The sequence below is a fragment of the Coregonus lavaretus genome, assembly GCF_964263955.1.
Source record: "Coregonus lavaretus genome assembly, chromosome: 13".
Taxonomy (NCBI): domain Eukaryota; kingdom Metazoa; phylum Chordata; class Actinopteri; order Salmoniformes; family Salmonidae; genus Coregonus; species Coregonus lavaretus.
In genome coordinates this window covers 49,383,749-49,454,643 of record NC_140000.1, presented here as the reverse complement: position 1 = coordinate 49,454,643, position 70,895 = coordinate 49,383,749, and the positions used below count along the sequence as shown (strand labels likewise).

General features: G+C 43.5%; 6 protein-coding genes across 8 annotated transcripts; 3 read left to right on the top strand and 3 right to left on the bottom strand.

Annotated features, from left to right (window-relative positions):
• Positions 1-1,204: 1,204 nt before the first annotated feature.
• LOC311140072 (peptidyl-prolyl cis-trans isomerase NIMA-interacting 1-like) lies at positions 1,205-1,702 on the bottom strand (the record flags this gene model as incomplete). The annotated part of the gene is made up of 1 exon (XM_084175029.1): positions 1,205-1,702. A coding segment is annotated over one exon (318 nt), but the record flags the coding sequence as incomplete, so codon positions are not given.
• A 5,924-nt stretch (positions 1,703-7,626) lies between these two features.
• On the top strand, positions 7,627-11,583 carry LOC311139128 (globoside alpha-1,3-N-acetylgalactosaminyltransferase 1-like; the record flags this gene model as incomplete). Its single annotated transcript, XM_084174019.1, has 7 exons — positions 7,627-7,691; positions 8,181-8,216; positions 8,549-8,590; positions 8,733-8,810; positions 8,935-8,967; positions 9,132-9,266; positions 10,881-11,583. 7 exons carry the CDS (start codon positions 7,627-7,629, stop codon positions 11,581-11,583), a joined length of 1,092 nt encoding a protein of 363 aa, XP_084030145.1.
• A 13,844-nt stretch (positions 11,584-25,427) lies between these two features.
• On the top strand, positions 25,428-42,583 carry LOC311139217 (uncharacterized protein). The gene is made up of 9 exons (XM_084174122.1): positions 25,428-25,549; positions 26,209-26,411; positions 26,828-26,887; positions 27,101-27,196; positions 39,295-39,405; positions 39,517-39,640; positions 39,920-40,169; positions 40,313-40,362; positions 40,486-42,583. The coding sequence occupies exons 1-9, from the start codon at positions 25,492-25,494 to the stop codon at positions 41,802-41,804; spliced, it is 2,271 nt and encodes a 756-aa protein (XP_084030248.1). The 5' UTR covers positions 25,428-25,491; the 3' UTR covers positions 41,805-42,583.
• A 938-nt stretch (positions 42,584-43,521) lies between these two features.
• LOC311139458 (uncharacterized protein) lies at positions 43,522-49,840 on the top strand. 3 transcript variants are annotated; one of them, XM_084174337.1, is made up of 9 exons: positions 43,522-43,634; positions 44,251-44,379; positions 44,459-44,548; positions 44,772-44,867; positions 45,342-45,452; positions 45,564-45,687; positions 45,984-46,194; positions 47,751-47,800; positions 47,902-49,840. In XM_084174337.1, the coding sequence occupies exons 2-9, from the start codon at positions 44,332-44,334 to the stop codon at positions 49,014-49,016; spliced, it is 1,845 nt and encodes a 614-aa protein (XP_084030463.1). In that variant the 5' UTR covers positions 43,522-43,634; positions 44,251-44,331; the 3' UTR covers positions 49,017-49,840. The 3 variants fall into 3 exon arrangements, with proteins under 3 accessions (XP_084030463.1, XP_084030462.1, XP_084030464.1); XM_084174336.1 differs by having other exon boundaries at positions 43,525-43,634; positions 44,177-44,379; XM_084174338.1 differs by lacking the exons at positions 47,751-47,800; positions 47,902-49,840 and having other exon boundaries at positions 43,525-43,634; positions 44,177-44,379; positions 45,984-46,320.
• Positions 49,841-53,318: 3,478 nt separating this feature from the next.
• Positions 53,319-59,978, bottom strand: LOC311139420 (uncharacterized protein). The gene is made up of 11 exons (XM_084174296.1): positions 59,779-59,978; positions 58,863-59,065; positions 57,674-57,766; positions 57,446-57,541; positions 57,077-57,187; positions 56,747-56,867; positions 56,402-56,634; positions 55,964-56,084; positions 55,284-55,851; positions 55,052-55,116; positions 53,319-54,937 (listed from the first exon to the last, which is right to left on the bottom strand). Exons 1-11 carry the CDS (start codon positions 59,789-59,791, stop codon positions 53,586-53,588), a joined length of 2,976 nt encoding a protein of 991 aa, XP_084030422.1. The 5' UTR covers positions 59,792-59,978; the 3' UTR covers positions 53,319-53,585.
• Positions 59,979-62,613: 2,635 nt separating this feature from the next.
• On the bottom strand, positions 62,614-65,977 carry LOC311140071 (high-affinity choline transporter 1-like; the record flags this gene model as incomplete). The annotated part of the gene is made up of 8 exons (XM_084175028.1): positions 62,614-63,204; positions 63,331-63,548; positions 63,677-63,830; positions 64,058-64,201; positions 64,593-64,741; positions 65,168-65,323; positions 65,546-65,659; positions 65,794-65,977. 8 exons carry the CDS (start codon positions 65,975-65,977, stop codon positions 62,614-62,616), a joined length of 1,710 nt encoding a protein of 569 aa, XP_084031154.1.
• Positions 65,978-70,895: the final 4,918 nt, after the last annotated feature.

Below are 70,895 nucleotides of genomic sequence, written 5' to 3'. Positions count from 1 at the left end.
ACACAGAGAGGGGACACTATAGAGCAGGGGGAGGCCTTGACACACAGAGAGGGGACACTATAGAGCAGGGGGAGGCCTTGACACACAGAGAGGGGACACTATAGAGCAGGGGGAGGCCTTGACACACAGAGAGGGGACACTATAGAGCAGTGGGAGGCCTTGACACACAGAGAGGGGACACTATAGAGCAGTGGGAGGCCTTGACACACAGAGAGGGGACACTATAGAGCAGGGGGAGGAGGGATAACGGTCCACGTGAACCCACACACTTGTTGGCTCAGTCAGTCACTACCGACAGGTCTCTTTTATTTTCACACACACAATGATGTAGTCATGGCAATGGGTACAGGGGAAAAGGGGTGTTGATGGTGTCAGTGTAAAGTTGCATATAGAACAGAAGGTTGGGGGGGGGCTTCTAAGGGTAGTAGGGAGGACAAGAGGGGGTATTTAAGGGGGGTGGGAGGTAGGAGGGGGTGGATAAGAGCATTTGAGGGGTGGCTGGGGGTAGGCGGGTTTAATTGTGGGGTATTTCGAGGTGGTAAAAGGGGTTGGATGGGTGTATTGATGGATGTTGGGGGTGGAGGGGGTATTCAGGGATTTTTTTTATTTTATTTTTTATTTCACCTTAATTTAACCAGGTAAACCAGTTGAGAACAAGTTCTCATTTACAACTGCGACCTGGCCAAGATAAAGCATAGCAGTGCGATAAAAACAAACACAGAGTTACATATGGGGTAAAACAAAACAAAGTCAAAAATACAACAGAAATACATATAATATACAGTGTGCAAATTTAGCAAGTTATGGAGGTAAGGCAATAAAATAGGCTATAGTGCAAAATAATTACAATTAGTATTAACACTGGAATGATAGATGTGCAAGAGATGATGTGCAAATAGAGATACTGGGGTACAAATGAGCAAAATAAATAACAATATAGGGATGAGGTAGTTGGGCGGGCCAATTTCAGATGGGCTGTGTACAGGTGCAGTGATCGGTAAGGTGCTCTGACAACTGATGCTTAAAGTTAGTGAGGGAGATAAGTGTCTCCAGCTTCAGAGATTTTTGCAATTTGTTCCAGTCATTGGCAGCAGAGAACTGGAAGGAACTGCGGCCAAAGGAGGTGTTGGCTTTGGGGATGACCAGTGAGATATACCCGCTGGAGCGCAGACTACGGGTGGGTGTTGCTATGGTGACAGGGTATTCAGAGGGTGATAGGGTATTCAGGAGGTGATCGGGTATTTAGAGGGTATTCAGGGGGTGATGGGGTATTTAGAGGGTATTCAGGGGGTGTTGGGGTATTCAGGAGGTGTTAGGGGTATTCAGGAGGTGATGGGGGTATTCAGGAGGTGATGGGGGTATTCAGGGGTATCAGAGCTTGTCTCTATCCCGTGCGGAGGATGATGTGAACTCCAGAGTCGGTGAACACCGGACCACTCATGTCTCCCACCTTCAGAGCAAAGGACGCATCCTCAAACGGCTTCTGCATCTGACCTCTGCCGAACAGTCCCAGGTCTCCTCCGTTGCGTGCCGAGCTGCAGTCACTGAACTGAGAGGCCAGAGCCTCAAACTCCTCCTCTCCTGACTTCATCTGCTCCATGTACTTTTGTATAAGGTCGAGGGCCTCGTCTTTGGAGCGTGTGATGTTCTCCTCCCTCCAGGAGGACGGGCGACGTGATTGACTATGCTTCACCAGGAGGTGAAAATTATGTGGATATATTGAAGCAAGACATCAAGACATGTCACGGATTCTGCCGAGGCTGCCCCTCCTCCTTGCTCAGGCAGGCTTCGGCGTTCGTCGTCACCGGAATACTAGCTACTGCCGATCTATGTTCTATGTTTCTATGTTCTACCTGTTGTCTGATTGTTACACACCTGTTTCCAATTATGTGATTACTCCTTCCTTTCATTGTGTTTTGTGCGTGTTTGTTTTTCGTTTTGTGTGTCGTTGGTGAGCGGGTTTGTTCCTCCCTGTGTGGAGGTATTTTGTATTGGTTCTTTACTTATTCAGTAAAGTACGTTTCATAAGAGTTCTGTGTCCTGCGCCTGACTTCGATCCACCGCATTACACTGACACTCGTGACAGAAACACGCACCTAAAGATGGAGTCAGCAGGTACAGCCAGTCAGTCTGGATCGATGGAGGAACGCGTTCAACGACAAGAGAGCATGATCCAGGCTCTCGGCACCGCTATGGATAGGGTGGTGAATGCTATGGACCGATGGGAGAGAGGTGGCTTTCCTACACCTCCTCCAACCACTCAACCACCCATACCACTGTCCACCCCTTCGCCACCTGGGTCCAGTGGGATTCGGCTCTCGCTCCCAAGGACATATGACGGTACACCAGCCGGGTGTCAGGGTTTCCTTCTCCGGGTAGAGCTCTACCTGACAACCATTCACCCGGCGCCCTCGGGATACGAGAGCGTGTCCGCCCTCATCTCCTGTCTGTCAGGGAAGGCGCTCGAGTGAGCCAATGCCGAGTGGGGAGGAATTGACGCAACATCTGTCCGCTATTTCACCCGCCGCTTCCGGGCGGTATTCGATCATCCACCGGAGGGGAGAGCGGCGGGCGAGTGTCTGTTCCACCTACGACAGGAGAGGAGGAGCGACCAGGATTTTGCACTGGAGTTCAGGACTTTGGCAGCCAGCGCAGGATGGAATGAGAGGGCTCGCTGGAGGGAGGACGTTCGGCAGGAACTGGCCTGCAGGGATACCAACCTCAACCTGGACCAACTGGTGGAGATGTCCATCAGGCTGGATAACCTGTTGGAGACCCGCGGACGTTCTGATCAGGGCCCATTCATTCCATCTCCCAGCACCTCCCAGCACCTCAGACCCTACCCCCATGCAGCTCGGAGGTGCTGCGCTTAGGGAGACCAGGAGAGGGGCCGTCCCCTGCACCAACTGTGGCCGCAGAGGACACACTGCAGGTCGGTGCTGGGGAGGGTCCTCAGGGAGTCGAGGCAGTAGGCAGAGCACTGGTCGACCATCTCAGGTGAGTAAGCACCCGACTCACCCAGAGCTCCCTGTTGGTCAGCTGTGTATAGAGGTTGTTTTCCCAGAGTTTTCTCCTCATTCCCAGCATAAGGCGCTAGTAGATTCAGGCGCAGCTGGGAATTTAATTGATAATCAGTATTCACTTAGTTTAGGGATTCCCACTGTTCGTGTTGATGTGCCCTTCCCTGTACATGCATTAGATAGTCGCCCGGTAGGGTCAGGCCTAATCAGGGAGGTTACCGCACCACTCTTAATGAGGACGCAGGGGGGTCATGAGGAGAGGATTAGTCTCTATCTGATTGATTCTCCTGCGTATCCTGTGGTGTTGGGACTTCCCTGGTTAACCACTCATGACCCCACTATTTCTTGGCAACAGAGGGCTCTCAAGGGATGGTCCAATCAGTGCTCAGGGAGGTGTGTAGGGGTTTCCTTAGGGGCTACTACGGTGGAGAGTCCAAACCAGGTCTCCACAATGCACATTCCTTCCGAGTATGCCGATTTGGCTCTCGCCTTCAGTAAAAAGAGGGCGACTAAATTACCACCCCATCATCCGGGGGATTGCGCGATAAATCTCCAGGTAGGTGCTACACTTCGCCGGAGTCATGTGTACCCTCTGTCACAGGAGGAGAAGGCGGCTATGGAAACATGTCTCCGAATCTCTGAGACAGGGATACATTCGGCCTTCCACTTCACCTGTTTCCTCAAGTTTCTTTTTCGTGAAGAAGAAGGATGGTGGGTTACGCCCGTGCATTGATTACCGTGGTCTTAATCAGATCACCGTCAAGTCATTGCACGGGGCGCGCTTCTTCACGAAATTGGATCTCAGGAGCGCGTACAACATGGTGCGTATCCGGGAGGGAGATGAGTGGAAGACGGCATTCAGTACTACCTCAGGACACTATGAGTACCTCGTCATGCCATACGGGTTGATGAATGCTCCATCAGTCTTCCAATCCTTTGTCCATGAGATATTCAGGGATCTGAACGGACAGGGTGTAGTGGTGTATATTGATGACATACTCATATACTCCGCTACACGGGCCGAGCATGTGTCCCTGGTGCGTAAAGTGCTTTGCCAACTGTTGAAGCATGACCTGTATGCCAAGGCGGAGAAATGCCTGTTCTTCCAGGAGTCCATCTCCTTCCTAGGGTACCACATTTCCGCGTCTGGGGTGAGGATGGAGAGTGACCGCATTTTGGCCGTGCGTAATTGGGCGACTCCAACCACGGTGAAGGAGGTGCAGCGATTTTTGGGGTTTGCCAATTACTACCGGAGGTTTATCAGGGGCTTTGGTCAGGTAGCGGCTCCCATTACCTCGTTGCTGAAGGGGGGACCGGTGCGTCTGCGGTGGTCAGCTGAGGCGGACAGGGCGTTCAGTCATCTGAAAAACCTGTTTACCTCGGCTCCAGTGCTGGCTCATCCGGATCCGTCCTTGGCTTTCACGGTTGAGGTGGATGCGTCGGAAGCTGGGATAGGTGCTGTACTTTCCCAGCGCTCGGGCACACCACCCAAGCTCCCCTGTGCGTTCTTTTCGAAGAAGTTCAGCCCGGCGGAGCGCAACTATGATGTGGGGGACCGGGAGCTGTTGGCTGTGGTCCAAGCCCTGAAAGCGTGGAGAAATTGGCTTGAGGGGGCTAAACACCCTTTTCTCATTTTGACTGACCACCGTAATCTGGAGTACATCCGGGCGGCGAGGAGATTAAACCCTCGCCAGGCAAGGTGGTCCATGTATCTTGCCCGTTTTGTTTTCACCCTTTCGTACAGGCCAGGTTCCCAGAACGCTAAGGCAGATGCTCTGTCCCGACTGTATGACACGGAGGAGAGTTCCGTGGAGCCCACTCCCATACTTCCGGCGTTGTGTCTGGTGGCACCGGTGGTGTGGGAGGTGGACGCGGACATCGAGCGAGCATTGCGTAATGAACCCACTCCTCCCCAGTGTCCAGAGGGTCGTGTGTACGTCACGCTGGAGGTCCGCGATCATTTGCTCTATTGGGCTCACACGTCACCCTCCTCTGGTCATCCTGGTATCGGTTGGACAGTGCATTGTCTTAGTGGGATGTACTGGTGGCCCACCTTAGCTAAGGACGTAAGGGTTTATGTTTCCTCCTGCTCGGTGTGCGCCCAGTGTAAGGCTCCTAGACACCTGCCCAGAGGGAAATTGCAACCCCTACCCGTTCCACAACGACCGTGGACCCACCTATCGGTGGACTTCGTGACGGATCTTCCCCCTCACAAGGGAACACCACGATCCTGGTCATTGTGGATCGGTTTTCTAAGTCATGCTGCATCATTCCTCTGCCCGGTCTCCCTACGGCCCTACAGACTGCTGAGGCCCTATTTACACACGTCTTCCGGCACTATGGGGTACCTGAGGATATAGTGTCTGATCGGGGTTCCCAGTTCACCTCGAGATTCTGGAGGGCGTTCATGGAACGTCTGGGAGTCTCGGTCAGCCTGACCTCAGGGTTTCACCCCGAAAGTAACGGGCAGGTGGAGAGAGTCAACCAGGAGGTAGGTAGGTTTCTGAGGTTTCTGAGGTTGTATTGCCAGGACCGGCAGGGGGAGTGGTCGGTTTTCCTCCCCTGGGCAGAGATGGCCCAAAACTCACTCCGCCACTCCTCCACTAACCTTACTCCATTCCAGTGTGTATTAGGTTATCAGCCGGTTCTGGCACCTTGGCATCAGAGCCAGATCGAAGCACCTGCGGTGGATGAATGGTTTCGGCGCTTGCAGGAGACATGGAAGGCTGCCCATGTGCACCTGCAACGGGCCATCGGGCGGCAAAAGGCGAGCGCCAACCGCCGCCGCAGTGAGGCTCCAGTGTATGCCCCGGGGGACCGGGTCTGGCTCTCGACCCGAAACCTGCCCCTTCGCCTGCCCTGCCGGAAGCTGGGTCGGCGGTTTGTGGGGCCATTCAAAGTCCTGAGGAGATTGAACGAGATATGTTATAGGTTACAGCTTCCTCCTGATTATCGTATTAACCCCTCGTTCCATGTGTCTCTCCTCAGGCCGGTGGTAGCTGGTCCACTCCAGGAGTCTGAGATACGGGAGGTTCCTCCACCCCCACTGGACATCGAGGGGGCACCGGCGTACTCGGTCCGTTCCATCTTGGATTCGAGGCGTCGGGTGGGAGGCCTGCAGTATCTCGTGGAGTGGGAGGGGTATGGTCCGGAGGAACGGTGCTGGGTCCCTAGGAGGGACATCCTCGATCCCTCCATGTTGAGGGATTTCCACCGCAGTCATCCGACTCGCCCCGTGCCGCGTCCTCCTGGCCGTCCCCGAGGCCGATGTCGACGCGCGGCTGGAGCCACCCACGTGTCGGGGGGGGGGGGGGGGGGTACTGTCACGGATTCTGCCAAGGCTGCCCCTCCTCCTTGCTCGGGCAGGCTTCGGCGTTCGTCGTCACCGGAATACTAGCTACTGCCGATCTATGTTCTATGTTTCTATGTTCTACCTGTTGTCTGATTGTTACACACCTGTTTCCCATTATGTGATTACTCCTTCCCTATTTAACCCGGTGGCTCCCATTGTGTTTTGTGCGTGTTTGTTTTTCGTTTCGTGTGTCGTTGGTGAGCGGGTTTGTTCCTCCCTGTGTGAAGGTATTTTGTATTGGTTCTTTACTTATTCAGTAAAGTATGTTTCATAAGAGTTCTGTGTCCTGCGCCTGACTTCGATCCACCGCATTACACTGACACTCGTGACAAGACATCAGTCAGGAAGTTAAAGCTTGGTCTCAAATGGGTCTTCCAAATGGACAATGACCCCAAGCATACTTCCAAAGTTGTGGCAAAATGGCTTAAGGACAACAAATTCAAGGTATTGGAGTGGCCATCACAAATTCCTGACCTCAATCCTATAGAACATTTGTGGGTGTGTGCGAGCAAGGAGGCCTTCAAACTTGACTCAGTTTCACCAGCTCTGTCAGGAGGAATGGGCCAAAATTCACCCAACTTATTGTGGGAAGCTTGTGGAAGGCTACCCGAAACGTTTGACCCAAGTTAAACAATTTAAAGGCAATGCTACCAAACACTAATTGAGTGTATGTAAACTTCTGACCCACTGGGAATGTGATGAAGGAAATAAAAGCTGAAATAAATCATTCTCTCTACTATTATTCTGACATTTCACATTCTTAAAATAATGTGGTCATCCTAACTGACCTAAGACAGGGAATTTTTACTAGGATTAAATGTCAGGAATTGTGAAAAACTGAGTTTAAATGTATTTGGCTAAGGTGTATGTAAACTTCCGACTTCAACTGTAGGAGCAATAGTGAACTAAAGACGTTTTGTTATGTAAATCAGGTGATAAATAAGGTGAAAAGGAGACTGGAGTGCCATTTTAACAAAAAAATACCTGCCATTCAATGCATTCCAACATTTAAAAAAACGTGCTTAACTTGTTCCATAGTGCCTTTGTTGTTCTATAGACATATGGTGCGTTTCTTACCTTACACATAAGCATCGGTCACACCCATATTTAGATTGTCCACTGGCACTGGGTGGGCCTACATCCTGCTGGTGAAACAGTAAAAGGCACAGATTCTACTGCCTTTGGGATACAGTCCTGCATTACTTCAAATACTAAAAGTTTTGGTGAATTTCATTACAAACTTTGGGAGGAACAATGCGTTTTTGCACAAATATCCGTCCTTCCATCGCTCTGCCAGTTCTTGGAATCCTACTTTTTGGGTATGTTGCTTTTTCTGTGTTTTATTAAGTCAAACTAGTGATATCTGATCTTTGGAGAAACTTCATCATAATCTTAGAACAACATCAGAATACAAGTGTTCTCATTCTGAATACATCAGAATACAATGTATAAGTGTTCTCATTCTGATGGTTTCCATGATTATGATATTATCATTCATTATGTCAATCTATGAATTTTGTGATGTCCATTTTTGATGTTCATGATATTTAATTATGATATACTTCTATTATTATCTCTGCTCACATTGTTGAATTGCCTCCACTTGTTGTGTATGTACTCTAATTACGCACCATTTTTCCTCTGTATGTGTGTCACCACTTCTGTTTGCACAGAGCTGATAATGGCATTTAACCAAAACGTATGCTTCTCTGTATACCACTTTTTTTTACATATACATTTTTGGACATTGTCGATATCATAGGTGTTGTACATGGTGTTAATCAATCCTCTTTCTATCTCTTAATTAGAGTCCTGGTTTTAACATATTGTTACTCATCATTTGGGTAAGACCGGAACTTGTTTCGTGTTCATTGTTTTGTAACTTTGTCAATGATATAATCCAATCTTGATAGAAATCCCATCCTGTATATAATCCCATCAGAAAGACACTATGCCATCATCTATTTTATAGGTGATTGCTGAATTTGGCCTTCTAAAAAGCCACATGGGCTCATGACAATGAGAGTCAAGACTAGGGATTAAGATCTCATTTGAGACTACATTTTCTGATAGAGTACCATTGTAAATATGGAAATAATTACATTTTGCACTGCTTTTCTATTTGATTTGACATACTAGTTAAGTCACCTAAAATGTTCCCTTTTATCTTTAACAGTGAGATGAAAAATAAGGACGTCAGAGTTCTAGAAGTTTTGGGGTAAGATAACTTGTGTTACTGACATAATAAACAAACGACTGATTTTTTAATACTTATTTTTGTGAACCCCTAACCCTCCACAACCTCTCTTGATGCTATCATTCAGAATTAACACAGTATTAACTTTGAACCCCCTCTGAAGGTTGTGTCAGCAGGACCCTGTTAATTTCAGGCGGGAAAACTGTAGTTGTAGGACCCGGGACATGCTGGCCCCACAGGGGTGAGACTCTTCTTTGGTCTACTCTAATATAATAATCTCACCCTCTTGGCAAAACTCACCAACTGCAGCCATTTTGAAAGCAGTACGCTATTTTACAATATCATCTTTTGCATGGTCTTTTCAGACTCCTGTATAAGCAGCCCAGTGTGTTAAAGGGGTAAGTTATTAATCATATATTATTGTTAGTAGTAGACATAGTATCAATAGGAGAAGGTGCATTGGGAAATACAGGAAATGGAGTCACTATGAAAGAGTTGCTTATGATGCACTGAATATCTCTGGGTGTTCACAAGCTTTGACCATGTCTTTTGTTTTTTTCAGGCGCACCAATGTGGTAGCTGTTACCCCTTGGTTGGCACCTATTGTCTGGGAAGGCACTTTTAATCCCTTGGTTGTTGACAGCATTTACAAGCCTATGCACCTCAGCATCGCCACAACCGTATTTGCTGTTGGCAAGTAAGTAGTCTCACACAGGATGTCTGGTAGCACTGAGCCTCAAATGTAGAGTAGCATTCGTAGTCCATCACCAAACATTTCTGTAAAAAACAACAATGATAAAGCCTTGCATTCCTATTTTCTTTCCTGTTGTGTTCCCATTTTAAACCATTTCATGTGTCTGAAGGTAGAACTCCGTATACCCGACAGGCCCAGAGAGCAAATCAAGTGCACGTATAGGTCTACCGCTGGCCAATCAGATAGCTCAGATCACCGTGTCTGCACGGTTTCCTCGAGCCATAGGGTGTATAAAGAAGCCTCGAGCTCACAGCAAAGATGATACTGTGACATTTCTAAACTTGTAAAGCTATGACTAGAGAGAGACTCAAGGGCACATCAACAAATGTTCCACCTAGTCTGCTCAGGGATTTGAACCAGCAACTTTTCAACTACTGGCCCAATGCTCTTAACCACTAGGCTACCATGAGTAACAACATTAATTGGTGCATGAGGCAGAAATAATGCAGTGCAACTTGAGTTTTGCCATAAGCTGGAAGAATGTCCCCTTTTCTCAGCGTAGAGAGGGAGAGCGGAGGGACGGTGAGTCGGGTGAGAGGCAGCCTCACCGCTGCTCTCTCCCTCCCTCCCCTCAGACTGGCCCCATCAGATGCAGACCATCAGTCCAGTAAAATAAAATAAAAAGCAAATTATTATGCTCACTCAGCTGTGCCTCACAAGTAATACAACAAATGGTCAGTGTGATCATATACCTAAAACTTTGAAACATAATTTCAAAATGTTCTGAGAAGAACAACAAAGGAATGGCAATTCAAGCATAGCCAATATGCAGTGATGTATTGGGCCTATAGCCTATTGCACAAACCTCATTGCTACAGAACTGTTTTTAATAGGTTAATGTTGCAGAGGCATAGCCGTGGGAAGTAGGGGTGTTGAGGGTGCTGCAGCACCCCCTGATAAATTGAAAAACATCTTCCCGTGGCCATGTGCATAGGCTTCTGTCTTTTAAGTCATGTTAAAAACAAACCTAAGCGGTAGATCTCGGCTTGATGCAGTCAAAACAGGTACTATGTAATTTTATTGGATAATTTTAAACCTACTATAGCGCGAGTCAGCTTGGTTGGTTGCTGTCTCTCATCTCTCCCTCCCTCCTCCATGTTCCCCGTGTCACTCACTCACACTCACAGTAGCCTACACATAGAGCATGGTCCCTGCTAGATTGTCACCTCTCTTTACCTTTCTCTACCTCTTGGGTACATGAAAACAAATGTCACATGGACATGTGCAAGAGTGGCCGGTACAAATAGGTTCAAACTTAGTTCGCACTTGCTCTGGTTACCGGAGAAGAAAATAAAAAAATACAAAATACAACCCACATATCTTTTGTTGTTAAATATTCCACACTGAAAGTTCCACGCTTTTGATTGCCAACCTTTGAGTGCCTTAGTCTCCACTACACCCTTTTTCCCAAACTAGTGAGTCTCAGCAGGCCTAACTCAAAGTTTGAAAATATCTTGATTTAGATTATACATTATGTCATAATGACAGAAAATGGAGTTATCCTCTTGCCATATGAGACGGGCACCTGAAACCTACTTGGTTCTCCTTGTATTTTAGGTATGTGCGCTTCCTGCGTGACTTCCTGGAGACTGCCGAGAAGCATTTCATGGTGGATTTCAAAGTGCATTACTACATCTTCACTGACCGGAGGGAAGACGTGCCAGCGGTGGTCCTCGCTCCCGGTAGACAGGTAACCATCATCCCAGTCACTGGCTCCAACCGCTGGCAGGAGATCTCCTCCAGGAGGATGGAGATGATCCAGACCACCATCGAGAACCAGATAAGCAAGGAGGTGGACTACATCTTCTGCTTGGATGTGGACACAAAGTTCTACGGCCGGTGGGGGGCAGAAACACTGAGCAGGCTGGTGGCCGCACTTCACCCGGGTTACTATGAGCAGACCCACGAGCACTACCCTTACGAGCGCCGTCCTGCCTCGCGGGCCTACATCCCCGCGGGGGAAGGAGACTACTACTATGGAGGCGCCACCATCGCTGGCTATGTGGGGGACGTGCACAAGCTGGCAAAGTACTGCCGTGAGCAGCTGGAGGCCGATGCCGCCAACTCCATCGAGGCAGCATGGCAGGAGGAAAGCCACCTGAACAGATATCTCCTTTACAACAAGCCCACTAAGATTCTGTCTCCAGAATACCTGTGGCAGGACTTCAAGGCCAAGACCAACGAGGTGCAAATAATCCGCTTTTCTCAGGTCAACAAGAACTACGCAGAGGTTCGGCCCAATGTAAAGAAAAGAAAGTAATGCTGTGGCCATTGTTGCACGAAGATTCAGGATCTAGGCCAGGGAGGAGGATGCTGCTGTTTGTATACATTGAAGGTGGCCGGATCAGTAAACAAGCTTAAGTTGTTCTATTTTTCTCTCAATTAGTTTATATCCTTTGCCGCTACAGATGTATTATAGACATGAAGGGCTGTTTGCATGTAGAAATGTTTGTTATAGGAGCAGAAGTGTGGGTAGAGGGTGAGTTTGGGAAATGGATGTGCAATTAAAAATGATAATACATACATCTTTTGACTTTTTTATTGATAATATATAGCCATTGCTTCTTGCAGAATATAACTTACAGTATAAATGCCTCATGACCTTAGTTCAGGTGTCTCCAACCCTGTTCCTGGAGAGCTACCGTCCTGTAGGTTTTCACTCCAACCCTAATCTAGCACACCTGATTCTAATAATTAGCCTGTTGATAAGCTTAATCAGGGTAGTTACAACTGGGGTTGGAGCGTAAACCTACACGAAGTTAGCTCTCCGGGAATATGGTTGGAGAGCCCTGCCTTAGTTCAACAGCTGTACCGCATCAGAATCCAAAATATAAGCTTGTTGTTCTCCATCTTTTGTAAACAATGTAATTGTAAAAACAACAACACTGTATAGCCTCAAAACATGGTTAAAACTATCATTTTGATCTCATGGATGGTTAGTCTATGAATTTGAGAGTGTTTACATTTCTCCAGCCCCATTCTAAGCTTGTGTTGATTTCTATTTAGCCTTTTCCCTCTGTATTACTTGTGACCTGCACAAACACTTGCTGTTGCAACGCTCTTGGGTCCATTCACCATTTGTTTCTTCTTACAGCCATGACAATGGAGACTGGCAGGAGCTTATGGCCATTGACACATTTATCTGGACCAGTGTAACTGGTTGAAGCTAACATAGACAATGATGAGTAGTCTCTTCTGATAGCAGCTGTGTCTCCACCACTGTGAAACGTGACTAATGGTGACTCAATGTTCATTTCAACCAGCTATACTGGTTCAGATAAATGGGTTGTCATTTACAGGTGAGTTGCCATAAGCTCCTGCCAGTCTCCATGTTCACATTGAGACAGAACAGGTTGTCCGTCTGGGAGCGGTCACATACAGTGGGGAGAACAAGTATTTGATACACTGCCGATTTTGCAGGTTTTCCTACTTACAAAGCATTTAGAGGTCTGTAATTTTTATCATAGGTACACTTCAACTGTGAGAGACGGAATATAAAACAAAAATCCAGAAAATCACATTGTATGATTTTTAAGTAATTAATTTGCATTTTATTGCATGACATAAGTATTTGATACATCAGAAAAGCTGAACTTAATATTTGGTACAGAAACCTTTGTTTGCAATTACAGAGATCATACGTTTCCTGTAGGTCTTGACCAGGTTTGCACACATTGCAGCAGGGATTTTGGCCCACTCCTCCATACAGACCTTCTCCAGATCCTTCAGGTTTCGGGGCTGTTGCTGGGCAATGCGGACTTTCAGCTCCCTCCAAAGATTTTCTATTGGGTTCAGGTCTGGAGACTGGATAGGCCACTCCAGGACCTTGAGATGCTTCTTACGGAGCCACTCCTTAGTTGCCCTGGCTGTGTGTTTCGGGTCGTTGTCATGCTGGAAGACCCAGCCACGACCCATCTTCAATGCTCTTACTGAGGGAAGGAGGTTGTTGGCCAAGATCTCGCGATACATGGCCCCATCCATCCTCCCCTCAATACGGTGCAGTCGTCCTGTCCCCTTTGCAGAAAAGCATCCACAAAGAATGATGTTTCCTCCTCCATGCTTCACGGTTGGGATGGTGTTCTTGGGGTTGTACTCATCCTTCTTCTTCCTCCAAACACGGCGAGTGGAGTTTAGACCAAAAAGCTCTATTTTTATCTCATCAGACCACATGACCTTCTCCCATTCCTCCTTTGGATCATCCAGATGGTCATTGGCAAACTTAAGACGGGCCTGGACATGCGCTGGCTTCATCAGGGGGACCTTGCGTGCGCTGCAGGATTTTTATCCATGACGGCGTAGTGTGTTACTAATGGTTTTCTTTGAGACTGTGGTCCCAGCTCTCTTCAGGTCATTGACCAGGTCCTGCTGTGTAGTTCTGGGCTGATCCCTCACCTTCCTCATGATCATTGATGCCCCACAAGGTGAGATCTTGCATGGAGCCCCAGACTGAGGCTGATTGACCGTCATCTTGAACTTCTTCCATTTTCTAATAATTGCACCAACAGTTGTTGCCTTCTCACCAAGCTGCTTGCCTATTGTCCTGTAGCCCATCCCAGCCTTGTGCAGGTCTACAATGTTATCCCTGATGTCCTTACACAGCTCTCTGGTCTTGGCCATTGTGGAGAGGTTGGAGTCTGTTTGATTGAGTGTGTGGACAGGTGTCTTTTATACAGGTAACGAGTTCAAACAGGTGCAATTAATAAAGGTAATGAGTGGAGAACAGGAGGGCTTCTTAAAGAAAAACTAACAGGTCTGTGAGAGCCGGAATTCTTACTGGTTGGTAGGTGATCAAATACTTATGTCATGCAATAAAATGCAAATTAATTACTTAAAAATCATACGATGTGATTTTCTGGATTTCTGCTTTGTAAGTAGGAAACCTGCAAAATCGGCAGTGTATCAAATACTTGTTCTCCCCACTGTAAATGTAGGCTCTGTTTTCTGGGTTATTGGCTGCTCATAAGACAGGGGTTTATGAAATCATTCACCCTCTTCCAGTTCTATAGAATTGTGGTTCAAAATCAGAATTTACTTACAGTGAATGAAAAGGGTAATTCATTCATTTAAAGTAGTGTGACTGCAGTGCTCTTTATTGGCACAAAGTGATTGGCAATGAAGGACATGTAGAAATTTACTTCAGACTTGTTATAATATGAATATCAAGGCATCATTATGACCAACACAGGTGCACACAGGTACACACAGTTGCATACACTTGTGGATAACTTACATTCGCACAAATATCATACCCCCCCAAAATGCTAACCTTCCCTGTTATTGTAATGGTGAGAGGTGTCTTGTGCATCTGTAACTTTCTCAATCTTCATTATTCACGATTCACTCAGGATTATCCGTAAACATGGTACCATCCCCATTAATATAGAAGTGTTTAGAAACATATTCTATTCTTATTTACAATAAAAGTGACTCCAAAATGACACAATACATTATTTACTATTGGGCACAAAATTGTCTCAAACACAACCAAAACAACACAACCAAAACAACAAATGTGATGTAGTCATTGCGTGCTATGAATATGGGAACACTTAACGTTTTAACACTTTAATACACATAGAAGTGAATTTGTCCCAATACTTCTGTCCCAATACTCCCCTAAAATGGGGGGACTATGTAGAAAAAGTGCTGTAATTTCTAAACGATTCACCCGATATGAATGAAAATACCTTCAAATTAAAGCTGACAATCTGCACTTTAACTGCATATTCACTGTCCCAATAATTACGGAGGGCACTGTACATAAGGTTTACATAACACATTTCATGGCCCCATGTCCATCAGTTCAGTGTTTATAGAACTGGTGTGGTATGGTGCCATCTAGTGGTGTAGCGTGGCCACCGTTGAATGCAGCAACTAATCATTCTCAAATTCATTAGAGGCTAATTAATTGTGTCTATATACCAAATCTGGAGTCAATCAAATTTATGGTTTATGGAAGAAGATTTTTTAAAGTATTTTTAGCATCTATAGGTACAGTGCGGCCATATTTGAAAGCAGCAACTCTTTTTTTATTGAAACAAATATATTTTCCATAACCAAAAATGTTGTATTTTCAGCTGGTGTACAAAACCAAAAGATGCAAAAACTCAATTTAAGAACGGGAAGCATATAAATAGTGCATATAAAACAGACCTACCCCTTCTTAGACTTTTAAAAATGTTTAGGGGGTAGATCAGCTTTAATAGTACAGATAGATTGTAGATTCCATCACAGTAATTGTCTGCATCATTTCCAATCCCTCATATATTTTTTTGTAAAAATATACAGTATATACGGACACAGTATATTTTACATTAGTTATCTTGTTGTTTTTAATCCCACCCTTCAGATCCACTCAACCCCTCCCATCTATCTCTTAACGCCATCCATTTTTGATTTCTATTTGCCATATATTTTTCAACTGTGCTGTGATGTTTCACAACTTTTCTGAATCTTTCTATTCTCATAGTTTGTATAGATTGATAAACATTTATTCTAAAAGTATTATTATATTATTGATCGATTGACCATGACTTTTCAAATCACAGAGTAGTGCTATCTGCAGAGTTAGCTCCACATAAATGTTGCACTTCTTCAACCATTTCTGGACCAAAGTACGTTAATCTCTAGGAGACAGAACGCGTCTCCTTCCTGAGCGGTATGACGGCTGCGTGGTCCCATGATGTTTATACTTGCATACTATTGTTTGTACAAATGAACGTGTACCTTCAGGCATTTGGAAATTGCTCCCAAGGATGAACCAGACTTGTGGAGGTCTACAATTATTTTTCCTGAGGTCTTGGCTGATTTCATTTTATTTTCCCATGATGTCAAACAAAGAGGCACTGAGTTTGAAGGTAGGCCTTGAAATACATCCACAGGTACACTCCAATTGATGTCAATTAGCCTATCAGAAGCTTCTAAAGCCATGACATCATTTTATGTTTAAAGGCACAGTCAACTTAGTGTATGTAAACTTCTGACCCACTGGAATTGTGATACAGTGAATTATAAGTGAAATAATCTGTCTGTAAACAATTGAAACATTAGTTGTGTCATGCACAAAGTAGATGTCCTAATCGACTTGCCAAAACTATAGTTTGTTAACAAGACATTTGTGGAGTGGTTGAAAAACAAGTTTTATTGACACCAACCTAAGTGTATGTAAACTTCTGACTTCAACTATATATAACATTCTATTGGTTGCAATAATTGTTTATAATAATTCAAATTTGAATCAGGCATTGTTTTGCATATCAGTTCATAAACCATGTGCCATGGAATCGGTACATCGAAAATCTCTTCCCAACTATTTTGCAATCTATATGGCACAACTGTCAATTTTTTGGTCCTTAAATTAAACTGGTATACTTTTTTGTTTATCACAATTTTCTTTAACCAATTCTGGTCTTTAATGCATGGCCAGCAGACAAATTCCTTACTTTTTCCCCCTTTCACTTGCCTCTTCCATTTTTGTGGTAATGCTGCAATTAGTTGGTTGTAATTTTGGATAGAGCAGACATTTCCATATACACTGCTCAAAAAAATTAAGGGAACACTAAAATAACACATCCTAGATCTGAATGAATGAAATAATCTTATTAAATACTTGTTTCTTTACATAGTTGAATGTACTGACAACAAAATCACACAAAAATTATCAATGGAAATCAAATTTATCAACCCATGGAGGTCTGGATTTGGAGTCACCCTCAAAATTAAAGTGGAAAACCACACTACAGGCTGATCCAACTTTGATGTAATGTCCTTAAAACAAGTCAAAATGAGGCTCAGTAGTGTGTGTGGCCTCCACGTGCCTGTATGACCTCCCTACAACGCCTGGGCATGCTCCTGATGAGGTGGCGGATGGTCTCCTGAGGGATCTCCTCCCAGACCTGGACTAAAGCATCCGCCAACTCCTGGACAGTCTGTGGTGCAACGTGGCGTTGGTGGATGGAGCGAGACATGATGTCCCAGATGTGCTCATTTGGATTCAGGTCTGGGGAACGGGCGGGCCAGTCCATAGCATCAATGCCTTCCTCTTGCAGGAACTGCTGACACACTCCAGCCACATGAGGTCTAGCATTGTCTTGCATTAGGAGGAACCCAGGGCCAACCGCACCAGCATATGGTCTCACAAGGGGTCTGAGGATCTCATCTCGGTACCTAATGGCAGTCAGGCTACCTCTGGCGAGTACATGGAGGGCTGTGTGGCCCCCCAAAGAAATGCCACCCCACACCATGACTGACCCACCGCCAAACCGGTCATGCTGGAGGATGTTGCAGGCAGCAGAACGTTCTCCACGGCGTCTCCAGACTCTGTCACGTCTGTCACATGTGCTCAGTGTGAACCTGCTTTCATCTGTGAAGAGCACAGGCCGCCAGTGGCGAATTTGGCAAATGCCAAACGTCCTGCACGGTGTTGGGCTGTAAGCACAACCCCCACCTGTGGACGTCGGGCCCTCATACCACCCTCATGGAGTCTGTTTCTGACCGTTTGAGCAGACACATGCACATTTGTGGCCTGCTGGAGGTCATTTTGCAGGGCTCTGGCAGTGCTCCTCCTGCTGCTCCTTGCACAAAGGCGGAGGTAGCGGTCCTGCTGCTGGGTTGTTGCCCTCCTACGGCCTCCTCCACGTCTCCTGATGTACTGGCCTGTCTCCTGGTAGCGCCTCCATGTTCTGGACACTACGCTGACAGACACAGCAAACCTTCTTGCCACAGCTCGCATTGATGTGCCATCCTGGATGAGCTGCACTACCTGAGCCACTTGTGTGGGTTGTAGACTCCGTCTCATGCTACCACTAGAGTGAGAGCACCGCCAGCATTCAAAAGTGACCAAAACATCAGCCAGGAAGCATAGGAACTGAGAAGTGGTCTGTGGTCACCACCTGCAGAATCACTTCTTTATTGGGGGTGTCTTGCTAATTGCCTATAATTTCCACCTGTTGTCTATTCCATTTGCACAACAGCATGTGAAATGTATTGTCAATCAGTGTTGCTTCCTAAGTGGACAGTTTGATTTCACAGAAGTGTGATTGACTTGGAGTTACATTGTGTTGTTTAAGTGTTCCCTTTATTTTTTTGAGCAGTGTATATTCATTATATAAATAGGCCCGTTTAATTTTGTCTGGCTTGTCATTCCAAATTTAATTTAATATTTTTTGCTCATATAATTTTAAAAACTGGTCGCTAGGTGTAGGCAAGGCCATAAGCAAATAGGTAAACTGGGATATGACTAAAGAGTTAATCAGGGTGATTTTTCCACAAATAGACAGGTAGTTTCATTTCCATAGTAGCATGATCTTATCTATTTTTGCTAACTTTCTATAACTATGTATTGGAGTGAGTTCATTTCTTTCTTTTGGGCTATGTATACTGAGTATGCCCACATCACCGTCAGACCCTTTTATTGGTAAACTACACGGTAATGTAAAAGTTGTATTTTTTAGTGATCCAATATGTAATATAGTACACTTATCATAATTTGGCTGTAATCCAGAGAGGTTAGAAAAAGTATCTAGATCCTCTATGAGGCTGTGGAGGGATCCAAATTGTGGATTTAAAAGAAAACATATATCATCAGCGTACAATGACACCTTTGTTTTTAAGCCCTGGATTTGTAACCCCTTGATATTATTGTTGGATCTGATTTTAACAGCTAACATTTTCGAAGGCAATAATAAATAGATATGCCAATAGTGTACAACCTTGTTTTACTCCTCTTGACAATTTAAAGCGTTCTAAGTAGCTATTATTTGCTATTTTACACCTAGGATTACTATGCATCACTTTAACCCGTTTTATAAGAGATTCTCCAAAGTTGAAATGTTCCAGGCATTTATATAAAAACTCCAGTCGTACTTTATCAAAAGCCTTTTCAAAGTCAGCTATGAATACCAGGCCTGGTTTCCCAGATGTTTCCAGTACTTGTCTTATATTATCTCCAATGTATCGTCCATGTGCAAAACCTGTCTGATTAGGAAGCATAATATCCGACAATACCTTCTTAATTCTATGTGCTATGCATTTATCTAGAATTTTTGCATCACAACACTGAAGTGTAAGAGGCCTCCAATTGTTTAAATGGACTGGATCTTTGTATTTACCACTTGGATCCTGTTTCAGTAATAATGAAAGCAGACCTTCTTGTTGAGTGTCTGATAGTCTACCATTTATATAGGAGTGGCTAAAACATGACAATAACGTTCCTCTGAGTATATCAAAAAAGGTTAGGTATACCTCCACTGGAATGCCATCCAACCCTGGAGTTTTCCCGGACTTAAAGACTTAAATTGCATCAAGAAGTTCCTCCTCTGTAATTTGGCCTTCACATGAATCTTTCTGTACAGCTGTTAATTTTACATTATTAATATAAAACAAATCCATACAATTAGCTTCAGTTAGTGGAGATGGAGGAGACTGAAACGAAGACATACAGTGGGGAAAAAAAGTATTCAGTCAGCCACCAACTGTGCAAGTTCTCCCACTTAAAAAGATGAGATAGGCCTGTAATTTTCATCATAGGTACACGTCAACTATGACAGAAAAAAATTGAATTTTTTTTCCAGAAGATCACATTGTAGGATTTTTAATGAATTTATTTGCAAATTATGGTGGAAAATAAGTATTTGGTCAATAACAAAAGTTTCTCAATACTTTGTTATATACCCTTTGTTGGCAATGACACAGGTCAAACGTTTTCTGTAAGTCTTCACAAGGTTTTCACACACTGTTGCTGGTAATTTGGCCCATTCCTCCATGCTGATCTCCTCTAGAGCAGTGATGTTTTGGGGCTGTTGCTGGGCAACACGGACTTTCAACTCCCTCCAAAGATTTTCTATGGGGTTGAGATCTGGAGACTGGCTAGGCCACTCCAGGACCTTGAAATGCTTCTTACGAAGCCACTCCTTCGTTGCCCGGGTGGTGTGTTTGGGATCATTGTCATGCTGAAAGACCCAGCCACGTTTAATCTTCAATGCCCTTGCTGATGGAAGGAGGTTTTCACTCAAAATCTCACGATACATGGCCCCATTCATTCTTTCCTTTACATGGATCAGTCGTCCTGGTCCCTTTGCAGAAAAACAGCCCCAAAGCTAGCTAAATCAATTAGATTTTGTGAAAACATTAACATAGCAGAACTGACTAAATTAGCTAGTTTTGCATATCTTAACTACAGATAGTTATTCATTGAGTGATAAGAAACGTTGATATTAATAACATTGCCAGCAGATAACTAACGTTAGCCAACTTAACGTTAATAGCTTAGCTTGCACTTACGTATTAGCTAAAAGGCTAGCTTGCACGGAATGTGCCCAAGTGGACATAACATAATACAAAACTTAACGTTAGTTAGTCAATAACATAACAGATCGCCGTAGCGGCACAGCTAAATAGTTCAAGGGGTTTCGCTAAAAAACGGCAAAGTAGGCCTAGCTAGCTACCCAGCTACTTCCTTCACATCAGGGTCGTGTTCATTAGAGATCGGAGGAGAAAAAAACAGTCCGAAACCTACAGGGACAGTCTGAACTTATCCAATAAGAAACGCTCGTTTTCGTTTTCCGTTGCAAAACGTTTAGTAAAGTGTGCACTAATGAAGACGACCCTGCTTGATCATGGCTAGTTGGCCACCTAGCTAGAATACCCAACCTAGACAGTGATGGAAATTACAGGCCTCTCTCATCTTTTTAAGTGGGAGAACTTGCACAATTGGTGGCTGACTAAATACTTTTTTCCCCACTGTATACTTAAAGTACTTTGCTTCCTCTTCCAAAATATTGTTTGGTGAATTATGGGTGACTCCGTCATTTGTAACAAGTTTCAGTCAATTCTTTTTGGTAGCATTTCTATGTTGAAGATTTAAAGATAATGTACAAATACAGTGGGGGAAAAAAGTATTTAGTCAGCCACCAATTGTGCAAGTTCTCCCACTTAAAAAGATGAGAGAGGCCAGTAATTTTCATCATAGGTACACGTCAACTATGACAGACAAATTGAGAAAAGAAAATCCAGAAAATCACATTGTAGGATTTTAAATGAATTTATTTGCAAATTATGGTGGAAAATAAGTATTTGGTCACCTACAAACAAGCAAGATTTCTGGCTCTCACAGACCTGTAACTTCTTCTTTAAGAGGCTCCTCTGTCCGCCACTCGTTACCTGTATTAATGGCACCTGTTTGAACTTGTTATCAGTATAAAAGACACCTGTCCACAACCTCAAACAGTCACACTCCAAACTCCACTATGGCCAAGACCAAAGAGCTGTCAAAGGACACCAGAAACAAAATTGTAGACCTGCACCAGGCTGGGAAGACTGAATCTGCAATAGGTAAGCAGCTTGGTTTGAAGAAATCAACTGTGGGAGCAATTATTAGGAAATGGAAGACATACAAGACCACTGATAATCTCCCTCGATCTGGGGCTCCACGCAAGATCTCACCCCGTGGGGTCAAAATGATCACAAGAACGGTGAGCAAAAATCCCAGAACCACACGGGGGGACCTAGTGAATGACCTGCAGAGAGCTGGGACCAAAGTAACAAAGCCTACCATCAGTAACACATTATGCCGCCAGGGACTCAAATCCTGCAGTGCCAGACGTGTCCCCCTGCTTAAGCCAGTACATGTCCAGGCCCGTCTGAAGATTGCTAGAGTGCATTTGGATGATCCAGAAGAGGATTGGGAGAATGTCATATGGTCAGATGAAACCAAAATAGAACTTTTTGGTAAAAACTCAACTCGTCGTGTTTGGAGGACAAAGAATGCTGAGTTGCATCCAAAGAACACCATACCTACTGTGAAGCATGGGGGTGGAAACATCATGCTTTGGGGCTGTTTTTCTGCAAAGGGACCAGGACGACTGATCCGTGTAAAGGAAAGAATGAATGGGGCCATGTATCGTGAGATTTTGAGTGAAAACCTCCTTCCATCAGCAAGGGCATTGAAGATGAAACGTGGCTGGGTCTTTCAGCATGACAATGATCCCAAACACACCGCCCGGGCAACGAAGGAGTGGCTTCGTAAGAAGTATTTCAAGGTCCTGGAGTGGCCTAGCCAGTCTTCAGATCTCAACCCCATAGAAAATCTTTGGAGGGAGTTGAAAGTCTGTGTTGCCCAGCGACAGCCCCAAAACATCACTGCTCTAGAGGAGATCTGCATGTAGGAATGGGCCAAAATACCAGCAACAGTGTGTGAAAACCTTGTGAAGACTTACAGAAAACGTTTGACCTGTGTCATTGCCAACAACGGGTATATAACAAAGTATTGAGAAACTTTTGTTATTGACCAAATACTTATTTTCCACCATAATTTGCAAATAAATTCATTAAAAATCCTACAATGTGATTTTCTGTAGAGAAAAAAATCTAATTTTGTCTGTCATAGTTGACGTGTACCTATGATGAAAATTACAGGCCTCTCTCATCTTTTTAAGTGGGAGAACTTGCACAATTGGTGGCTGACTAAATACTTTTTTTCCCCACTGTAATTTGGTGCATTTTTCCCCATATTCCATCCAGTTCGCTTTATTTTTATAATATATTACACTTGATCTTTCTTGAATAAGTTTTATTTCCCTCTAACTTATTCTGAGCCTCTATGGTACAGTTTTTATTGCTATCTATCTGTTCTGTTAGTCCTTCCATTTCCTTTGTGAATATGGACTCTTTTGAACTAAATTGCTTTAGTTTTAGAGATGAGTAATGAATTGCATGGCCTCTAAAGGCACATTTAGAAGTGTCCCATACAATAAGGGGATCTGCTGTACCTATGTTATGTCAGAAAAAGTCAGTTAAAAATTATTATCATCCAGTAGGCTTTGATTAAATGTCCAATATCCTTGCCCACGTGGAAATTCTGTAAGAGTAATATACAGTATATTCGGACCCCTTCCCTTTTTCCACATTTTGTTACATTACAACCTTATTCTAAAATGGATTAAATTATTTTTTTCCCTCATCTACACACAATATCGCATAATGTCAAAGCGAAAACAGAAATACCTTATTTACATAAGTATTCAGAACCTTTGCTATGAGACTCGAAATTGAGTTCAGGTGCATCCTGTTTCCATTGATCATCCTTGAGATGTTTCTACAACTTGATTGGAGTCCACCTGTGGTAAATTCAATTGATTGGACATGATTTGGAAAGGCACACCCCTGTCTATATAAGGACCCACAGTTGACAGTGCATGTCAGAGTAAAAACCAAGCTATGAGGTCGAAGGAATTGTCCGTAGCGCTCCGAGACAGGATTGTGTCGAGGCACAGATCTGGGGAAGGGTACCAAAAAATGTCTGCAGCATTGAAGGTCCCCAAGAACACAGTGGCCTCCATCATTCTTAAATGGAAGTAGTTTGGAACCACCAAGAATATTCCTATAGCTGGCCGCCTGGCCAAACTGAGCAATCGAGGGAGAAGGTCCTTGGTCAGGGAGGTGACCAAGAACCCGATGGTCACTCTGACAGAGCTTCAGAGTTCCTCTGTGGAGATGGGAGAACCTTCCAGAAGGACAACCATCTCTGCAGCACTCCACCAATCAGGCCTTTATGGTAGAGTGGCCAGACGGAAGCCACTCCTCAGTAAAAGGCACATGACAGACCGCTTGGAATTGGTCAAAAGGCACCTAAAGGACTCTCAGACCATGAGAAACAAGATTATCAGGTCTGATTAAACCAAGATTGAACTCTTTGGCTTGAATGCCAAGCGTCACGTCTGGAGGAAACCTGGCACCATCCCTACGGTGATGCATGGTGGTGGTAGCATCATGCTGTGGGGATGTTTTTCAGCGGCAGGCACTGGGAGACTAGTCAGGATAGAGAGAAAGATGAACGGAGCAAAGTACAGAGAGATCCTTGATGAAAACCTGCTCTAGAGCACTCAGGACCTAAGATTGGGGCGTAGGTTCACCTTCCAGCAGGACAAAAACCCTAAGCATGAGCCAAGACAACGCAGAAGTCTCTGAATGTCCATGAGTGGCCCAGGCAGTACCCGGACTTGAACCTCTGAAGAGATAGCTCCCCATTCAACCTGACAGCTTGAGAGGAACTGCAGAGAAGAATGGGATAAACTCCCCAAAAACAGGTGTGCCAAGCTTGTAGCATCATACCCAAGAAGACTCAAGGCTGTAATCACTGCCAAAGGTGCATCAACAAAGTACTAAGTAAAGGGTCTGAATACTTATGTAAAAGTTTATTTTTATTTTTATAAATTTGCAAAAATGTCTACAAACCTGTTTTTGCTTTGTCCTTATGGGGTATTGTGTGTAGATTGATGAGGGGAAAAAACAATTTAATCCATTTTAGAATAACTCTGTTACTTAACAAAATACTGTATATGCCAGTTATTTGATGGTCCGACCACATTCTGTCCCGTATCACCACTTTTTTTTTTACTTTTGGTGCAAGAGAGAATGACATAAGAAAGTTGTCAAGACATCCAGCTTGATTGAGCCTCTGCCATGTATATCTCACTAGGTCAGGATATGTAAGCCTCCATATATCCACTAGTTCCAATATATCCATGACATTCATGATTTCCTTAAGTCCATGAGAGTGATAGTTTGTGATTTTCTTTACGGTCCATAGAGGCATTTAAAACTGTATTATAATCTCCGAACCATAATAATAGTCTTGTATTGCTTGTAGGGTTGATAAATTATTATATTTTCAAAGAAGCGTGGATCATCATTATTTGGACCATATAGGTTATCTGTTTATGGTCCATCTACCTTGAGGATCTGTTTGGACAATTTGCACATTCAGATCAAAATTACTGTTAATACATTTTTTGAATTTCTTTGCCCATGGGAGAAACATGGGTTTTTTCACGCTCAACAGTTTCCTGTGTGTATAAAGAATGGTCCACCACCCAAAGGACACCCAGCCAACTTGACACAACTGTGGGAAGAATTGGAGTCAACATGGGCCAGAATTGTAGAGTCCATGCCCCGACGAATTGGGGGGAGCAACTCAATATTAGGAAGGTGCTCTTAATGTGTTGTACGCTTAGTGTACAGTACATAGTTGCTGTGAACCCGTAATTAGGACTTTTATTTTGAAGACAATTTTGGACGCTGAAGTAATAGGCCTACTTGGTGGCAAAGGTTTCACATCCTCTTTGTTCGTCGGCAGTAACGTTGGCTAGCTAGATTTACTTTCTACCGTCTCATGCGGCGCTCACTAGCAAAGGTAGCTAAGATACTGATTGGCACATGGGCCATAATGGGTATGTACTCGTGGTAACTTATATTATATAAAACAATATTGTGTTTTTGCTTGCTAGAAATCTGTCTAGGTTGGGTATTCTAGCTAGGTGGCCAACTAGCCATGATCAAGCAGGGTTGTCTTCATTAGTGCACACTTTACTAAACGTTTTGCAACGGAAAACGAAAACGAGCGTTTCTTATTGGATAAGTTCAGACTGTCCCTGTAGGTTTCGGACTGTTTTTTTCTCCTCCGATCTCTAATGAACACGACCCTGATGTGAAGGAAGTAGCTGGGTAGCTAGCTAGGCCTACTTTGCCGTTTTTTAGCGAAACCCCTTGAACTATTTAGCTGTGCTGCTACGGCGATCTGTTATGTTATTGACTAACTAACGTTAAGTTTTGTATTATGTTATGTCCACTTGGACACATTCCGTGCAAGCTAGCCTTATAGCTAATACGTAAGTGCAAGCTAAGCTATTAACGTTAAGTTGGCTAACGTTAGTTATCTGCTGGCAATGTTATTAATATCAACGTTTCTTATCACTCAATGAATAACTATCTGTAGTTAAGATATGCAAAACTAGCTAATTTAGTCAGTTCTGCTATGTTAATGTTTTCACAAAATCTAATTGATTTAGCTAGCCATCTAACACACTTCACTGTACTTTTCACATTATAGATTCCCCCATTCCTCTCTCCTCCCTGCGCCTTTTGGTTCCACCTCTACGGCTGATGTCTGCATTTATGTGGCAGGTAGCACAACAGAGGGCCATCAAGCACTATGGAAAATTAGAGGAGTTTGTGACCGTGGTAACACAAACTGTCCCAGAACTTATGACCGACAGACAGAGGACCCTCCTTATTTTGGGGCTGAGAGCAAGGGTAAGAAATGCCACATATTATGCCATACAGAATCACTTCAAAATGTTGGGACAGTCCCACCTACTTCCTGCATTCTGTCCCATACTGTTTTTGAATGGGGTTCAAAAATCATGAAAACATGGTCATTTTAAGATATACAATTTGTATTTGTGTTCGTGGATTAATATACTTCTACCCGATGCCTTTTATGATATTTTTTTTGATTGTGTTTTCGTAATCTAAAACCACAAGGCATCAGGTAGAATTTCACATATCTCAAATGACTGTGTTTTCATGAATTTTATGATATAATCTTGAAGCCCATGCAAAAACAGTATGACACTTGATCCAGGAAGTAGGGGGACTTTATTAGTGTATAGGTAAAATGTAGAAAATAGTTTTATGCGAAGTATCAGACTTTACCACTTTTCTTGCAGGTAAACCCTGTCAGCCTCCGGACCCTCCTTTATAGAATAAAGTCTTCTCAACATGCACAGGTTGGTGAATCAAAAGTATAAATACAATGCCAAGATTTGAGGTTTTGTTCTGCTGGACACTTTTATGAGAAATTAACACCCTCATAATTCAGCCACATTTAAAAACAAGAGATTTAAGATTGTTGTTATGGATAGTTGTGCGCCATTTGTCAGAAAGTCAAAAAAATGATTGTCTCTTATTTGTATTATTATTAATTTTACATTGTTTTACAGTCCAATGATGCAGGCATGGAATCACCTGAAGCTAACTTTGCCAAGCTCACCCAAAGCTTGATAATAGATCCGGTTGAGCGTGAACACTTCGTCCAAGTAAGTAGCTGTTCATGCCAAGCTTGTCTTGAACCTATAAGGCCTTCCCACGCTGTACGTCAGATTCAGTCTTTTAAGATTATTACGTGTCACACTGTGCAACGTGACCAAATTTAAAATATTGACATCAACCTGGCCGGGTTGTACAGTTTGCCTCAGTTCTGTCGTCGTGGCTTGCGAGGCTAAGTCAGTCGACTTAGGCTACGTCAACTGGGAGTTTCGAGCATTGGCGTCAAAAGAACAACAACAACAAGCTTTTGCTATGTTGATTGACAGACACTGCTCCTCCTACCTCTGTGACCGAGCACTCCTTGTAATGAAAAGCTTAACTCTCGAATTGAAGAGGCACATCACAACATGGAAATGCTAATGCCGAATATAAGCCTCATAGCTTGAATGTGATATGCGCCTCCACATAATCATTGGCATTACTCAATAAAAGCATTGTAATTTTGACATTCGAGGTGTGTTTGTTATTTATAACTACACAGCCCATTACTTGCACCAAGCTTTCATTATACAATGTGTTTATTTCAAAAAATGAATGGCGTCATTGCTGGTCGTGTTCCTATTGATACTCCATTACTTTTCTGGAGCCTAGGACTGCAAGTAGTGGTACTTAAAAGAAAATTCCACCCAACAACTATATTTTGGTATTTGTTTTATTAGTCCATTGTAGGGCTGGGCGATATATCAAATTAATTTGTTTTTGTGCGATATTCCAAATGCCTGTATCGCAAGAATCAAGTTTGTTTTATTTTTTTGTTTTTATGAGCGTTTATGTCCGCTTGTTCTCATGTTGTCTTTTTGGTCTCGTCTCCTTTGCGCCTTTTGTGCTATGTGCACCTACCCATTTACACCAGAGATCTGTATATAATGACAAGATGCACGTCTCCGCCCTAACAATGGAAGTCGTTGTCCCAAAAGCGGGAAGGCAAGCGACAAGTTTAGGTCCAAAAAAGCCCATAGAAATGCATTGGGCTTATTTTGGACAGATTTTAGCGCGAGTGAAACCGCTCGCTTCGACCTCTTCCTTTGGTTTACACACACACACACACCAAGCCCCTCCCCCTGCCACTCACAACAGCACTGTAGCTCAATTGGTAGAGCATGGCGCTTGTAACGCCAGGGTAGTGGGTTCGATTCCCGGGACCACCCATACGTAAAAATGTATGCACACATGACTGTAAGTCGCTTTGGATAAAAGCGTCTGCTAAATGGCATATTATATATTATATTATAACAAAGATGAGAGATATCGTCTTCCTCTCTGACAAGCAGTTTCAACTCGCTATTTGCATTTGAGTGAGGAAATTCATAAATTAAAGAGAAATTGCAGAAAGGCAGTGCAGAATGGAGAAGGACAAAGGTGCAGGTCCATTATGATATTCTGAGAGAGCAACTTGGCATATATAACAAGGCAATTAGAAATGCCAGACGGGCTGATTTTCCTAACTTGATCATTAATAATCAGAATAATACGAGAGTGCTCTTCTCGACCATGGATGGTCTGATAAATCCTACCCCCACAAACCTATGTGAACTTTCCTCTATATCTAAATGTGATGAGATAAGATAACAAACATTAGGCTGGGTATCAGTCAAGCAAGACCTCATGAGAAGTTTAATATGTTCCCTAGCCTGCTATGCAAAGGCACTATGGATTTATTTCCCCTGGTTGACACAGAAATGCTCAGGAAAGTGATGTCGCAACTTAAGCTTTTCTACCTGCCTTCTCGATCCTATCCACACCACCTCCTTCAAAACAGTTTTCAATTGAATATCTGAAGAAGTTCAAGCTATTGTTAATCACAGGAACTTTCTCCACTGCAGTAAAAACTGCTATGGTGAAACCCCTTCTGAAGAAAAGTAATCTAGATTGTTCAGCTCTTAGCAATTTTCTAAAAATCTCCAACCTTCCATTCTTAAGCAAAATTCTGGAGAAATTTGTTTTCAAACAGCTAAATAATTTTTTTAAGTGCCAACTGTATTTTTTTAAAATTCAACACAGACTGCCTTAGTTAAAGTGGTAAATTATTTTAGAGCCAACACAGATGCCAAACAGCTCTCTGGCCTTGTACTCTTGGATTTAAGTGCTGCATTACACTGTTGACCATGTCTTTCTGGACAGACTGTAGAGGTGTGTTGGCCTCTCCGTTCCAGTTCTAAATTGGTTTAGGACCTATTTAATCGGTCGAGAGTTTGTCACCCTTGGTGAACATTTCACGTGGCGTTCCACAAGGTTCGATTTTGGGTCCGGTTCAGTTTATATATTTTACCCCTTGGCAGCGTTATCAGAAAGCACAGCATTGATTTTCACTGCTATGCAGATGATACACAACTTTACATTTGTGTCACCAGAGGATTTTAGCTCCACGGATAAATTATTAGACTATTAGTGATTTAAATACTTGGATGGCTCACAACTTCCTCCAGCTAAATCAAGACAAGACCCATGGGGCGGCGCACAATTGGCCCAGCGTCGTCCAGGATAGGGGAGGGAATGGCCGGCAGGGATGTAGCTCAGTTGGTTGAGCATGGTGTTTGCAACGCCAGGGTTGTGGGTTCAAATCCCACGGGGGGCCAGTAAAAATAAATAAATATATATATATATATATATATAAAAAGAATAATGTATGCACTAACTGTAAGTCGCTCTGGATAAGAGCGTCTGCTAAATGACTCAAATGAAATGAAAATGAAACAAGACTGAGGGACTTATTGTTGGTGCCAAATCACAGAGAGAGAATCTGGCTGCACATTTTAATTCACAGGCAATACAGAAACCGAAGTGTTATTTTAGATTCTGAACTCAATTTCGAATCACACATTATACCGATATCTTTTTAGCACCTGAGGTTCATTGCCAAGGTGTGGCCGTTTCTCTCTTAGGCTGATACAGAGATCCATGCTTTTATTACAAGCAGGCTTGACTACTGTAATGCTCACCTGTCTGGTCTACCCAAGAAAGCAATTGGTCAACTGCAAAACATACAGAATACTGCAGCACGGGTACTGACCAAGACCAGACGGACAGCACACATTACACCGGTTTTAAGGTCTCTGCACTGGCTGCCTGTGAGTTTTAGAATTAATTTCTATTGGTTTCTAAATCAATCCACGATTTTGCACCTCAATACATGTCAGACATGCTTTTAAGTTATGTACCTAGTAGTTCCCTCAGGTCCTCTGGCACTGGCCTTTTAACTATCCCAAAGCCTAGGACCAAGAGACATGGAGAGGCAGCCTTTAGTTACTATGCCCCCAGACTCTGGAATAGGCTGCCAGAGAACTTGAGGGGGCTGAAACGGTGAATAAAAAAAGATCTTAACACACCTTTTTAGCTTTGCTTTTCCTTAGGGTGCTTTTTAGTTCAGTTTTTATTATTAAGTAAATAGTTGTTTTTATGAGTTTTTTCCTGTGAAGCACATTGTGTTGCATTCCATGTCTGAAATGTGCTGTATAAATAAAGCTTGATTTGACCTGTGTTAATTGTCTGTAGCCTAAAGCCTGCTACATTAAGTTAGTGATTATTAGTGAATGTGCATTATGCATGGTTCTGATAAAATGTGTCCCTTTCCAACAATGCAGAGAGAAAAGAGAAATTATATAAATTAATAAGGAGTAAATACAATGAGTAACGTTAACTTGGCTATATACACGGGGTACTGTCGGGAAGAGTGGGGTGTGCCCGACTACACAAGCGGCAATGAGTAAACACACAAGTTCAAGTTTCGGCTGCTTTTAGTGTCTCTGGCCTTCTAGTCCACCAGCCGGTCAGGCAAGAGGGTCTGTCCATGATGCCACACACCCCTCCCTTTAGCTCCGAGCCATGGGAGGAATTGGTGGAAGAGAAGAGACAATGGAGCCGGGAGAGGGCATCGGCGTTCCCATGAGCAGACCCTGTTCTGTGTTGAACCACAAAGTTGTAGCTCTAGGAACCAACGGGTCACCCGGTCATTGGTGTCCTTGGCCATCCACTGCAAGGGTGCATGGTCTGTCTCCAGGGCGAACTGCCTTCCCATGAGATAGTAGGACAGGGAGCAGACAGACCATTTTTCTACGGTAGCATACTCCCTGGGTACAGTGCCTTGCAAAAGTATTCATCCCCATTGGCGTTTTTCCTATTTTGTTGCATTACAACCTGTAATTTAAATTGATTTTTATTTGGATTTCATGTAATGGACATACACAAAATAGTCAAAATTGGTGAAGTGAAATGAAAAAAATATATAGAAAATAAATAACGGAAAAGTGGTGCATGCATATGTATATAAATAGGATCTGGTAATTGGTTGCACCAGATCCTAAATAGGATCTGGTGCAACCAATTACCTTCAGAAGTAAACATAATTAGTTAAATAAAGTCCACCTGTGTGCAATCTGTGTCACATGATCTGTCACATGATCTCAGTATATATACACCTGTTCCGAAAGGCCACAGAGTCTGCAACACCACTAAGCAAGGGGCACCACCAAGCAAGCGGCACCATGAAGACAAAGTTGTGGAGAAGTACAGATCAGGGTTGGGTTATAAGAAAATATCAGAAACTTTGAACATCCCACGGAGCACCATTAAATCCATTATAAAAAAATGGAAAGAATATGGCACCACAACAAACCTGTCAAGAGAGGGCCGCTCACCAAAACTCACGGACCAGGCAAGGAGGGCATTAATCAGAGAGGCAACAAAGAGACCAAAGATAACCCTGAAGGAGCTACAAAGCTCCACAGCTGAGATTGAAGTATCTGTCCATAGGACCACTTTAAGCCGTACACTCCACAGAGCTGGGCTTTACGGAAGAGTGACCAGAAAAAAAGCCATTGCTTAAAGAAAAAAATAAGCAAACACGTTTGGGGTTCGCCAAAAGGCATGTGGGAGACTCCCCAAACATATGAAAGAAGGTATTCTGATCAGATGAGACTAAAATTGAGCTTTTTGGCCATCAAGGAAAATGGTATGTCTGGCGCCAACCCATCACCTCTCTTCACACTGAGAACACCATCCCTACAGTGAAGCATGGTGGTGGCAGCATCATGCTGTGGGGATGTTTTTCATCGGTAGGGACTGGGAAACTGGTCAGAATTGAAGGAATGATGGATGCCGCTAAATACAGGGAAATTCTTGAGGGAAACCTGTTTCATTCTTCCAGACATTTGAGACTGGGACGGAGGTTCACCTTCCAGCAGGACAATGACCCTAAGCATACTGCTAAAGCAACACTTGAGTGGTTTAAGGGGAAACATTTACATGCCTTGGAATGGCCTAGTCAAAGTCCAGACCTCAATCCAATTGAGAATCTGTGGTATGACTTCAAGATTGCTGTTCACCAGCGGAACCCATCCAACTGAAGGAGCTGGAGCAGTTTTGCCTTGAAGAATGGGAAGAAATCCCAGTGGCTAGATGTGTCAAGCTTATAGAGACATACCCCAAGAGACTTGCAGCTGTAATTGCCGCAAAAGGTGGCTCTACAGAAGTGAATAGTTATGCACGCTCAAGTTTTCTGTTTTTTTGTCTTATTTCTTGTTTGTTTCTTCAAAGTTGTTGTGTAAATCAAATGATACAAACCCCCCCAAAATCGATTTTAATTCCAGGTTGTAAGGCAACAAAATAGGAAAAATGCCAAGGGGAGTGAATAATTTCGCAAGCCACTCTAGGAACTTTCGACGGATTAATAAAGCGTAATGTTCTTTACCTTCCCAGATCTGGGACTGGATGGCTCCCAGTCCAGTTCCAGAGGCGTCTGTTTGGACGACGAAAGGCTGGGAGCGGTCTGGTGACCTCAGGACTGGTCCTGAACAGAGGGAGGTTTGAAGGTCCTTGAACGCCTTCTCGGCTCCATTTATTTAACCTTCTCCGGCTAGGCCTTCCGGGTCATGTCTGTCAGGGGAGACGCCCGGTAGTAACTGGCCAGTCCCATGAAGGCTCTCACCTGAATCTTGGTGGTTGGATAAGGGCAGTTGCTTGGATACCAGGACGATGGGGCTGGCCCACTGACTTTTTTGACTCCTCTATGGCGTCCAACTCACACACATTTTTGACCTCAGTGCGGATTACTTTGCAACGAGGTTCAGTGACCCTGTACAGCTTCATTAACTTTTAGTCATTTAGCAGACACTCTTATCCAGAGCGACTTACAGGAGAAATTAGGGTTAAGTGCCTTGCTCAAGGGCACATCGACATATTTTTCACCTAGTCGGCTCGGGGATTAGAACCAGCAACCTTTCGGTTACTGGCACAACGCTCTTCACCACTAAGCTACCTGCCGCCCCAGGTAGCGTAAGGATATTGTGCTCTAGCACATCTGTCTGCCCTGGCAAAGACGAAAAGACATCTGTGTACTGATCAACGAAGTGTCTTACCTTCTTGGAGTTGTTGGGGAGTAAGGTCTTGCCACATGTTTACGACATCTCTGGGTATTTCCTGGGGAAGCTCTGTAAAGACAAAGGCCACAGTAACATCTTCCTCCTCCCACTTCTTAAGAAGGTTGATGTGATATACTTGCTCCCATTTACGGCGATCTGGCTGGTTTATCCTGTACGTTACTGGGCTTAGTTTCTCCATGACTGCGTATGGCCCATGCCACTGGGCGAGGAACTTGCTTTCTGTGGTGTGGAGAAGATCACCAGGATTTAACTCACGTGCTTGCGCAAGGTGGTCGTAAATCCTTTGTTGTGCTCTTTGCCTCTTGCATATGCTTTTGTACAATGGGCATCACCCCTGGCGAACCTGGTCTGGATCTCCACCACATGTTCGACCAAGGTACGATGGGCAGACGGCTGGTCTTCCCAGGCTTCCCTGGCGACATCGAGGAGTCCTCTTGGGTGGTGAGCGTAAAGGAGCTCGAAAAAAGAAAACCCTGACAGAGGACATAAGGCAGTAGCTGATCCCAGTCCTTTCCTTCATGGTCCGACACCCTTTTCAACATCCTCTTGAGGGTCTGGTTGAACCACTCTACCAGTCCATCTGTTTGTGGATGGTAGACCAAGGGGTGCAGCTGTTTGATCCTCAGGAGCTTACACATGTCCCGCATGATTCATGACATGAAGGGGGTCCCCTGGTCTATTAGGATTTCTCTAGGAAGGCCGACCCTTGAAAACATAAGTACCAACTCCTTGGCTATGGCCTTGGTGGTGATATTTCATAGGGGAATTGCCTCCGTGTACCTGGTGGCATAGTCTACCACTACCAGGATATATCGGTATTCTAGCCCAGACTTTGGGAGAGGTCCAACTAGGTCTATCCTATCAAATGGGGTCTCGATGGGTAGCGGGGTACGCCCTACCAGGACAGTCCGCTGACGGGTGGGCCACCTCCGACAGTAATGTGCGACAGACATGTAGATTCCGGGCCGGTAAAACTTCTGTAGGATTTGTTCCCTTGTCTTTTCCTCACCCAGATGAGTGCCCAAGACGTGAGAGTGGGCCAGTTGGAGAAAAACTGGAACATACAGTGGGGAGAACAAGTATTTGATACACTGCCGAAAATCCAGAAAATCACATTGTATGATTTTTAAGTAATTAATTTGCATTTTATTGCATGACATAAGTATTTGATACATCAGAAAAGCAGAACTTAATATTTGGTACAGAAACCTTTGTTTGCAATTACAGAGATAATACGTTTCCTGTAGGTCTTGACCAGGTTTGCACCCACTGCAGCAGGGATTTTGGCCCACTCCTCCATACAGACCTTCTCCAGATCCTTCAGGTTTCGGGGCTGTCGCTGGGCAATACGGACTTTCAGCTCCCTCCAAAGATTTTCTATTGGGTTCAGGTCTGGACTGGCTAGGCCACTCCAGGACCTTGAGATGCTTCTTACGGAGCCACTCCTTAGTTGCCCTGGCTGTGTGTTTCGGGTCGTTGTCATGCTGGAAGACCCAGCCACAACCCATCTTCAATGCTCTTACTGAGGGAAGGAGGTTGTTGGCCAAGATCTCGCGATACATGGCCCCATCCATCCTCCCCTCAATACGGTGCAGTCGTCCTGTCCCCTTTGCAGAAAAGCATCCCCAAAGAATGATGTTTGCACCTCCATGCTTCATGGTTGGGATGGTGTTCTTGGGGTTGTACTCATCCTTCTTCTTCCTCCAAACACGGCGAGTGGAGTTTAGACCAAAAAGCTACATTTTTGTCTCATCAGACCACATGACCTTCTCCCATTCCTCCTCTGGATCATCCAGATGGTCATTGGTAAACTTCAGATGGGCCTGGACATGCGCTGGCTTGAGCAGGGGGACCTTGCGTGCGCTGCAGGATTTTAATCCATGACGGCGTAGTGTGATACTAATGGTTTTCTTTGAGACTGTGGTCCCAGCTCTCTTCAGGTCATTGACCAGGTCCTGCCGTGTAGTTCTGGGCTGATCCCTCACCTTCCTCATGATCATTGATGCCCCACGAGGTGAGATCATGCATGGAGCACCAGACCGAGGTTGATTGACCGTCATCTTGAACTTCTTCCATTTTCTAATAATTGCGCCAACAGTTGTTCCCTTCTCACCAAGCTGCTTGCCTATTGTCCTGTAGCCCATCCCAGCCTTGTGCAGGTCTACAATTTTATCCCTGATGTCCTTACACAGCTCTCTGGTCTTGGCCATTGTGGAGAGGTTGGAGTCTGTTTGATTGAGTGTGTGGACATGTGTCTTTTATACAGGTAACGAGTTCAAACAGGTGCAGTTAATACAGGTAATGAGTGGAGAACAGGAGGGCTTCTTAAATAAAAACTAACAGGTCTGTGAGAGCCGGAATTCTTACTGGTTGGTAGGTGATCAAATACTTATGTCATGCAATAAAATGCAAATTAATTACTTAAAAATCATACAATGTGATTTTCTGGATCTTTGTTTTAGATTCCGTCTCTCACAGTTGAAGTGTACCTATGATAAAAATGACAGACCTCTACATGCTTTGTAAGTAGGAAAACCTGCATAATCGGCAGTGTATCAAATACTTGTTCTCCCCACTGTACACTTTGGGCACTAGAAGGATACAAGGTGTTTGCTTACTTCTGTTACCAATAGAGTAGCCCTTGACGAAGGGCAAAGTAAGGAGTCACCAAAGGTCGGTCTCCTAGGGCTTTACCATCCACCTCCTGGACCCTTCCTAGGGCACTTGCGAGGTTTTGGTTTCTCAGTTGGGCATCACCGAAACGGCCCTGCAACAGAACTGAGAAGTCATTGATAGGTAGAGGGGGCTCACCTTCTACATCAGCGGGATCTCCGCTGTTCTCAGGCTGGTCTGGTTGTGCGGCATCACCCATTAGCACCTTTACTGACTACTGCTGGCGAGAACGTTTAATAGTATGTTGCCCCTTCAGAACAGGCAGCAAAGGCTTGGGTCTATGAGTGTGGTGAAGAGCAGAGGTAGTGCAAAAATAATGTTTGCTTACCCCAGCAGCCTCAAAGATTCTGTCAAATCCCAGGCAGTTTCGACCCAGGAGCAGAGGGGTTGTCAATTCTGGCATCACCCCTGCAATGACCATCCATGCCCCACAATCAGTGTTGAACCGGATGCGGGATGTCTTGGGTGTCCCCATGGATGCAGGTGAGGGATAGGGTGTTGTGGTTTCGAAGAGACCCTACAGGAATCTATTCTGGCCTTATTTTTTTTTTTATTTTTTTATTTTTTTTATCAGGGTCACTTCACTGCAAGAGTCCAAGAGAGCCAGTAGGGTATGTGAGCCCACCTGCACTAGATACTAGCAAGCAGGGACCTCACTTCCCTCTGGTCTGACAGGTGGCAATCGCTGTTGGGCCTGTAGGCATTGGCTCATCTGTTACTCAACACTTATGAGTAGGGAGTCCCTTGGCCCCACATGTTCCACACCAAACAACATTATGTCGCTCCTCTCTGGCTGGGAAGTAAGCGGCTGTTATGGGAGGCTCATATTTCCTTGAGGAAAAAGGTTGTGTGTCAGGTTGTTTCTTCATAGGTGGAGGTTGTTCCTGTTTGACTTAAGTGCATATTTTGATGTGCATCTTTCCACCAGCTGAATCATGTCCTGGTAAGTCTGAGGGCATTGTTGGGTGGCTGCTTTGCACAGATCATAGGGAAGGCCTCTCATGAACTGGTCCAGTACAACTTTGTCGATCACATCATCCACAGAGTTGCCTTGTGGCTTCAGACAATTTTTCCCAAGCCGCCATAGGTGATATAATTGGGCCCTGGGTGCCTGGCCAGCTTGGTATTCCCAGATTCTAAACCATTGGTCGCTGGCAAAGGGGTTGAGCCTTAATCTGTTTAGGATCTCCTCCTTCAAACGGTCATAGTTATTGACCTCTACTGTCTCCAGATCCTGATAGGCTTGTTGTGCCTCTCCTGTGAGATGGAGGGCTACAAGAGCTGGACATAACTCTCTCTCTGCCACTCTCTAAAACGTCAAGAGAAAGGCCTCTGGGTCATCAGCATCAGTCATCTTAGTGAGTGTCTCTCAGGCCTTACTGGCAGGTGAGGGAAGAGGGACTGGACCCGAAGCTGCTCCAACAGGCCTCCTTTGAACTTCCAGGGAACCTCTGAGGTGGTCATCTGTTGTATGAGCCCAGCCATGCCTTCTATCATGGTATTTGAGGTATGTTGGCTGACTCCATGAAGATTTATGAGTTGTCCCAGCATGTTTTCCAAGTTTCCAACTCCATGATTAGACATGGTCCCACTCTTGCGAGAGAAAAAAAGAATGTAAAACAATAAAATAAGAAAGTTGTGTGTTTACTCAGATGTCCGCATTCTCCACCATATGTCGGGAGGAGTGGGGTGTGGCCGACTACACAAGCAGCAATGAGTAAACACACAACATATGCTTTTACTTGAGCTTTTAGTGTCCCTGGCGTTCTAGTCCACAAGCGGTTCAGGCAAGAAGGTGGTTAAAGATGGCGGCGGCCACCTCCTCTCTTGTGATGGTGTGGCCTCACTGGCAGATTCCGTAACTCTCCTTCTGAGGAGTCTGTGGAAGGAGAGAGAAACACTGTGTAAGTGGGAGAGTAGGCACACTGTGGCTGTCTTCCTAACTGCTACAGAATAGATAATAAACAGTAACAGCAGTGTGCTGTGATTATTCAAAAGTTCAATGCAGATACTCTGGGTAGCTATTGCTTAACTATTTAACTAACTTTTTAGCAGTCTTATGGCTTGGGGGTAGAAGCTGTTCAGGGTCCTGTTGGTTCCAGACATGGTGCATCAGTACTGCTTGCCGTGCGGAAGCAGGGACAACAGTCTGGTGTCTTTGACCATTTTTAGGGCCTTCCTGGTATAGAGGTCCTGGATGGCAGGGAGCTCGGCCGCACGCACTACTCTCTGTAGCGCCTTGCGGTCGGATGCCAAGCAGTTGCCATACCAAGCAGTCATGTAGCCATTCAAGATGCTCTCAATGGTGCAGCTGTAGAACTTTTTGAGGGTCTGAGGGCCGATGCTGAATCTTTTCAGCCTCCTGAGGGAGTAGAGGTGTTGTCGTGCCCTCTTCACGACTGTGTTTGTGTATGTGGACCATGATAATTCCTTACTGATGTGGACACCAAGGAACTTGAAGCTCTCGACCTGCTCCACTACAGCCCTGTCAATGTGGATGGGGGCGTGCTCGGCCCTCCGTTTACTGTAGTCTGATCAGCTCCTTTGTCTTGTTGAGGGAGAGGTTGTTGTCCTGGCACCACACTGCCAGGTCTCTGACCTCCTCCCTGTAGGCTGTCTCATCATCGTCAGTGATCAGGCCTACAACCGTTGTGTCATCGGCAAACGTAATGATGGTGTTGGAGTCGTGAGCGGCCACGCAGTCGTGGGTGAACAGGGAGTACAGGAGGGGACTAAGCACGGGGACCAATCAGATCAGCTCTGAAAAAGATCTGACGTGAAAAGATCTGGTGTCATTGGTCAAAAGTTTAAAGAAACATCAGAATTGGGCTGCCTGTCTATGCCACAACACGCAGCCTTACTTGCCACAACACTGATTCCTGTTCTTTGGGTACTGGATCGTGCTAGCCCGGATGCCAAGACAGCAGAAACAGACTATGCACCCAGGCTAGGATCATGTAGGGTCTCTCAAACAATAATTGATTAGTCTAATTTTTTCCCTCTTGCATTATCTCACTGACTGTCCATCATCTTCTCAGGTGGTGTTTCCTGAAGAATTCAGACCTGATTTTGACCAAGCGCTTCAGGAACTGGTCTGTGACTTCCTTACTCGGCTGGAAGAGCTGCTTACACTACCAGACTTTAAGCAGGTACAGAAGTCACTTTCATAAGATTGTCTTGAGACAACGGCATTCAAATTAATAACTGTAGTTGGCCTGCAATCTATTTTGGCATTTTATTTGTGTCCCTCTTTTCCCTAGACTGCATTGTTGCTGAGTGCTGGCTCCTCTGGCCTGGATGAATGCCTGCTGTCTTTCTCTCACTCAGAAGACCTCCAGTTTCTACTCCAGAATTACAAACAATGCAGAACATTGTACACAAACAGTACGTTTTACACCAATTAATTGTAATACTACATGGTCAAATAAGGTTTATTAATGTAACAACTGCATCTGAGGATAATAAGATGATTTATGTGCTGGAAGTTCCTCTCACCATGTTCCTTACCTTCCTTGTTCATTTTAGTTGGAAGGATGCGCCAAATAAAGTGATGGATTAAAATGTAAATTATGGATTTGGGACGTTTTGCCTCTAGGTGTTCAGAGCAGTCACCTAGATATTATTCAAAGTGTATTTTTAACGTATTTGTTTTTGTCTGTGCAGTTTCCTCCTCTGACATTCCTCAGGAATCAGATATTGAATCTGATGCCTTCCCTGACCAGTTAAACCGTACCAATCTGGACACTGGTGTAGGGATGAGAACTGGGATACAAAGCAGAGACTGCCAAAGGATGGAGTTGGCATCACATTTAGTGGAAATGGGGAGCACAAGAGATATTATAGGCTGCGATGAAACCTGTGATGAAGGGAATGAAGATGACATCGATGTAGAGGATGACCAAACACAGAAAAGGTATGAGAATAAATGTATTTATTTTTGTTGTTTCAAAAGGTACAGTTGGTAAATAACCATTTGCATTTGAATCTATCAAACAAACGTACCACTTGACTCAGTAATAGTCATCAATTTGCATTTCTGTTTTCTGCCTTTCACAGGGCTGGGTCTGGTCTTTCTCCTACTAGTGTCATGCAAGGTGGTGATACAGGTGAGACCTCACAAACTTTTAGTCAAGTACATTTACCATTTGGAAAGCCTCAGTTGACCATTGTTGGGCAATGGTAGGGGAAACTTCCTCACGAGTTCAATGTTTTTGTTCATTTTTCTACAGACACCGTTGCAGGGGTGTCGTTTCAGGTGTTGACTCCCCTTTCTTCAGCTTCCAATGAGTGTGCCCCATCTACTTCCAGTTCATCACACATGAACATTTTCCACCAGTGTCCTCAGTGTGGGAAGTGCTTTAATTATCAGTCTCAACTTGTCCAACACCAGCAAATTCACTGTGGGGATAATCCATACAAGTGCTCCAACTGCGGGAATAGATTCAAATTCTTTACAAGTCTGTCAAATCATAAGAGGATGCAATGTGTGGGCACTGCCTATAGCTGCCCCAAGTGCTGGAGAGAGTTTGGTTCACTGCGTGAGAAATTGAGACACCAGTGTCCACACAACGAAGTCATGTACATCTGTCCACAGAGTGGGAAGAGTTTCAAGACGCCACAGCAACAGCCATTCCAGTGCCGTCACTGCGCAATGGCCTTTTCCGAATTGGATCAACTGCATGCTCACGAAAAAATTCATGGAGTCGCCCAAACTCTTGACTGTCACACATGTGGAATTACCTTCAGCAACTTGCCCAGCCTTGTGCACCACGTGGAAGCCCACAAGAGGTCGGATCTGAGGCCGTCGTCGCACCTTCCGAAGAAGAAGAAAGGATTGCAGCTTCCGAAAACTCACCATTGCCACCAATGTGGAAAGTCCTTCGTAACAAACCGACGCCTCAAGGATCACGTGCGTACTCATTTGAATTATCGTCCCTTCCCCTGCACCTACTGTGGAAAATGTTTCACTCAGAAAGGTAATCTCAATGTGCACATAAGGATCCACACAGGGGAGAGACCCTACATGTGCTCTGTGTGTGGGAAGACCTTTCAGTCAGCAGGGAATCTGCAGGTACACCAGCGCTTTCACACTGGGGAGAAACCCTACCAATGCAAAGAGTGTGACAAACGTTTTACTAAGTCGAGCCACTTAGTCGTCCACATGCGTGGGCATACTGGAGAGCGTCCCTTCACTTGTAATGAATGTGGAAGGAGTTTTATCCGGAAAACTTGCTTAAAGAAACATTTGCTAGTTCATTCAGGGCAGAAGCCTTATTCACGTCCTCGTTGCCCGAATACTTCCAAGCGTAGTTCACAACCAAGCTATCACATGAAGGAGAATCCTACTAATGCGACTGCCATGGCTGGACATGCCACTGCCATGGCTGGACATGCGGCTGCCATGGCTGGACATGTGGCCGCCGTGGCTGGACATGTGGCCGTACCAGCAATCTATCATGACAGCCTTAACATAAAAATGTTGGCACATGTTGGCATGTCCCGAGGCTATGCCATGGAGAGACTAGGAGGCGGTCCTTCAAATTGTTGAATGCTGCCCAGCGTGTGGAAAAATGTCCCAATACTTCCCCCCTGGCCCTACCTCTCACTTTTGAGTAACCCTCTTAGTGGCTAGTTGTGACTGCAATTTGATAGCGAAGCAACAAGTTATGGGGGAAAATCAGTCCAGAGAGATTAATGGGTGTTCTAATTATCGTTAACACGGAAACAACACCATTTTTCATCGTAGGTTTCAAACAAACGCCTCTGCAATGGCTTCATACACAGAATTGAATTGGAACAACCAATAATGTATCATTAACACAGAAACAATGGAATTGTCCTGTGTAGGTTTTCCAAAAACGTGCGGCAATGGCGCCCTTCACGGATGGGGGAGGGGCTTTGGTAGGTGAGGGGGGTGTAGTCTTTCTCTATACATCATGTCTCAGAACCTTATCAAGTAGCTGATTTAGTTACAGGTGCCAAGGTTACTAGACCAGTTAAGAAGCTACTTTATAGTTTCATGTGATGTTCCGTTTTTCTCATTATAAATATTATTCCTTTACAGATGCATTATAGACATGTAGAGCTGTTTGCATGTAGACATGTTTATGTAATAGGCACAGTAGTCGTGGATAGAGGTTGAATTTGTGAAATGCATGTGCAATTGTAATATAAGTATTTACTCTTAACAGTAATAATGATAATGTGTTATTTGATAAGCGTATTTCTAGACTTCCAAGGAATCTAGAAAAGTGTATTTCCTGGTGTTATATTTGGAGGGTTGGGATATTTTTTGTTATATCTATTATTAAAGGTTTTAATACTTAAGCTTCTATTGATTTATTTTAGGGGCACTCAGCACTGTGCTCTCTCTGTGTTACTTGTGACCAACCTGCACAATCACATGCTATCGCAATGCCATTAAGTCGGTCCATTGTCTTCATTGTTTCACTTTGAGACAGAACAGGTTGTATGTTCTTTTTTCTGGGTTATTGGCTGCTCAGAACACACGTTTCTGAAAACATTCACCCTCTTCCATAGAATTGTGGGTCTAAAATCAGTATTTACTTATTGAATAGTGTACAGTGAATTATATGAAAAGGGTATAGTGTGTGTGACTGCCGTGCTCTATATTGGCACGAAGTGATTAGCAATGAAGAGGCATCATGAACAACACAGGTAAACACACTTGTGGATACCTTTTCAACTATCAGAAATGACCGGATTCCCTATGGTCCCTCGGTCTGACATGTCACAGAGAATTGTGACTCCACTCCCATGAAGCTCCAGTAGGTCAAGTGGCTCACATAATAAAAAATGTAAGTATATACCTTAAAATAGCAGATGTAAGCACCTACCCCTCCATAGTTTTCCTTGATATGGACACATCTTAGGCTGCCATTGATTATGACTATTCAATTCACAATCACAGCATGAGGAAGTGATTAGTAGGCATAGTATTTTAGACAGATATGGTCTATAATGGTATGGTCATGATGATGTAGATGTCTATCATGTTAGTCTATACAATGCCGTTGTTACAGATGTCTTAGATCTCTTAATATGCTAATGATTAAGTTAATGGTTACATGTAAATACAGTTAGTAGTAGCAAAAATACAGATTGTATTGGCAATAATCAGGTTCATAAATACATTATTGAATAGCTTGATAGTTAAATATTACACATTTAGCATAATTGATGACTTTTATTTTGAAGACTTTTTGGACGCTGACGTTAAAATAGTACTTGGTGGCAAAGGTTTCACATCCTCTTTTATGGTGGTAACGTTAGCTAGCTAGATTTACTTTCTACAGTCTCATGCGGCGCTCACTAGCTAAGGTAGCTAAAATACTGATTGGCACATGGGCCATAATGGGTATGTATACGGTATTCGTGGTAACTGGCAAGATAGAAAACAATAATGTGTGTTTGCTAGATAGCTTTCTAACCTAGGTTGGGCGTAATAACCAGGTCGCTAGCTAGCTATGACCGTGCAAACCGTAGCTAAACGTTTTGCAACGGAACATGTAAACGAGCGTTTCTAATTGGACAAGTTCGGGTCGTCCTTCCTCGTTTCGGTCAGTTTTCTATCGTTTGGTGTCTAGTGAAAACGACCCTGACGTCAAGGAAGTAGCTGGCTATCTAGCTAGCTATTGTGCGGTTTCTAGCAAAACCTCTTGTATGTCTAACGTTAGCTAGCTGTGCCATTCGATATATTATGTTATTGACTAGCTAGCTAGCTATTATTATGTTATTGAGTGTCCACACGTACACATTCGGCGCAAGCTATTGTCTGCTGGGAATGTTCTAACATTTGTTATGACAATGTTATTATGACATAACGGTAGCTAAGATATGCATAACTAAATGTAATTGATTTAGCTAGCCATCTAACACACTGTGCTTTTCACATTATAGATTCCCCCATCCCTCTCTCCTCCCTGCGCCTTTTGGTTCCACCTCTACGACTGATGTCTGCATTTATGTGGCAGGTATCACAACAGAGGGCCATTAAGCACTATGGAAAATTAGAGGAGTTTGTGACCGTGGTAACACAAACTGTCCCAGAACTTATGACTGACAGACAGAGGACCCTCCTTATTTTGGGGCTGAGAGCAAGGGTAAGGATCACATAAATGGGTGAAGTGCTGAGAATAGTTTTATGCAAAGTATCAGACTCCAACACCACTTTTCTTGCAGGTTACTTTGGGGCGATTTTCTGCTGAACACCCTGTCAGCCTCCAAACCCTCCTTTATTCTATAAAGTCTTCTCAACTTGCACAAGTTCAGGTTGGTAAATCAAATGTCATAGCTAGGACAATGCCAAGATTTGAACTTTTTCCCCCCCTGCTGGACACTTGTATGAGAATAAACACCCTGATAATTTGGCCACATTAAAATCAAGAGTTTAAGTTTGTTGGTAAGGACAGTTGTGGGAAAGTTGTCATCCCCTTTAACACCAAGTATAAAAATGACTGTCCTTTTTCGGTTTGTTTCCCACATTGTTTTGCAGTCCTATGATGCAGGCATGGAATCGCCTGAAGCTAACTTTTCCAAGCTCACCCAAAGCTTGATTACAGATCCAGTTGAGCGTGAACACTTTGTTCAAGTAAGTAGCTGTTCATGTCAAGCTTGTCTTCAACCTGTTTTACTTGAATGTTTTCTTTAGCCTGACTCAACCTAATAATAAATGATTTAGCTTATATAGCGCTTCTCATTACAAAATAGAATCTCAAAACGCTTCAAAAGCAAAACAAACTGGAACAACAAATTATCAAAATGGAAAGTGAATGGTGTCTAGTCAGCTTCAGATAGGGAGTTGAGGCTGTTTGTAAAGGCAGTCTCTGCCATATGGCTTGACTGGAGGGGGGCATCGATGGTACAGCCAGGGGGAACCTAGTAATAATGTCCTTGAAAAATAGCATTTTGTTGTATGATAAATCATGACTAGCGGACCCTAGCAAGAGAGAAGAAAAATACTTGGCACCCAAAGTAGGATCATGCAGGGTCTCCCAATCAATCATTAAGTAGGCTAACTGTTTCCCTTTTGCGGTATCTCACTGACTCTCCATCATCTTTTCAGGTGGTGTTCCTTGAGGAATTCAGACCTGATTTTGACAAAGCGCTTCAGGAACTGGTCTGTGACTTCCTCACTCGGCTGGAAGAGCTGCTTACACTACCAGACTTTAAGCAGGTACAGAAGTCACTTTCATAAGATTGTCTTGAGACAACGGCATTCAAATTAATAACTGTAGTTGGCCTGCAATCTATTTTGGCATTTTATTTGTGTCCCTCTTTTCCCTAGACTGCATTGTTGCTGAGTGCTGGCTCCTCTGGCCTGGATGAATGCCTGCAGTCTTTCTCTCACTCAGAAGATCTCCAGTTTCTGCTCCAGAATTACAAACAATGCAGAACATTGTACACAAACAGTAAGAAAAGTACACCTTTTTTTATGCATCATTTTAGTACCACATGGTCGTATAAGGTTTATTGATGAAACAACTGCATCTGAGGATAATAAGATTATTTATGTGCAGGAAGTTCCTCTCACCATGTTCCTTACCTTTCTTGTTAATTTTAAAGGGATTTAAACTTGGATGGATTAGCCAAATAATAAACAATTTCACAGATTAAAATGTAAATTATGGATATGAGATAAGTATTCAGAACAGCCCGGCAGATATTACATTTCTTTTTAACGTATTTGTTTTTTGTCTGTGTGCAGTTTCCTCCTCTGACATTCCTCAGGAATCAGATATTGAATCTGATGCCTTCCCTGACCAGTTAAACCGTACCAATCTGGACACTGGTGTGGATATGAGGACAGCACATTTAGTGGCAATGGGGAGCACAAGAGATATTATAGGCTGCGATGAAACCTGTGATGAAGCGAATGAAGATGACATAGATGTAGAGGACGAGTCAGCACAGAAAAGGTACAGTGCCTTCAGAAAGTATTCACACCCCTTGACTTTTTCCAAATGTTGTTGTGTTACAGCCTGAATTTAAAAATGGATTAAATTGAGATGTTTTGTCACCGGCCTACACACAATACCCCACAATGTCAGTGAAATTATGTTTTTTGAAATGTTTACAAATAAATAAAAAATGAAAAGCTGAAATGTCTGGAGTCAATAAGTATTTAACCCCTTTGTTATGACAAGCCTAAATAAGTTCAGGAGTAAATATTTGCTTAACAGGTCACATAAGAAGTTGCATGGACTCACTCTGTGCAATAATAGTGTTTAACATTATTTTTCAACGACTACCTCACACATACAATTAGGTCGCACAGTGAATTTCAAACACAGATTCAACCACAAAAACCAGGGAGGTTTTCCAATGCTTCGCAAAGGCCACCTATTGGTAGATGGGTCCAAATGAAAAAAAGCAGACATTGAATATCCCTTTGAGCATGGTGAAGTTATTAATTACACTTTGGATGGTGTATCAATACACCCAGTCACTACAAAGATACAGGCGTCCTTCCTAACTCAGTTGCTGGAGAGGAAGGAAACCGCTCAGGGATTTCACCATGAGCCCAATGATGTCTTTAAAATAGTTTGTTTAATGGCTGTGATAGGAGAAAACTGAGGATGGATCAACAACATTGTAGATACTCTACAATACTAACCTAATTGACAGAGTGAAAAGAAGGAAGCCTGTACAGAAAAAAAAAATATTCCAAAACATGCATCCTGTTTACAAGGCACTAAAGTAATACTGCAAAAAATGTGGCAAAGCAAACTTTTTGTCCTGAATACAACGTGTTATGTTTGGGGCAAGTCCAATACAACACATTACTCAATGGAACTAAGCACAGGCAAAATCCTAGAGGAAAACCTGGTTCAGTCTGCTTTCCACCCGACACTGGGAGATGCAGGACAATAACCTAAAACACAAGGCCAAATCTACACTGGAGTTGCTTACCAAGAAGACAGTGAATGTTCCTGAGTGGCTGAGTTAGTCTTGACTTAAATCTACGTGAAAATCTGACAACATTTTAAAAGGGTTGTCTAGCAAGGATCAACAACCAATTTGACAAAGCTTGAAGAATTCTGAAAAGAATAATGGGCAAATGTTGCACAATCCAGGTGTGGCAAGCTTTTAGAGACTTACCCAGAAAGACTCAAAGCTGTAATCGCTGCCAAAGGTGCTTCTACAAAGTATTGGCTCAGGGGTGTGAATACATATGTAAATTAGATATTTCTGTATTTTATTTTCAATAAATGTACAAACATTTCTAAAAACATGTTTTCACTTTGTCATTATGGGGTATTGTGTGTAGATGGGTGAGATTTTTTTTTTATTGAATTCATTTTGAATTCAGGCTGTAACAACAATGTGGAATAAGTAAAGGGGTGTGAATACTTTCTGGACACTGTGAGCATTCATTTATCATTTTTGTTGTTTGAAACAGTGCATCAAACAATTTTACCACTTGACTTAGTAATGGTCATCAATTTGCATTTCTGTTTTGTGCCTTTCACAGGGCTGGTTCTGGTCTTTCTCCTACCAGTGTCATGCAAGGTGGTGATACAGGTGAGACCTCATAAGCTTTTAGTCAAGTACATTTACCCTTTGGAAAGCCTCAGTTGACCATTGTAGGGGAAACGTCAATGTTTTTATTCATTTTTCCACAGACACCGTTGCAGGGGTGTCGTTTCAGGTGTTGACACCCCTTTCTTCAGCTTCCAATGAGTGTGCCCCATCTACTTCCAGTTCATCACACATTAACATTTTCCACCAGTGTCCTCAGTGTGGGAAGTGCTTTAATTATCAGTCTCAACTTGTCCAACACCAGCAAATTCACTGTGGGGATAATCCATACAAGTGCTCCAACTGCGGGAATAGATTCAAATTCTTTACAAGTCTGTCAAATCATAAGAGGATGCAATGTGTGGGCACTGCCTTTAGCTGCCTGAAGTGCTGGAGAGAGTTTGGTTCTCTGCGTGAGAAATTGAGACACCAGTGTCCACACAACGAATCCATGTACATCTGTCCACAAAGCGGGAAGAGTTTTAAGACGTCACCGCAATATCCATTCCAGTGCCCTCACTGCGCAAGGAGCTTTCCCGAATCAAATCAACTGGACGCCCACGAGAAAAGTCACAGTGTCGCCCAAACGCTTGACTGTCACAAATGTGGAATTACCTTCAGCAACTTGCCCAGCCTCGTGCACCATGTGGAAGCCCACAAGAGGTCGGATCTGAAGCCATCGTCGCACCTTCCGAAGAAGAAAGGATTGCAACTTCCGAGAACACACCATTGCCACCAATGTGGAAAGTCCTTCGTAACAAACCGACGCCTCAAGGATCACGTGCGTACTCATTTGAATTATCGTCCCTTCCCCTGCACCTACTGTGGAAAATGTTTCACTCAGAAAGGTAATCTCACTGTGCACATAAGGCTCCACACAGGCGAAAGACCCTACATGTGCTCTGTGTGTGGGAAGGCGTTTCCATCAGGAGGGGATCTGCAGGTACACCAGCGCTTTCACACTGGGGAGAGACCTTACCAATGCAAAGAGTGTGACAAACGTTTTTTTAAGTCAAGCCATTTAGTTGTCCACATGCGTGGGCATAGGGGAGAGCGTCCTTACACTTGTAATGAATGTGGAAGGGGTTTTATCCGGAGAACTTGCTTAAAAAAACATTTGCTAGTTCATTCAGGGGAGAGGCCATATTCATGTCTTCGTTGCCCAAATACTTACAAACGCAGTTCACACCTGAACTATCACATGAAGAAAAATCATTGAAAGTTGTAGTGTGTATTTACAATGTGTTTTTTGGTAGAGCTTTTGTAATAGTGGCATTAGTGGAAATGCAGGAAGTACACCCAGTACCAAACTAATTTATCATATCCTCAACACTTTAAAGCCTTGTTTCCCAGTTCAAGGGGAAGTTCAGTAATTTACAATGTGATGATTCCTCACCCTTTAAGTAGTGTATGGGCCAGGAGACACTGTAATCCATGCTTCAGTTTTCTTTAAACAGGCACTACAAACTAACAAGCTAACTTGAGACTCCACTAGCTGACAATCAATGGAAGTGATATGTGCATCCATTACATGTTTTTAAATTGTTTTATTGCTAAATTACCTTATGGTAATGTCCAAACCAAATATTGGATTACATTTAGAACAATTGCACAATTGCCCATATCACTCCCATTGATTTGTAGTTAGTGGTGGCTAAGATTAGCTTAAATTTGTAGTGGCTGCTTAAAGAAAACTGATAGATTACAGGTTTTCCTGGCCCATAGACTACTTTCAAGGTGAGGAACCATCTAACACTAAGTTGTTAAATAGTGAAGTTGCCCTTTTAAAATCACTGCATAATAGTCAAGGATGAAAACCAGTGGAGTAGCTTATGTACATATTGAGGCTGTTCCATCTGTTTGTTTACTTAACGTTATATGGAGTTTTGGTGAAATTGTTGAAATGTTCAGCACCTGGATTTATTTCCATGTTGATATAGTGATTTAGTGTGCTGTTATGTGTGCAGTATAGTCGGCAGAATCTACTCTTCTGTAACTGAGTTGTGCATTCATATATCAATAAACATATCCATCTAAAATGCTAACCGTTTAGCCTTTGTGTGAACATGGTGCCATTCCAAAACATTAAAGTAGATGATGGATTGAGTCAAGCATTTTAGTCATCATGACATGCTGGTGTGCTCCCATCTGGCACTGGCTGACAGGGTTACCATACAGGTGACTGTTCAGAACTGGGAAGGGACTGCCCTAGATATCCTGGGTAGACCAGAGGACGCCAGATGGCCCCCGGCTGGGCCTCGTTGCAATCAAACAAGCCAAAGCTCAGAATGACCAATATACAGTATATTGAAAGCAGGTGCTTCAACACAGGTGTTGTTCCTGAGTTAATTAAGCAATTCACATCCCATCATGGTGGTCGTGGTCCTCTGTAGCTCAACTGGTAGAGCACGGCGCTTGTAACGCCAAGGTAGTGGGTTCGATCCCCGGGACCACCCATACACAAAAATGTATGCACGCATGACTGTAAGTCGCTTTGGATAAAAGCGTCTGCTAAATGGCATATTATTATTATTATTATCATGCTTAAGGTCATGTATAAAAACACCCAGTTGCCCATTATTTTGGCTACAATGGCTAGAAAAGATCTCAGTGACTTTGAAAGAGGGGCCTAGGGGGTTTAAAGGGTGTGTCTCACCTGATCTTAACCCAATTGAACACTTACAGGAGATTCTGGAGTGGCGCCTGAGACAGGCTTTTCCACCACCATCAATAAAACCCCAAATTATATAATTTCTTGAGCAAGAATGGTGTCACATCCCTCTAATAGAGTTCCAGACACTTGTAGAATCTATGCCAAGGGGCATTGAAACTGTTCTGGCAGGCCCAACGCCCTATTAAGACACTGTTGATTTTTGGCAGTTACCTGTATCTTCCTTTGCTTCTATCAGTAACATGTTCTCATTTTGCAGTGGGTAAAATATATGAGCTGAAACAGAGATATTACTATCACCCCATCCAGAAACAACATGATTCAATCAACACAGTTCACATAGGATGTGTTTACACAGGCAGCCCAATTCTGATCTTTTTCCCACTAATTGGTCTTTCGACCAATCACATCAGATCTTTTTCAGAGCTGATCTGATTTGTCAAAAGACCAATTAGTGAAAAAAGATCAGAATTGGGCTGCCTGTGTAAACGCAGCCTTACAGGTTTCACAGAGGTTCTTCCAAGTTGTTTACTACAGAGGAAGTTTTTTTGGGGGGGGGCCCGAAAAATGCATTGAAAGTATAGGGAGCGTTACTTTTTTCACCATGATCAGTTTACCCATCTATTTGCTTTACCACAACATCACTGCAGACGAGCTTAGAGTTGGGACTGAGTCCTCCAGCTGGGGGGTAGTGGCTCATCCAGAACCGACACTATGGACCTCAGGACCAGTTTCCTAGAAGAATGGCGATATCTTCTGTGTGAATAAAATATATACAATTCTTCTTCACAATGCTAAAGTAATGCTGGTGATTGTATTGAACACCCAGAAAGGTAAAGGTATGAGATACATCGCTCCTCTGCTACTGAACATTTGTCATTTGTTCTTCCTGATGTTCTTTTCTGTGTGTCAATCTTGCAAATAGACTAATTGAAGTGATTTCTGCAAATTAAACACAAAATACCCAAAAAGTAAAGTGGGAGCATTTTCTAACCTTCAGAAAGCTTACCTGGCCATATGATAAATTTTTATTTTTATTGCACCTTTGTAGACTTGAATACCTTTGCAGTTGCACTGTAAGAGTTGGTTGTGTATTATATAAAATCTACTGTTTTCACTAACAATTATGGTTCTGAATCATCAGGGCCCAGTCTTTCTAAAGTTATCTATCTGGATTTCACCTATCGGATAGGATGAAATGCATAGAAATAGAACAGACTAATAATTGACTTGAATAGGGACTCCCGTTCTATTCATTATATTTCTATGAAATCCAGGTGACATACTGGTAATGACCCACTGGAACAAAGGAACTCATATCCAATCAGATATCAGAGCCTACAAAATTTTTTCTAGATATCTCAATCAAAGATGATAAAGTGGGCTTGGGAGGACATTCCTAAGCAATCGGAAGACATATCCAATCCACAGTCAATGGGGAATGTGGCCGTTTGGCAGGTGCTTCTGTATATAGGCACAGAAATTAATATTTGCTTCATTTACACAGGCAGCCCTTTCTGATATTTTTTCCACTAACTGGTCTTTTGACCAATCACATAAGATGTTTTCACATCAGCTCTTTTTTAGAGCTGATCTGATTGGTCAAAATATAAATTTCTGAAAAAAGTCAGAATTGGGCTGCCTGTGTAAACTCAGCCTTTGTAGCAGGAACTCCATACATGGGTATAGTGCAGTCACCATGACAGAGCTACCTCACATACTAGGGGCACGTTCAGTAGGTCACAAGTTAGTTTTGAAACGTTCAGATAGAAATATGCAACGTAAAACAAACATGCCTCTCCGACATGAAGAACAAGGAATCATGTCGGCTCTATTCATGGCATTTCTATCTGCAAAGTTTGGCAACTGAAAGTGGCCTGTATATACATGACCATAAGCCATAAATACGCCTCACACCCCTGCACAAAAGCTTACGTATAACATTACAAAACACTCGTAATTGCTAAAAGATCCATCTTCATTTGGAAATGTAATGTCATTTGTAGCAGTTTAAGTGTTCCACTTATAATATATCAACGGTTTATTAACACGTTTAATAAAAAAAAACTATATTTACATTTACTGACAACTGTCTCTGTGTATTATTTTTAATTAAGCCAACTGCTTATTATATATAGAATAGGTAAGGTAGAATATAATAAATTAAGCCTACTGTATAGCAGCTTTCATTTGCATTGTAGGAAGACAATAAATACAGTGGTAACCAACCTATATTCATATTGTTTGAGACAATGGATACAATTCAAAGGGAACGGTACCTTTTCAGTTGCAAGCGTCCTTAAACTCCCTCTCTTTACTTTAACTAATAAACTACATATTGGCAACAGATGTAGCTAACCTCAATGGTGTGCATTCTTTTCTACATAGTTTGTGCATATAATGTGTTGTCATATAATTTTGTAATATTCCACAATTAAATACTTTTCTATGTCTTTATTTTTTATGTCTTTATTTTGGATGAATATGAACCTTTACTCTCAATGATATCAACCAATTTCATTGTTCGTTAAAATCATTTCAAATGGGCAAACATCTCACATTTGTTGTTACAGTAGGTCTAGTATCTAAATTAGGCCCAGATTTTGACAACCTTTTCCCCTTTTTAAATGTTTTAGATCAGGTAATATAATTAATTGAATTGAATGAGTGAACTGTGCCATAATGTTAGAGCTGCAGGACGACAACAAAATTAATTGTTGCAGTCAAAAGTTCAAATAGTCTTTTCAGTTTTTGCATTAGTTTTTACGCAGACATTTGTTACAAGACATTCAAAAGAAACTCAGACTCAAACCACAAACTGCCAGAGAGAAGCAGGCCCAAGCTAGAAAATCTCATAAAATGCCTCATTTATTTGATACATAACTTGAAAGAGGTTATTTTATCTTTTGAAATGTTTACTTTCCATCCATGTTGGCAGTAATGTGCACAATAAACTACAGTTTGAGAAAAAGGCATAAGAATTAGCATTGTTTTCAGTCATACATTGATGTTATTCAACATAACACATTGACAGACAGTGAAACAGCAATCTGCACTAATTCCATGAAGTAACGCTTTACAGAATGAAACCAAAACAGGAAAACACCCCGTACTCCCTCAAGTGTGTGTTTGTAGGTGTCTCTTCAAGTGTGTGAGACGGGTGTAACTTTTTCCACAGTGATGGCATGAGTATGGCCTCTGTCCTGTATGGGTGAGTTGATGATTAGTTAACACAGAGCTCTGCGCAAAACTCTTTCCACACTCAGGGCAGGTGTAGGGGCGCTCTCCTGTGTGACTGCGCATGTGAACCGTCAAATGACTTGACACTGTGAAGGCCTTTCCACAAACTGTGCACCTGTAAGGTTTCTCTTTGGTGTGAGAGCGCTCATGCTTCTGCAGGTCACCGACTGAGCAAAACCCTTTCTTGCACTGAGAGCAAATGTGGGGTCTCTCCCCCGTGTGAATCCTTGTGTGCACAGTAAGATTAGCCAACTGAGAGAAACACTTCCCGCAGTAAGAGCAGCTGTATGGACGCTCGCCCGTGTGAGTCCGCATGTGTGACGTCAGCTGACTTTTGGAGATATACTGCTTATTACAGTGAGGACACGTGTGGGGTTTCTCCCCCGTGTGTGTCCGTTGGTGGAGTACAAGGGTGGCTAAGGCGCCAAAGCACTTTCCACACGCATCACACTGATGGGGTTTGTCCACTGCATGAGTTATTTTGTGTATCTTCAACTCAACTGACCCAAAGAATTTCTCTTCACAGTGTCGACACTTGAAGAGAGGTTCATGAGAGTGAGTTTGCTGGTGACTCTTTAGTTCGGAGCGGGAACTGCAACTCCGTCCGCACTCCGTACAGTTGAGCTGTGCCCTATGTGTCTTCTTATGTTGGAGCCGTTCACTTAAAGATCCAAACGTTTTCCCACACTTGGAACAAGCATACCCCCCCTCCACAGAATGGGTCCTGTTGTGCCTGGTTAGGCTCGACAGGAACTTGAAACGTTTTTCACAGAGAGAGCAGTTGAACGAAGGCGTCACGCTATGCGTTTGCTGGTGCTTTCGCAAATCAGAAGTCGTCCGGCAACTCTTTCCACACAACAGACATTTGAGGGACTTGTGAGTAGATAGGTGTCTGAACCGCTCGCGGAGAGATCTGAAACTCTCCCCGCACTTGGGGCAATCGAAGGACGCGTCTAGACAGTGTTTTTGGTGGTGTTTTGAAAGCCCAGTTGAATTACTGAAAGTCTTTCCGCACTGTGTGCATTTGTAGGGTCGCTCTCCAGTGTGAATTCGCTGATGCTGAACCAGTTGAGATGGATAGATAAAACACCTTCCACACTGGGAGCACTTGTGGGCAATACACCGTGCAGTGGACAATGCTTTGGAAAGGGTCTCCGAGGATGGTGATACGTCACTAAGTGGTGGTTGAGCGCAGCTAGACAGCTGAGAAGACTCCCCCAAAGCAGGTTCTGTGGAGAATAAAGCAAGAAAATAAATGCCATTGTCTTTGCACAACTATGGAATCCTTGGGGCCTTTGCACAACTATGGAATCCTTGGGGCCCCACTGTTTCAAAAGTCTCACCATTGTTTTCCTCTTCTGTGTCGTCGTGGTCTAGAGAAACTGGTCTTGATTCTTCAGCACCAGTCCTGTGGGGGAGGATCCACAGAGCATGTTCAGTTAAATACTAATGCACAACAGTAGTAGATAACAATAGTTTAATATAATGGATTCAAATGTAAAGATGCATAGTGTCAGTGGTGTATGTCAAACAAACCTAATTCACAAGCACAATTTCAACACACTTTGCTCTTACGTTTCCTGTGAGGATTCAAGCAGAGATGTATCAGAGTTCACACTGGACTCAGCCATCCTCCCTCCTGGGCTCTTTCTAGGTCTCATGGAGGAATTGACTCTGTGGTCCCCTTTACTTTTGAGTGTAAGTCGGGGGGGAAATATTGAGGGTTTTTGAGCCACACTGGAGGTGACCATTGGAGAGTTGGCTGCGAGGTCTGGTGCTCCAGCAGCACACAGGTCCCCAACAGTCCCTTCACATCTCCTCTGGTCCTTTGGTTCAGTAAAAACCACAGCACTTATGTTTTCATTCTCCTCTTCCACACCTCCCTCTGTGCATTCACCATCATCGCTAACCATGGTAGACGCTCTTTCTTCTTTGCAGTTTTGGTTTCCATGGAAGCGTGCTCTTGATTCTGCCTGTTGGTAATCTCTGCTGTCTGACAAAGCCTCCATCTCTCTGCTTACATGGGTAGAGCCTTCCAAGTTAGGCAAGACATCTAATTTGCTGTCAGAGGCATATGCCACTCCCACTGGGGTAGGGAGGGACAGTGAAGCGAGGATGCAGTCTTCTTCCGAGGAGGGAAATGCTGACAGACACAAGGGTAGAGGACAGTAAAGTAAAAAGTCAGTATGTCAGAAAGGTTAACACGTAGTGGTCTGTCACAATGTGTCTTGTGATAAAGGAGCTTAGTTTAGCACTTTTGTCTAACTTTCCACAGCATGTGTGGTGCTGAAGCAGGTACTGCAGGTCCTCTGTGTGAGAAAGAGGCTGCAGACACTCATCCGATGCAGAGGGGACAGCGCTGAGCCAGGATGCAGTCTATGGGAAGGAGGAGAGATTGAGATAGGACACCCAAAATAAGGCTGTGTAACAAATGCATAGAAATCCTGTTATATCTCACACATCACTCTCAATGTGTTTAATGCAACATTTTAAAGATGAGGATATAAACATAGAGCCAAAATGGAGGTGACCATTGGAGAGTTGGCTGCGAGGTCTGGTGCTCCAGCAGCACACAGGTCCCCAACAGTCCCTTCACATCTCCTCTGGTCCTTTGGTTCAGTAAAAACCACAGCACTTATGTTTTCATTCTCCTCTTCCACACCTCCCTCTGTGCATTCACCATCATCGCTAACCATGGTAGACGCTCTTTCTTCTTTGCAGTTTTGGTTTCCATGGAAGCGTGCTCTTGATTCTGCCTGTTGGTAATCTCTGCTGTCTGACAAAGCCTCCATCTCTCTGCTTACATGGGTAGAGCCTTCCAAGTTAGGCAAGACATCTAATTTGCTGTCAGAGGCATATGCCACTCCCACTGGGGTAGGGAGGGACAGTGAAGCGAGGATGCAGTCTTCTTCCGAGGAGGGAAATGCTGACAGACACAAGGGTAGAGGACAGTAAAGTAAAAAGTCAGTATGTCAGAAAGGTTAACACGTAGTGGTCTGTCACAATGTGTCTTGTGATAAAGGAGCTTAGTTTAGCACTTTTGTCTAACTTTCCACAGCATGTGTGGTGCTGAAGCAGGTACTGCAGGTCCTCAGTGTGAGAAAGAGGCTGCAGACACTCATCCGAGGCAGAGGGGACAGCGCTGAGCCAGGATGCAGTCTATGGGAAGGAGGAGAGATTGAGATAGGACACCCAAAATAAGGCTGTGTAACAAATGCATAGAAATCCTGTTATATCTCACACATCACTCTCAATGTGTTTAATGCAACATTTTAAAGATGAGGATATAAACATAGAGCCAAAATGGAGCTCATAAAGACTGCATTGAATATCAGTGATATGAACATCTTCCTTGGTTTGCTCTCTACCTGCTTTAGGTCTGGCACTGGTAGCAGATCTTCTAGTCTGGAGAGGAACTGACAAACAAGTGCCTGCAAAGCTCTATCAAAATCACAGCCATACACCACAGGGAAATCTGCCTAAGAGGGAGAGAGAAAGTGAAAGGAGTCCCACAATTTGTATGACAGACGAGTACTTCCGCAATCCAAGGAGAGATAATATTGATGTTGCTGCTCTTGGCGCAGTTGCTATAGCAGAAGCGCATACTGACCGTTCGTCAGACAGTCATATAAACTTTTTTTGATAATTCAACTGGTTGATAATGCCCGCTATTCAGTGACGAAATGTTGTTATTCACACTTAAGATTGAAGCCAGCTGGGAATAAACAGTTTCATACCTTGAAGAACCGGATCCTCTCGACTGGGTCTTCAAGAAGGTTTTTGGTGAGCTTGAGTAGGTTTGCTTCCAAAGCATCTATCTGTGCATCATTATTCTGTAACATAAATCCAACCAACTTCTACACAATGGTACAAAAAGCAGGGCAACCAGAACATTTTATATATTTTACCCTATATACAGAAAAGTGCAGTTACGTCACATTTAAGAACATACCATACCAACTCACCTTTGAAAGACCACAGCATGAGAATCTGTCAAGATGGATCTTAATTTTGTTGAGGTCCTCTGGATGCTCACCTTGAATCAGCTGAAGAGTTATCTGAAAAACATTAACCGTATCCTTGGCCGTGTCTACACTTGACACTTACATGTGACTTTGCTATCAGAATACGAAGACGCATTGAAAAGATAGGTAAAGGCTGTGTTTACACAGGCAGCCCAATTCTCAAATTGTTCCACTAATTGGTCTTTTGACCAATCACATCAGATCTTTTCACATCAGATCTTTTGCAGAGCTGATCTGATTGGTCAAAAGACCCATTTTGTATTTTATTATTATTTTTTACATCAGAATTGGGCTGCCTTTCTAAACGCAGCTCTAGACCCACAAAAGTTGCATTGTGGTCTGATTGAGTTCAGATCTGGCTGACCACCCAGGGATGCATTGTGTGCGGATTTCTCCTCAGTCTGGACACAATCAGGCTACCGATAGTGCATACAGTGGGCAACGTTATAAGCACCTCACGGTTTTGGGACCGAGAGGCACCATTTCATTACAACGGTAGAGGAAATATGTTCCTAGCATGTGGCGTGTTGCTGGCCTCATAATTGCTAGCCAGCTAGCTAATATTTAGAAAAATAATATATTTTTGTTTGGCTAGAGTTATGCTAACCCATTTGCAATCCCTTTAGCTTTGCTTGCTGGCTAGCTACAGAGGTTAGCTGGCTAGTAAGCTACAGTAGTTAACTACTGCCATCAAGTTGTTGTTGTGTTATCATATTTTGCCTTTGCCTATTCCAACGTTTGCAGAATGCATACTGGCATTTGAATATAGCGCAGGAAAAGGGAATCCGGACACTGTGGACACATTTAAATGTAGGTGTAGATGCATGATGTGTTCGGAATTCCATGATCAGAATACAAAAACTGCATTAACTGTCAAGTCTACACGGCCTAGCCCTTGATCATGACTCTCAGTTCCATTACATTACACAGAAGAGTCATTGGACGAAGGCGTCTTCTGTACGGAGGTACTGTTTTGGAAATATAAGGACCTTAACTTTCATATCAGCGATTGGACCTTAAGGTGTAATGGTAGGCTCCTTAAGAGTACATCTTGGGCTAGGCCCTTCATACACCTGACACATTGTAAAACACATTTCTACACCCAGGGTAAGTTTCAGAATGTACTTACCCTTGCCCTTAATGCCAGAAGAAGCAATGTCCTCTGTCTGTCAGTTATAAGTTCTGGGACAGTTTGTGTTACCACTGTCACAAACTCCTCTAATTTTCCATAGTGCTTGATGGCCCTCTGTTGTGCTACCTGCCACATAAATGCAGACATCAGCCGTAGAGGTGGAACCAAAAAGCGCAGGGAGGAGAAAGGCAGGGGGTAATCTATTGCATAGAGAAGGATGTACAGTGATATCAAAGACAGTAAAGTATGGAGATAGGCAGAAATTGCTTCACCAATAGAAATCCCTGATCTTGCTTGTAGGAGATGTAATGGCGTTGGCTAGCTAAGCTCATGCGCAGAATCAAAAGTCATCGGTTTAACGGTCGTCTCGCACCGAACTGCGAATTTCTTGCAACCGCAGGTTGCGAATTCGAATCGTATCACGGACAACTTTAGCATTTTAGCAACTTTTCAACTACTTACTACTTTTTTAGCTACTCTGCAATGACTTAGTATGTTAGCTAACCCTTCCCCTAACCCTTTAACCGAACTCCTAAACTTAACCCTAATGTTAGCCACCTGGCTAGAATTCGTAACATAGCATACGTTTTGCAAATTCGTAACATATTGTACGTTTGCAAATTAGTAATTGTAATTCGTAACATATCATACAAAATGGTTGATAGACATCCACAAATTAATACATACCATACGAAACGTAACATATCATATTAAATGGCAGGTCACAGATTTACATACAGAATAATATGACATGCTCTGAGACCAGGTTGCAAAGCTAGCTAGCTGGGGCCATATAAACGCACATTTAACAGGTCACACAAAAATAAACTGTGTGCTAAAATAGCTATAATGTCCACAGCAATTTGAAGCCATATAGAACAAGGCTAGCTACAGGAAGCTGTTAGCTACATACCTATATCATCCATCTTTTACTGTGTTATAAGTCTGCTAAATGACTGTATCAATGCTGAAAACTTTACACCATTCTGCTGATGTAACTAGCTAGCGGTCAATACAAAAATACAGTATTATTATTCGATTTTGTTCGAAGAAGCATGAACAAATCAGAAGGAAAAAAACGTGTCCTCGAGTATTTAGCTACTTCCGGGTGGGAACGTCCACAAAAGTGTCAAAATAAAAGTCATTTTCGCTGCACTTGTTCTGTGCATAAAGTAACCTACTTCACATCATTCACGAAGCTGTTTCTTTTTTTCTTTTTGATGAGAGGTGGAAGTAACTAACAAAAACAAACATGTTTATTGAATTGAATACAATTTAAATAAATTAAATAACGGATTGATTAATTGACAACTAATTTGATCAGTTCTTTAACACCAAGTTAAATTAACTGTAAATTAGATATAGGCACAAGGAAGTCATTCGATTTTATTTGACAGTATTCAGTCCTTTCTCCTCAGTATGGTCCTTAGCAGCCACAGCCGTTAAAGATCACCTTCTGGCAGACCTAATTAACACATCACATCTATGGGGCAGTAGCCAGTAAGGAAAAGGTGGCCTGCCAAGCGTGACACAAGAAGGATTGTGGCCAAGGTGAGAAGTAAGGGAAAGGCTTGTACTATGTGCCCCTCCACTTTAAGAGCAAAGAAGAGGTATGACTGTGTGTGGGCACATCAAACAGGCCACAAAGGAAAAGCCCTATCCCAAAGCCCAAACACACTCCATATTCATTGACATGTCTAGACAGAAATAGGATAGCTAACTGGGCTAACACCAGTTTGTATATGATATAGACACTCAGGATCCAGAATGTGATCTCAGAGAATCTCCATTGAAAAAGTACTACTTAGTCCAGGACTAGAGTTAATACAGTGGGGAAAATAAGTATTTAGTCAGCCACCAATTGTGCAAGTTCTCCCACTTAAAAAGATGAGAGAGGCCTGGAATTTTCATCATAGGTACAAGTCAACTAGGACAGACAAAATGAGGAAAAAAAATCCAGAAAATCACATTGTAGGATTTTTTATGAATTTATTTGCAAATTATGGTGAAAAATAAGTATTTGGTCAATAACAAAAGTTTCTCAATAGTTTGTTATATACCCTTTGTTGGCAATGACACAGGTCAAACGTTTTCTGTAAGTCTTCACAAGGTTGTCACACACTGTTGCTGGTATTTCGGCCCATTCCTCCATGCAGATCTCCTCTAGAGCAGTGATGTTTTGGGGCTGTCGCTGGGCAACACAGACTTTCAACTCCCTCCAAAGATTTTCTATGGGGTTGAGATCTGGAGACTGGCTAGGCCACTCCAGGACCTTGAAATGCTTCGTACGAAGCCACTCCTTCATTGCCCGGGCGGTGTGTTTGGGATCATTGTCATGCTGAAAGAACCAGCCACGTTTCATCTTCAATGCCCTTGCTGACGGAAGGAGGTTTTCACTCAAAATCTCACGATACATGGCCCCATTCATTCTTTCCTTTACACGGATCAGTCGTCCTGGTCCCTTTGCAGAAAAACAGCCCCAAAGCATGATGTTTCCACCCCCATGCTTCACAGTAGGTATGGTGTTCTTTGGATGCAACTCAGCATTCTTTGTCCTCCAAACACGACGAGTTGAGTTTTTACCAAAAAGTTCTATTTTGGTTTCATATGACATTCTCCCAATCCTCTTCTGGATCATCCAAATGCACTCTAGCAAACTTGAGACGGGCCTGGACATGTACTGGCTTAAGCAGGGGGACACGTCTTGCACTGCAGGATTTGAGGCCCTGGCGGCGTAGTGTGTTACTGATGGTAGGCTTTGTTACTTTGGTCCCAGCTCTCTGCAGGTCATTCACTAGGTCCCCCCGTGTGGTTCTGGGATTTTTGCTCACCGTTCTTGTGATCATTTTGACCCCACGGGGTGAGATCTTGCGTGGAGCCCCAGATCGAGGGAGATTATCAGTGGTCTTGTATGTCTTCCATTTCCTAATAATTGCTCCCACAGTTGATTTCTTCAAACCAAGCTGCTTACCTATTGCAGATTCAGTCTTCCCAGCCTGGTGCAGGTCTACAATTTTGTTTCTGGTGTCCTTTGACAGCTCTTTGGTCTTCGCCATAGTGGAGTTTGGAGTGTGACTGTTTGAGGTTGTGAACAGGTGTCTTTTATACTGATAACAAGTTCAAACAGGTGCCATTAATACAGGTAACAAGTGGAGGACAGAGGAGCCTCTTAAAGAAGAAGTTACAGGTCTGTGAGAGCCAGAAATATTGCTTGTTTGTAGGTGACCAAATACTTATTTTCCACCATAATTTGCAAATAAATTCATTAAAAATCCTACAATGTGATTTTCTGGATTTTTTTTTCTCAATTTGTCTGTCATAGTTGACGTGTACCTATGATGAAAATTACAGGCCTCTCTCATCTTTTGAAGTGGGAGAACTTGCACAATTGGTGGCTGACTAAATACTTTTTTTCCCCACTGTATGTGTTTGGGAGACTAACTCTTAAAGTGACAGTTCACCGTTTTACCTTATTTTTCCACTTAACTAGGGTGGTGTCGATTCATGCTTAATCCCTCGTTATTTAGCCTATATTTTTATTGCTTTCTAAACAAACAGCCTTTGAAGAATATTCATACAAAGTAACCATAAACATGAAGATGACATACCAGTAACAAGAACAAGGAAACAGTACCTTCCACAAGCTACATTTCTTTGGAAAGGTAACATTCTTTATTGAATTAAGAGTCTTGACTGTGCTGTGGTGTTTGAGCCCTGCCTGTTTCTGGCCTTTGGCCGTGGTCTGTAACTATCTACATGATGGGACCCCAGGCCATTGTAAAGAGCTCATATCTTCTTTGCTCGCATGAGGAGATGGGTACAGCTGCCTTGTGTTCAGTCCAATCTTCTCAGTCGGATCCTTATCTACCATATCCTTCATTGAAACCATCCTTTTTTGGCCAAGTCCATATACATCCCAGTTGTCAGGCAGTAGCCCTTTAAGGAAAAGGCAGGTTACGAAACGTGATACAACAAGAATGGTGGCCAGAGAGACCAACATGATGCTGGTGCGGAAGGGGAAGACATGCAGCAGATGCCCGTCGTCATTTAGGCTGTCCCAGGGAAGGGGCATGAGTCCGGACACACCAAGCAGGGGCTCTCCCACTAGGATCCGCAGCAGTAGCCCTACTACAAGGCCTGCCAAGGCACCATACCCATTGACCTTCCCAGGCAGAAAGAGGACGCAGATCAACTGGGCACAGACCACAGAGTACATCACATCTCCACTGAGCATCCAGAAGACATACACAGAGGAGGTTGTCATTGCCAAGGCCGCCCCCATCAGACCGAACAGTAGGATGGACACCTTCACAACCAGTAGAATCTCTTTCTCAGAGGCCTAAAATGAAGACAAAAAATCAATCGCAGGGCCCTATTCAGTAAATTTGTGGAAAACAATTACAAATAAATAGTTACATAGAATAAACTAAGATGTTTGTAAGTAGCTTCTCTAACTTTCTCTCACCCTTTTGCTGATAATGTTTTTGTAGATGTTTCGGGCAAAAAGGGACGCAGAAGACAGCAGGGCAGAGTCAATCGATGACATCACGGCAGCAGCAATGGCGCCGATTCCGGCAAGAGAGACGAAAGGCGGGCACAGGTGGTGCAGGGAGATGGGCAGAATCATACCCGCCTTGCCCTGCTCATAGGGAGTAGGTAGACCAAAACTGGTCTGATTCCAATCTAAGTGAGACAGAGAAAAAAAGCAAGCATATTAGATTTACAGAACTCCCAGTGATTGACATTATTGGAACAGAGTTGGCTCCTCCCATGAAGCCTACTCCTCCATTTTGATGAACACACTGCTGTACCTGTGGATGCTGCCACAGCACCAATGAGAAGAGGTGGTATGGCGAGGATGAAGCAGAAGACAGAGGCAGCATAGCAGGTGAACTGAGCCTGAGCCACAGTGGCTGTGGCCAGGACCCTCTGGTAGAAGGCCTGGTAACAGATTCCACCTAGAGTCTGAGAGAGAGAGAGACATTGATCCAAAAAGTGACAAGACCTAAATTAGAAAACAATCAGCACAGAAAATACAAAGGTAACACAATACAATGAATATGACAGGGTCTTCATTTGGGATTGAGACATGTGTGATGTGGAATCAACTAGTTATTAGACCACGTTTGAGGTCTGAACACCTCTGACAAACCGTGAAATTGGAGTGAAATGTGACTTTAAGCTGACATTACCACCAGCAGCAGGTCATCCAGCCAGCGCCCTGCATCTGCCAACTTCAGCCTGCCGGTCCATGGCTCCTGATACAGTTTTGTCACAGCTGTGACTGTTATGTCTGCTGAGGCAGGGCTCATCAGTATGAAGGGCACACAAAACCACTGAAAGGGAAAAACCAAAACCACAAAATCACTGAAAGGGAAAAACCAAAACCACAAAATCACTGAAAGGGAAAAAACAAAACCACAAAACCATTAGAGGGAAGAATAAATAAACATACTGAAGCAGTTCCCATACAGAAACCCTACACGTAAATGAAGTGAATCTGGGTGTGTATATACATACAGTAGACCACACACGTGCACTCACTCACTATAACACGTTGACCCTAGAACCAATAAGGGTTCTTCGGCCGTCCCCATAGGAGAACTCTTTGAATAACTATTTGTGGTTCCATGTAGAACCCTTTCCAAAAAGGGTTCTCCTTTGGGAACAGCCGAAGAATGCTTTTGAAACCCTTTTTTCTAAGACTGCAGGACGAAGTGTCCTCACCAGGCTGAGGAACATGAAGATGAGCTGGATGACATCAGTGTAGGCCACTGAATACAGCCCTCCCAGCAGTGTGTAGAGAACTGCCACGGCAGCAGACAGGGCCACAGCCAAGGGTGATGGGATATCCATGATCACACTCACCGTTCCCCCTAGAGCAAAGCATTGTGCAGATTGTTCACATATTCTAGCTAGCTTAGTAGCTTGCAAGCTTCTGTGCATAATTTATAGCCAACAACATCCCTGAGATCTGAGTGCCATGATATCGCTAGAATGCCTCAACAGTTTATCCAATGTATAACTTACAGATATGCCATGCAGGTTCATGCACATGCACTCATTCATGCATCAGGGAGTTGGCCAACATCACCAACTAATTATGTAAGAGTTTAGACTCATTCTCATGCTTCCGAAAAATGTGGTGGTGGACAATAATTGCTTATTCATCAATAAATTATATCAAATCTAAGATAGAGATAGTTTTTCCACGTGACCTAACCAGGTAAACGTGGCTCGTGTCATGGCACGTGCTAAAATGTGCTGTGATGGCTATTTTGCTGACAGAACAACTGACTTACCCAATGCAGCGAGCACACAGGCTATCCAGAAGATGTCAGCAAGGAGGGATGGGACAAAGAGAATAGCAGTTAACGTGTTCCCATACTTCTCCTGGAACGGATCCATTATGGTGACGTAATTCTTCTCTCGGACCGGTTTCACAAAGAACAATGCACCTGCAGTCACGAATCCATTTACTGTGAATTATTTACCCTACACCACAGGAGGTTGGTGGCACATTAATTGGGGAGGACGGGCACGTCTAATGGATGGAGCGGAATAAGTGGAAAGGTATCAACAACATCATTCCATTTGCTCCGTTCCAGCCATTATTATGAGCCATCCTCCCCTCAGCAGCCTCCACTGCCCAAATATTATGATAACATGACCATACACACCTACAATGAGGCTGAGGGAGAAGCCTATCGGTCCGATGGCCCAGGCCAGACCCCTTTTAGGGTCATAGACCACCTCAGCATTGCCTAAGATGAAACCTCCTCCCACCCATGTAGCTGTAGAGAGAGGGTGGTCACACAGAACAACCACTAAACATTGAAAAACACTCAAAGTCAATACTTGAAAGAGATGCAATGACTTTCAAATCTGGGGGATCTTATGTTACAAGTTAGTTATGTTGACTACACACCTGTGGTAGTGAAGATGCTGATCCAGATGTTGAGGTTCCGCCCTCCAACCATGGCAACCTCACTAAGGTTTCCAGTGCACTTCCTCTCCTCACGCTTGGACTTCCTTGACGCCCAGACGCCTGTCGCGAGGACAATGAGGTAGAACCCCCCGATCGACAGCAGGCCGGGCCAGTTGAGTGCCATCTTTGGGGGGGGGGGGGGGGGGGGGATTTCCATAAGTTACATGAATATTGAAGACCGACCACTGAGACTTAGGCCAAGGTCACACAGAGATGGACGAAAACGTATATATATAAATAAATAAAGCATATGCATTAGTCATTGTCCATTTTGTCCATCAAAAGTTAAACTCATTTAAACTTTTTACGTACCTCTAATGATCATTTGCATAATGTTTAACTTTGCAAAACTCTGGTTGCCTCTAAAACTCTGGTTGCCTCTCGTCGCAAACGGTTAAATCGCTCAGAGGCTGTCCACTATAACGGCCAATATCCACCAGCAAGCGATGCTTCACCTAGCCACGCTAACTTCGCCCTGAGTGGCTCGCCATGTGGGTGCTAGGAAGCCAACAACATGATAGGTTTTGCTTGGTATCGACAGCCAATCCAGTAGGGGCTGGAAGCTATAGTAAGCTTCGATTGGCGCTGCGACATCGCCAAGCATTTGCATATATATTGAGCTTTCCCCAACTTGAGTCCCGCCATGTTCATGCTCTATTCGGCGAGCTTCTCAAGTAATGCCCAGTATAAACGTACTGTTTGGGTGAACTCCAACCTAATTTGCATAACACCAGCATTTAGAACAACAGAAAGGAGTCCACTCCACAGGAAAGTCTTCTCCACATGAAATATATGGTCGAAATGAACGTGAAACCCAAATAAGTGAAAGCTAGGAGGGATTTGTGGTCAGAGACGTTACCCCAAATCTTCGTCTTCACTTTAACCCAAGAAGTCACCAAGGCAACCAGTAAAGAGAGAGCAGATTTGCATTCAGTCGGTTTCATTAACATGCTGACTCACTCACACACAATCACACACACACGCATCCCATACCAAAAAAATCTCTTTGCAAAAAGCACATACTAGAGGTGGATGGAAATATGTGGATGGTCCCGCACATAAGAAAATGGTAATGTATTTACTGTGTAGTTACAAATAGTTATGCTGCATGTCAGAACTAGGAAACTCAGAAATGTCCAACATGGAAACTTGTTGTAGAAAGATGATACCCGAGTTTCCCACTCGGAAAGTATCAGAATCAACCAATAGGAAGCTCTACGCAAATAACTTACATTAATTTTAACTCAGAGGTTCCGAGTTTCCGACTTGTCATAAATGCAGCATTACACTATAATTTCTACACACAAAAAAAAGGTTTTATATCTCATTCTGCATTCAAATTCATTCTGGTTTCATATATGGAAACTATGATACAATCATATTGTTATGTAAATAAATTGATTTTATGCCATTTTGAAATACTTTTCCGCAATATTTTCATAAAATATAGATCAAAGACAAACAGTTCGCCATTCGAACATTTAAAAAATATACATATTTCTAAATGTCAGTCAATTATGCAAGTACAGTATAACATTTAAAAATACATGTAGTCCTATTTTAATGTTACAATATTCAATAGATACTGTATCACATATATTTAATTTGTTTTATATACTTTGTAATATTTCTCTTCAAGTTCAGTACTTATTTGATTGATGTTTCAGTATTGAGACATACCAAAGTGTACTCCCAAGTAGAATCAATATGACAAAACAAATATAAGATGGTAAGAACTGTTTAAACTTACCTCCATGTGCAATTGTCTTGATCCTCTCAGAGGAGAAACCTAAATGTACTTTGAGAATATCTTCTAACTCCTCCCTCTAGTCCTAGGAGTTTATTAGTGTACTCAATATAACAAGTTAATAACTGATATTTACAGTACACTCACATGGACTAAAATGCAAAAACAATTGTAGTAAAACCATGTGTTGACCACACTGTGAAAAAGTTAATGATTTAGTGATTTATTTTAGCTTTGCACTACTATACAGAGCTGTATTCTGTCATCGTCGGGTACATCCCTTATAAGGAATCATTATGGTCTGGGATTCCAGTGCGCCAATTTCCTCATGTTAATCATTAAACTGCCTGGCTCATATCCAGGTTCAGTGCATTCGGAAAGTATTCAGACCCCTTCCCTTTGTCCACATTTTGTTACGTTACAGCCTTATTCTAAAATTGATTAGAATTTTTTTTAAATAATCAATCTACACACAATACCCCATAATGACAAAGTGAAAACAGGTTTTTAGAAATGTTTGCTAATGTATTCAAAATAGAAAACAGAAATACCTTATTTACGTAAGAGACTCGAAATTGAGCTCAGGTGCATCCTGTTTCCATTGATCATCCTTGAGATGTTTCTACAACTTGATTTGAGTCCACCTGTGGTAAATTCAATTGATCGGACATGATTTGGAAAAGCACACACTTGTCTATATAAGGTCCCACAGTTGATAGTGCATGTCAGAGCAAAAACCAAGCCATGAGGTCGAAGGAATTGTCCGTAGAGCTCAGAAACAGGATTGTGTCAAGGCACAGATCTGGGGAAGGGTACCAAAACATTTCTGCAGCATTGAAGGTCCCCAAGAACACAGTGGCCTCCATCATTCTTAAATGGAAGAAGTTTGGAACCACCAAGACTCTTCCTAGAGCTGGCCGCCCGGCCAATTTGAGCAATCGGGGGAGAAGGGCCTTGGTCAGGGAGGTGACCAAGAACCAATGGTCACTCTGACAGAGCTCCAGAGTTCCTCTGTGGAGATGGCAGAACCTTCCAGAAGGACAACCATCTCTGCAGCACTCCACCAATCAGGTCTTTATGATAGAGTGGCCAGACGGAAGCCACTCCTCAGTAAAAGGCACATGACAGCCCGCTTGGTTTGCCAAAAGGCACCTAAAGGACTTTCAGACCATGAGAAACAAGATTCTCTGGTCTGATGAAACCAAGATTGAACTCTTTGGCCTGAATGCCAAGCGTCACGTCTGGAGGAAACCAGGCACCACCCCTACGGTGAAGCATGGTGGTGGCAGCATCATGCTGTGGGGATGTTTTTCAGCGGCAGGGACTGGGAGACTAGTCAGGATAGAGGGAAAGATGAACAGAGCAAAGTACAGAGAGATCCTTGATGAAAACCTGCTCCAGAGCACTCAGGACCTCAGACTGGGGCGAAGGTTCACCTTCCAACAGGACAACAACCCTAAGCACACAGCCAAGACAACGCAGGAGTGGCTTTGGGACAAGTTTCTGAATGTCCTTGAGTGGCCCAGCCAGAGCCCGGACTTGAACCCGATCGAACATCTCTGGAGAGACCTGAAAATAGCTGTGCAGCGACGCTCCCCATCCAACCTGACAGTGCTTGAGAGGATCTGCAGAGAAGAATGGGAGAAACTCCCCAAATACAGTGAGGGAAAAAAGTATTTGATCCCCTGCTGATTTTGTACGTTTGCCCACTGACAAAGACATGATCAGTCTATAATTTTAATGGTAGGTTTATTTGAACAGTGAGAGACCGAATAACAACAAAAAAATCCAGAAAAACGCATGTCAAAAATGTTATAAATTGATTTGCATTTTAATGAGGGAAATAAGTATTTGACCCCTCTGCAAAACATGACTTAGTACTTGGTGGCAAAACCCTTGTTGGCAATCACAGAGGTCAGACGTTTCTTGTAGTTGGCCACCAGGTTTGCACACATCTCAGGAGGGATTTTGTCCCACTCCTCTTTGCAGATCTTCTCCAAGTCATTAAGGTTTCGAGGCTGAAGTTTGGCAACTCGAACCTTCAGCTCCCTCCACAGATTTTCTATGGGATTAAGGTCTGGAGACTGGCTAGGCCACTCCAGGACCTTAATGGGCTTCTTCTTGAGCCACTCCTTTGTTGCCTTGGCCGTGAGTTTTGGGTCATTATCATGCTGGAATACCCATCCACGACCCATTTTCAATGCCCTGGCTGAGGGAAGGAGGTTCTCACTCAAGATTTGATGGTACATGGCCCCGTCCATCGTCCCTTTGATGCGGTGAAGTTGTCCTGTCCCCTTAGCAGAAAAACACCCCCAAAGCATAATGTTTCCACCTCCATGTTTGACGGTGGGGATGGTATTCTTGGGGTCATAGGCAGTATTCCTCCTCCTCAAAACACCGCGAGTTGAGTTGATGCCAAAGAGCTCGATTTTGGTCTCATCTGCCTTGAGATCATTGACAAGATCCTCCCGTGTAGTTCTGGGCTGATTCCTCACCGTTCTCATGATCATTGCAACTCCACGAGGTGAGATCTTGCATGGAGCCCCAGGCCAAGGGAGATTGACAGTTCTTTTGTGTTTCTTCCATTTGCGAATAATAGCACCAACTGTTGTCACCTTCTCACCAAGCTGCTTGGCGATGGTCTTGTAGCCCATTCCAGCCTTGTGTAGGTCTACAATCTTGTCCCTGACATCCTTGGAGAGCTCTTTGGTCTTGGCCATGGTGGAGAGTTTGGAATCTGATTGATTGATTGCTTCTGTGGACAGGTGTCTTTTATACAGGTAACAAACTGAGATTAGGAGAACTCCCTTTAAGAGTGTGCTCCTAATCTCAGCTCGTTACCTGTATAAAAGACACCTGGAAGCCAGAAATCTTTCTGATTGAGAGGGGGTCAAATACTTATTTCCCTCATTAAAATGCAAATCAATTTATAACATTTTTGACATGCGTTTTTCTGGATTTTTTTGTTGTTATTCTGTCTCTCAATGTTCAAATAAACCTACCATTAAAATTATAGACTGATCATTTCTTTGTCAGTGGGCAAATGTACAAAATCAGCAGGGGATCAAATACTTTTTTCCCTCACTGTATAGGTGTGTCAAGCTTGTAGCATCATACCCAAGACTCGAGGCTGTAATCGCTGCCAAAGGTGCTTCAACAAAGTACTGAGTAAAGGGTCTGAATACTTATGTAAATGTGATATTGCAGTTTTAAATTTTTTATAAATTAGCAAAAATGTCTAAAAACCTGTTTTTGCTTTGTCAATATGGGGTATTGTGTGTAGATTCATCAGGGG

What these genes read in the sequence shown, in the direction of transcription:
- LOC311139217 (XM_084174122.1), top strand. Translation starts at nt 25,492, where the DNA reads ATGCGGCGCTCACTAGCAAAGGTAGCTAAGATACTGATTGGCACATGG. An exon ending in AGCGTGAACACTTCGTCCAA is followed by an intron (nt 27,197 to 39,294) that starts GTAAGTAGCTGT and finishes TCATCTTCTCAG; the next exon opens with GTGGTGTTTCCTGAAGAATT. An exon ending in CACTACCAGACTTTAAGCAG is followed by an intron (nt 39,406 to 39,516) that starts GTACAGAAGTCA and finishes TCTTTTCCCTAG; the next exon opens with ACTGCATTGTTGCTGAGTGC.
- LOC311139420 (XM_084174296.1), bottom strand. An exon ending in CAGTGCCAGACCTAAAGCAG is followed by an intron (nt 56,868 to 57,076) that starts GTAGAGAGCAAA and finishes TCCTTCCCATAG; the next exon opens with ACTGCATCCTGGCTCAGCGC. An exon ending in AAGAAAGAGCGTCTACCATG is followed by an intron (nt 56,085 to 56,401) that starts GTTAGCGATGAT and finishes TCCTTCCCATAG; the next exon opens with ACTGCATCCTGGCTCAGCGC.
- LOC311139458 (XM_084174336.1), top strand. Translation starts at nt 43,577, where the DNA reads ATGCGGCGCTCACTAGCTAAGGTAGCTAAAATACTGATTGGCACATGG. An exon ending in CTCAACTTGCACAAGTTCAG is followed by an intron (nt 44,549 to 44,771) that starts GTTGGTAAATCA and finishes ATTGTTTTGCAG; the next exon opens with TCCTATGATGCAGGCATGGA. An exon ending in CAGAACATTGTACACAAACA is followed by an intron (nt 45,688 to 45,983) that starts GTAAGAAAAGTA and finishes GTCTGTGTGCAG; the next exon opens with TTTCCTCCTCTGACATTCCT.